The 72,089-nt window shown below is 44.1% G+C and overlaps 4 protein-coding genes and 1 pseudogene across 5 annotated transcripts; 1 reads left to right on the forward strand and 4 right to left on the reverse strand.

The window, feature by feature from the left end:
* Positions 1-1,794: 1,794 nt before the first annotated feature.
* LOC109734008 (uncharacterized) lies at positions 1,795-4,233 on the reverse strand. The gene has a single exon (XM_020293220.4). It carries the CDS (start codon positions 4,100-4,102, stop codon positions 2,075-2,077), a length of 2,028 nt encoding a protein of 675 aa, XP_020148809.2. The 5' UTR covers positions 4,103-4,233; the 3' UTR covers positions 1,795-2,074.
* A 2,330-nt stretch (positions 4,234-6,563) lies between these two features.
* LOC109734007 (uncharacterized) lies at positions 6,564-8,542 on the reverse strand. The gene has a single exon (XM_020293219.2). It carries the CDS (start codon positions 8,529-8,531, stop codon positions 6,564-6,566), a length of 1,968 nt encoding a protein of 655 aa, XP_020148808.1. The 5' UTR covers positions 8,532-8,542.
* Positions 8,543-10,707: 2,165 nt separating this feature from the next.
* LOC109734006 (uncharacterized) lies at positions 10,708-13,115 on the reverse strand (annotated as a pseudogene).
* Positions 13,116-24,051: 10,936 nt separating this feature from the next.
* Positions 24,052-27,245, forward strand: LOC109734025 (electron transfer flavoprotein subunit alpha, mitochondrial). The gene is made up of 8 exons (XM_020293237.4): positions 24,052-24,238; positions 24,921-25,103; positions 25,296-25,507; positions 25,673-25,833; positions 26,188-26,346; positions 26,465-26,517; positions 26,677-26,817; positions 26,918-27,245. The coding sequence occupies exons 1-8, from the start codon at positions 24,155-24,157 to the stop codon at positions 26,993-26,995; spliced, it is 1,071 nt and encodes a 356-aa protein (XP_020148826.1). The 5' UTR covers positions 24,052-24,154; the 3' UTR covers positions 26,996-27,245.
* Positions 27,246-27,615: 370 nt separating this feature from the next.
* LOC109734022 (DNA-directed RNA polymerase I subunit 1) lies at positions 27,616-42,604 on the reverse strand. 2 transcript variants are annotated; one of them, XR_012183422.1, is made up of 22 exons: positions 42,439-42,541; positions 42,166-42,347; positions 41,908-42,067; positions 41,516-41,809; positions 40,566-40,742; positions 40,285-40,461; positions 40,051-40,210; positions 38,908-39,095; positions 37,940-38,203; positions 37,083-37,171; positions 36,865-37,012; positions 36,517-36,723; positions 36,124-36,426; positions 33,957-34,098; positions 31,973-32,178; positions 31,598-31,800; positions 30,651-30,849; positions 30,218-30,534; positions 29,919-30,059; positions 29,001-29,808; positions 28,790-28,911; positions 27,616-28,433 (listed from the first exon to the last, which is right to left on the reverse strand). XR_012183422.1 is itself a non-coding variant. In XM_020293235.4 (21 exons), exons 1-21 carry the CDS (start codon positions 42,439-42,441, stop codon positions 27,828-27,830), a joined length of 4,974 nt encoding a protein of 1,657 aa, XP_020148824.3. In that variant the 5' UTR covers positions 42,442-42,604; the 3' UTR covers positions 27,616-27,827. The 2 variants fall into 2 exon arrangements, 1 of the variants encoding a protein (XP_020148824.3); XM_020293235.4 differs by lacking the exon at positions 28,790-28,911 and having other exon boundaries at positions 42,439-42,604.
* Between the last annotated feature and the right edge of the window lie 29,485 nt (positions 42,605-72,089).

Here is a 72,089-nt window from a genome sequence, read left to right on the forward strand (position 1 = left end):
GATGACCCCGAGTATATTGCCTTTGTAAAGGCCCGTCTTAGTGAGCAGTTTCTTATGTCTGGTCTTGGACCTCTTCGCTACTTTCTTGGGATTGAAGTCTCTTCTACCTCTGATGGCTTTTTTATATCCCAGGAAAAGTATATCCAGGATCTTCTTGCTCGTGCTGCTCTTACTGACGAGCGCATTGTTGAGACTCCTATGGAGCTCAATGTTCACCTCCGTGCTACTGATGGTGATCCTCTCCCTGACCCGACGCGTTATCGTCATCTTGTTGGCAGTCTTGTCTATCTAGCTGTCACTCGTCCGGACATCTCTTATCCGGTTCATATTCTGAGTCAGTTTGTCTCTGCTCCCACATCGGTTCACTATAGTCATCTCCTTCGTGTTCTCCGATTTCTTCGGGGCACGATCTCTCACCGTCTATTCTTTCCTAGCTCCAGTTCTTTACAGCTTCAGGCCTATGCGGATGCTACGTGGGCTAGTGATCCTTCTGATCGCCGTTCACTTTCTGCTTACTGTGTTTTTCTTGGTGGTTCTCTCATTGCCTGGAAGACGAAGAAACAGATTGCAGTTTCCCATTCGAGTGCTGAGGCTGAGTTGCGAGCCATGGCTCTTTTGACGGCAGAGGTGACTTGGTTACGGTGGTTACTTCAGGATTTTGGTGTTTCTGTCACTACACCGACTCTGCTCTTATCTGACAGTACAGGTGCTATTAGCATTGCGCGCGATCCTGTGAAGCATGAGCTCACCAAGCATATTGGTGTTGATGCTTTCTATGTGCGCGCTGCTGTGCAGGATCAGGTTATTGCTCTTCAGTAGGTGCCTTCCGAGTTACAGTTGGCGGATTTCCTGACGAAGGCCCAGACTAGAGCACAACATGGCTTTTATCTCTCCAAACTCAGTGTTGTTCCTCCACCATGAGTTTGAGGGGGGGTGTTAGAGTTATAATATAGGTCATGTACCCCTTTGTATTTATCCCGTTGTATAAGGGGTTTCCTGCATATGTTCCACACCTGTACATGTATATATATCGGCCTATGGCCTCATGGGAATACAAGTTGCTTATTCCTAACAGATATCACAACAATTATTTGTTTCTGGAACCGAGTCTGACGCCGCATTATTTCTGAGAGCACCATCCAAAGTTCCAAAGGCATATAAAATGTTTCTTGCCAAATACCATATCAGAATTCATTTAAGTATCACCAAAAAACGAATCCATTAAGTAATTACCAATAAAATGATTTTATCTCAAAAAGTGGAACTGTATTCGTTCCTTCCTTCCATTCCATGTACTACTATCGTACTAGTAACCAGTGTCACATCTTGATGTGATTTCCATGAAAATGTACACAATAATCTAATATAATGAACATATTGATCTAAGATTATGTATAAGCAACGCAATTATTATGAATCTATATTATTTCTGTAGGTAGTACAACAAATATATTTATGAGTACCAAAAAATGGTTAACATAATTAATGATGTTTCTCATGCAACTACGCAGGCACCTGGCTAGTTATTTGTAATAGCATCATGTGAGTAGTTACGAAACCCGGAATTTTGTTTCTTGGACAACCTTAGCATCCTAAAGAAAGAGTACACCCTCACATTTGTGACGGCCACTACTAGTTTTGTACTCCCTCCGATCCAAAATAAGTGGCGCGGCTTTGAACTAAGGTTGAACTAACCTTATTCCAAAGCTGCGCTACTTATTTTCAATCGGAGGTCAACAGCACAAACAGCCTATCAATGGGAGCACTTTTAAGTTTTCCAGAAAACAAAAGAGAAAGAAATCCAATAAAAAGCATCAACAAGGATGATAGAGGAGCTCTTATTGTTGTTCCATGCTCACAAAAACAGAGTTATTATTCCAATAGAAATGGGTATTACATTGCATTCGAGGCATAGAAATTAACAGCAGATATGATAGAGTAGCTCATTTTGTGTCCCATGCCCATAAAAACAGAGTTAGTTAAACCAATAAAAATGGGTAGCAAAGAAACTAAATTACATTCGAGGCATATAAATCAAGAGGGGATACATGAGATGAACCTCTCCTATAGGGTGTCAGCGGTCGCTTGGAAGCCTCTCACTATACTTGTGATGAAATAGCTGGATGTGATGTATGACGAGGCGGATAACGGAGAGGAACTCACCGCCCCTGCCAAGCTGTATACAGTGGGAAACACCGGTGCCATGGTAGGCTGCATAGCACAGGAACTCCACCCACACCCCGAAGATGACTTGCAGCATGGGCTTCCTTTTGTTTCCAAGCAGCTTAGCAGCTAGAGGCGAGTAGGGCTTCAACCTAGGATCCTCATTCTCATCGGCAAGTAATGTCCTAGCAAACTCACTGCTAGTAGAACATTTGCTGTCCTTCCACAGATTCTCCAAATTATTGATGGTAGAATCGCTTGGAACTCCGCCGGGCAGTAAGCTTGGGTGTATCATTAGAAAACCCATGTACTTAGATAATACCTTTATTGCATCTACAAGAACTTTATCGTCCTCTTCAGCGTTGAGGCACCTACTTTGATGCTGGTTGTCATCACAACAGCAAAGGTAAATGTCAGTTGCTACTTGCCAGATGAGAATGCAATGGGCGAAATCCCTGTCCTTGATAGAAAAGCCCATATCATCCAAGAGCCTGTATTCCGTTAGCACACATTTTCCCGGTGCATCCAGGATACTCCATGTCTCAGAATAACGAGTCATTGTTCTCCGTACCTGTCCCAACACTAGTTCCTTGAACTTCATGGTGATCTTTGTATTGGCTGAGAACTTCACCTTTCTCCGCCACTTTTTGAGTGCAGTTGCCTCTACAATCCTGTTCATCCAATTGGTTTGGTTACGGGTGCAGTAATCCAACACATTATGTTGCCCGATGGAGTGCAACCATTTTCTTTGGCTTCCCACTTGGATAAGTCGCCGAATGCACAAAACCATAGCATTAGTTTTGTTCCATCCCTGACAGTGCAAGTAGCCGCACGTCCATGTTGATCCTACAATTGCAAACACTGATGTGGTTTCCAGAACGATGGCCCCAACCAATAGCATGTAACTGATGGAGACATCTACTCTGCTGTGAGCACCTTTACCGTCATCGAGACGGAACAACAAGAATGCGCTCACCGTGCCAAGCAGTGAGATGGCACGGATCAGGTAGCCCGGCCAACTGTGAACCACTTGCGCCTTAGTGTAAAACAGGTCGTACAGAAGGGAGAGCTCCGCCTCGACCAAGTCATACATGTCCATGTTGAATTTATAAGGCAGAGGCAGAACGGGGTCTAAATAACTGAGAACAGCGTCGGTGGACCACCTTTCCAGGCTGACGTTGATAAATGCACCCATACAAAAATGGAACATGTAATGAGCGTCGAATAGGATCTCCTCCTCTCTATCCATCTTAGCTCTGGTCTTCAAGATGTAAGCCCGTTCTTCAGAAGTTTTGCTGTAAACTTTCAACATAGCAAAATTGCCATTGCTGCCTCTTTGGAGAGCCCACACCCTCTCCCCGTACTTGAGAAAACCCACTATGAACATCACTATGGTGGCCGAGACTAAGTTCCAGGTACCGGGTATGATGTACCGGTAGATGGCGTAGCCGGCTCCTGATGCCTGCACTAGGAGAGTCAGGAGGTGGCGCCTCCATAGCTGGTTGTCCTCTAGGGAGAAGGCAGTGATGGTGTCCTGGCCACCGAGGTGGAGCAGAAAGAAGGTTGCCCAGAACGCGACGAGCCCGTCATCCCCCGGCCTGCTTTCAAGGGACATGTGCCCAAGGGCATATACCGCCATGTTATCGGCCATCAGGTACGACAGCCAGAGGAAGGCCAGCAGCACGGCAGAGGAGCTGCGCCGCCGGAACCCGCCGAAGACGAGTAGGATGAGCTGAAGCAGGAAGCTGGCGACAACCAAGATCTGGATCCCCCATTCTTTCCACACACGCACCACAAGTCCTCCTCCTCCTCCTGCCATTGATGTGTGGTCCGCTGAAAAGTATACAGGAACATAAGAACACCTCACAACAACATATCCATGTCTACATGTACTCATATGGTCTGCCAAATAATGTAGCTGCATACCGTACGTGCTCATGGCAGCGAACAGGCTAGCCACTTCAGAAACTACCCATAGACCATAGCTATCATATTTATGCAAGCGATATAAGGTATATGGATCTAGAAGAAGAAAACATAGCGAGCTTGGTTTGACTTACACCGTTACACGAGGAGACCAACTGGTGGGAGGAGCAGCGATGAGCCGGATCACTTGGAGGATGATCAGAAAGCTGGGGTGTAGCAAGGGCGATGGGGAGTAGCAGATCGAGCTTTTCAGTTGCAGTTTGAGAGTGTATTCGGTCTACTGGCAATGTAGTGATCCAACTCCAGGTCTGTCGGAGGAAGAATGGGCAAGAACGACTTCCCAGGAAATAAACAAACGACTTGACGCCAGTTTAATTTTCTCCTTTTTGATTCCTGCCAGCTAGTTGTAACGTGGGCGGTTGGATTAGGTGTTTAAATTATAGTAAGACGATAAGCCTTGACCACGTTTAATTAGATGCATGGCATGGGCGGTATGATCTGATCTGTTGCCTAATTGCCAACCGATCTGATCCATTCAAATGTTTTAATTAACCGCATTTCTCCAGTAATTTGAGTGTTTTGGCCGAATTGGTTGGTGCACACAATTAAGGGCATCTCTAACCGAACCCTCAAATTTCTTGAGAAAGATTGTAGTTAACTTTCAAAAAAGTGGAAATGCCCAGGATGATGCGATCATGTCAGTTCCTGTCGAGAGAGAAAACATCAAAAGACTCTGCACAGTCTTTGCGGAAAGTGACCATGAAAAACTGTACAGACCAGGTATTTTTTTCAAGAACAGGCAATAATTTGTTGCCTGTCATTTTCATTAAGGGAGAGGGGAATTAGTTACAGAGAGCCGCTGAGGAAACAAGAACAGACTCTTGTATCCCCAAAGGTTCAGTTCAGAACGTGAAAAATATCAACCGCCAACTACACTGCTACGGCACAGCTATACCTACTCCTGCCGTCTGCTGTCGTGCTAAGATCCAAAGTTTGAGCTCGTCCGCCGCTGCTGTGACCACTCTCTGAACGTTGGAGATCTTCCCTTCGAACACATGGGTATTAGAGAAACAAGAGTTGTACTAGCAGTTTTTGTTTCCGTTAACTCGTGATGAAATGGCAGCGTTTTCAGTAGCTAATCCGTAATTGTTACATAAACAATGTAGCCACACTCTTTGATCTCGAATGGAGAACTATTCTGTGCTGTGTCAACTGGGAGACTGACTGACGTTGTCTTGGCTGTAATCAGGGGGCTGCCCTCATCCAGCAAAGATTGATGCGATGCCGAAGGTCTGACCGGATTGGCATGTGCTCCAGCCATGTTGGGTCCTCTTCATCAACCAACTGTGTCGATTCGCTCAGGCAAAGGACCGAACGCAGGTGCATATATCCTATAAACACGAGGTATCCTGATGATGCACAGATTTGGTTGATTTTACTACAACAGAGCATCAGCAGTAGAACAGAATACTAGTTTTGTACTGATTTTTATTTTATTTTCCGAGGATAGCATGTTCTTCTACTTAAAACTAGAAGCTCGCTCGGTAAGAGGTGTGCCATATATCTAGATAGTTAGGATAGCAGTCGTATCAAAACTAATCGTGGTGCGGTTAGGGTCTATGAGATGTAGCCGATTGAATGTGATGTAACTAACACATATATATATCACAACAATTACTCCCTGCGATCCAAATTAATTGAGGCACACTTAAGAAATATAAGAGCGTTTAGATCACTACTTTAGTGATCTAAACGCTCTTATATTTCTTTATGGAGGGAGTACTAAGTATGCGTAAATTAATATAAATCGGAGGGAGTATTTGTTTCTGGAAACGAGTCTGACGCCGCACTATTTCTGAGAGCATCATCCACCACGTCGAAGCTACCTACTCGCGCCATTTTAATGACTTGAAGGCAATCCACCATTTATATCTTCGTGTGATTTTCATGAAAATCTACACAATGATCTAATATGGTGAACATACTGATCTAAGATTATGTATAAACAACGCAATTGTTGGCAATCTATATTGTTTTTGTAGATGGTACAATAAATATATTTGTGAGTACCAAAAAGGTTAACACTCATGCAACTGAGTGGGGACCTGACCAGTTAGTTATTTGTAATAGTATGATATGGGTATATTTTGTGAACCAAAAATTTCATTCCTCAAACAGTCTCAGCGCACTAAAGAAAGAGTACACGCTCACATTTGTGGTGGACACTGTGCTAGTTTTATATCAACGACACAAACAGAGGGTAGCGACTGTAACCAACATAAGCACCTCCAGGTTTTGCAGGAAACAGAAAGGAAATAAACAAAAAATATCGACGAGGAACCAATAAAACTGGGTAGCACAGCCACAGATATTACATTACATCTTCTAAAACAAAAAGATATCACATTACATTCCAGGCATATATATAAATCAACAGGAGTTATGCTAGAGTAGCTCATACTGTTGTTCCATGCTCACAAAAACAGAGCTGCATTCCCGGCTCGTAAATTATAAATTACATCTCCTATCGCTGTACGTAGTCGCCAATTTTTGTTGTCTTTATACCTTTGAAATAGCTCGATGTGATCTATGACAAGGCGGATAGCAGTGAGGAACTCACCGCCCCTGCCAAGTTGTGTGAGGTGGGAAGTATCGGTGCTGTGGTGGGCTGCATGGCACAGGAACTCCACCCACACCCCGAAGATGACTTGCAGCATCGGCACATCCCTCTTGTTTCCAAGAAGCTCACGAGCAAGAGATGCGCAGCGACCGGACCTAGGGTCATCAATCTTATCCTCAACCAATAACCTAGCAATAGCCTTGCTAGTATGGCCTTTTTTTTGGACCCACATGGTGTCCAAATAATCATCAACACTATAATTGTGTGGAACTCCACCGGGAAGTAAGCTTACATGTATCATTAAAAACGCCATGTAGTTAGATAGTACCTTTATTGCCTCAACAAGGGGTTTATCATCCTCTTCAGTGTTGACACTCCTACTTTGTTGCTGCTGGTCATTGCAGAAGTAAAAGTAAATGTCAGTTGCAACATGCCAGTTGAGAATGTACCGGGCGAAATCACCGCCCTCGATATAAAGCCGGAAATCATCCAAGATTCCGTATTCAGTAAGCACCGCTCTGCCCTGTGCGTCCCAGATGCTCCAGGTCTCGGAATAATCAGTCATTGTTCTCAGTATCCGTGCCAACACTAGCTCCTTGAACTCGACCGTGATCTTCGTATTGCCTGAGAAATTCACCTTTCTCCACCACTTCTTAGGTACCGCTGCCTCGACGATCATGTTTCTACACTTCATGGTTTGGTGACGGGCACAGTAATCAAACACATTGTGTTGCCCAATGGAGTGCAACCATTTTCTTTGTCTTCCCACCCTGAAAAGCCGACGAAGGCACATAACCATAGCAACAGCTCGGTTCCATCCCAGATGACGCAAGTACTCACAGGTCCATCTCGATCTTGCAAGTGTAAACACTGACATGGTTTCCAGGATGATGGCCCCAACCAATAACAGGTAAGTGATGGAGACATCAACTGTGCTGTAAGCACCTTTACCGTCGTCAAGAAGGAACAACAAGAGTGTGCTCGCCGTGCCAATTAGTGAGATGGCACGGATCAAGCAGCCCTGCCAAGTGTGGACCACTTGCGCCTTGGTGTAAAACTGGTCATACAAAAGCGAGAGCTCCGCCTCGACCAGGTCATACATGCCAATGTCACACTTATAAGGCAGACTCACGTTTCTGAAATATTGGCTAAGTGTGGTGCTGAACCGAATTTCCCGGTTCACATTGAAAAATGCGCCCTTGCAAAAATAGAACATGTAATGAGAGTATAGTTGAATCACCTCCTCTGTATCCATCTTAGCTCTGGTCTTCAACATGTTAGCCCGTTCTTGAGTGTTGTCATGGTTCCGTTCCCAATCAAAAGCTTCATTGTTGCCTCTTTGGAGAGCCCACACCCTCTCACCATACTTGGCGAAACCCACTATGAACATCACTATGGTGGCTGAGACCAAGGTCCAGGTACCAGATAGGGTGTAGCGGTAGATGGCATAGCCGGCTCCCGATGCCTGCACTAGGAGAGTCAGCAGGTGGCGCCTCCATAGTTGGTTGTCCTCTAGGGAGAGGGCAGTGATGGTGTCCTGGCCACCCAGGTGGAGTAGAAAGAAGGTTGCCCAGAACGCCACAAGCTCGCCATCGCGCAGCCTGCTCTCAATGGACATGTGGCCAAGGGCGTATACCGCAATGTTATCAGCCATCAGGTACGACATCCAGAGGAAGGCCAGCAGCACGGCAGAGGAGCTGCGCCGCCGGAGCTCACCGCCCACCATGAGGACGAGCTGAAGCAGGAAGCTGGCGACAACCAAGATCTGGATCCCCCATTCTTTCCACACGCGCACAGCAAGTCCGGTTCCTCCTCCTGCCATTGATGTGCACCAGTCCACTGAAAAGAATATAACAACATAAGAACACCTCACAAAACACACATCTGTAGCCAAGTGCTTCACACATCAGCTACCATATATGTATACAAGGGATGTTAGGTATATGGATCTAGAAGAAGAACACATAACGAGCTTGGTGTGACTTACACGAGGAGACCAACCGGCGAGACGAGAGAAGCGATGAGCCCTAGACTGGATCAGTTCGACTCGAGGATGATCAGGAAACTGGGTGCAGCAAGCGCGATGGAGAAAGCAGATCAAGCCTTTTTAGTTGTAATCTGAGAGTGTATTCGCTTGACTGGCCGGCAATGCAAGTGATCCAACTGCAAGTCTGTCCGAGCAAGTAATTTTACAAGGCGGGAACGACCTCCCAGGAAATATATACGTAAACAATATAGACTTGACCCCCGTTTTGTTTACTTGCATTGGATCCCTGCCAGCTAGCGGTTGGATTAGCGAGGAGTTTAAACTATAGTAAGAGAGACGTTATAGCCTTGACCCCATTTAGATCAGAGATGCATGGCATGGGCGGTATGATTTTGCCGTGCAGGTGTGAAACGTAAGAAGATTTGTCTAATTACCTAATCGTCTGAGTTGAAACGTATTAACCTCATTTCTCCAATATAAATTGAGCCTTAGGATGAATTTGCTGCATGGTGCATACAATTAACTTTTTTTTTACCTTGTATACAATTAACTATTGCTATCATAGCCAAGATATCTCGAAACCTCGCTAGCACACTGCTCCAAATAATATATGTGACCTACATCCATTATTCCACATACCAGGTCTAGTATTTCGACATTTTATTGTCAATTGTATATTGTTTTCAATCCTATAGGTTTCACAAAGAGATTTGTAAGCCATTGATTTGGTACTCCTTTTTTTTTATCACTGAATTGTTATTTTTAGTTTTTGTTATGTTTTATCTATTTTGTTGGATCATTAAGCATTATATTGAGTTTAAATTCCAGATCTATTGTGCAATTGAGTCATATTTTGTATGTTTTCGCATGCATGGAGCATTTTTGGATCATTATTGAACACATCCGAGGCAGGATGCTGGAAATAACTTTCTGGAATTGAGTCTGACGCTGCGTTATTTCTGAAAGCGCCCTGTTGTAGCTACCTAGTCCCACCATTAATGACAGTCCGATGAGACCTGGAATGCTAGCTGATTATAGGATCAGCGGCCAAGGACTAATTGTGTTTTCAAGCCAAGGTAGATGTAGTGACACGGATAAGTTGCGCTTTCTGTATAGCAAAAATAATGACAGTTCCAAAGCATCTAAAAGTGACATCTAGGAGTTCCATATCAGAATTCATTTAAGTAGATCACCATAATAATCGTTTTAGTATGAAACGTCATCTTAAAAGAGGGAATTGTATTCCTTCTATTTGATGATCTAACATAGTAACATGTGTCGTCTTGTGTGATTTTCATGAAAATCTACACAATGATCTAATATCATGAACATACTGATCTATGATTATGTATAAACAATGAATAAATGTATTTATGAACACCAATAGTTTTTTTTTTTTGAAACGAGGCAAAAGACTTGCCATTTTCATTGATTAAGAAGGAGAGAATTGCCCGGTTAATTGATGGAAAACCGGGCTAAAACCGAGAACACCAATAGTTTAGATAATTAATGATGTTTCCCACGCAACTGCTAGGGAACCCTGGCTAGTTATTTGTATAGCATGGTACTGTTACTTATGAAACCCAAAATTTTATTTCTCGGACAAATCTCAGCACACTGAAGGGGACATCCTCGCATTTGTGACAAGACACTGTGCTAGTTTCATATCTACTGACTGTAATCAACTATGAGCACTTCCAAGTTTTGCATAAATAATGAGGGAAAAAAGAAAGAATATCGACAAGGATGATAGAGGAGCTCCTATTGTTGTTCCATGCTCACAGAAACAGAGTTATTATTCCAATAAAATGGGAAAGCATAGATATTACATTACATTCGAGGATGTAAATCAACAGAAGAGGTGATAGAGGAGCTCATACTGTTGTTCCATGCTCACAGAAACATGGTTAAACCAATAAAACTGGGTAGCATAGGTACTGCATGTCAGCATTACATTCGAGGCAAATAAATCAACAAGACAACAACAGATATGAGGTGAACCTCTCCTGTCCTACGGGTGGCTAGCCTCATTAGTTGAACGTCTCTCATCATAGTTTTGAAATAGCTCGATGTGATCTACGACGAGGCGGATAACGGTGAGGAAGTCACCGCCCCTGCCAAGTTGTGCGATGTGGGAAACTTCGGTGGTGTGGTGGGCTGCATAGCACAGGAACTCCACCCACACCCCGAAGATGACTTGCAGCATCGGCACATCCTTTTCGTTTTTAAGCAGCTTACCAGCGAATTCTGCAGAGAAACGGAAAATGAACATATCCTCCTCGTCGCCCTCACGGTGAAGTAATGACGTCGCAATCTCCTTGGTAGTAAAACACTTTTTATGGTTCCAGGGCCACGCCAATTGACCGTTAGTAATGTTGCTTGGAACACCGCCCGGAAGTAAGCTTGGGTGTAACATTAAAAAACCCATGTAATTAGACAATACCTTTATTGCCTCCACAAGGGGTTTGTCATCGTCTTCAGTATTGAGACGCCTACTTTGGTGCTGATGGTCATTGCAGAAGTAAAGGTAAATCTCGGTCGCAACATGAAAGTTGAGAACGATACTGGCGAAATCAGCGCTCTCAGTTTCCTCGGTGCCACTATTGAGATAACCGCTGAGATCATCAAAGATTCTGTATTCAGTAAGCACAGCTTTGCCCTGTGAGTCCCAGATCTTAGAAGAAACAGTCATTGTTCTCAGTATCCGTGCCAGCACTAGCTCCTTGAACTTTACTGTGATCGGAGTATTGCCTGAGAAATTCATCTTTCTCCACCATGCCTTAAGTACAGATGATTCAGCGATCATGTTCGTACACCTGGTTTGGTTGCGGCAATAGTAATCAAACACATTATGTTGCCCGATAGAATGCAACCATCTTCTTTGGCTTCCCACCTTGGAAAGCTGGCGAAGGCGCATAACCATAGCATTAGTTCGGTCCCATCCTTAACGATGCAAGTACTCGCACGTCCGTGTCGATCCTACAACTCTAAAGACTGATGTGGTTTCCAGGATGATGGCCCCAACCAATAGCAGGTAAGTAATGGAGACATCAACTCTGCTGTGAGCACCTTTACCGTCGTCAAGACGGAACAACAAGAATGCGCTCACCGTGCCAAGCAGTGAGATGGCACGGATCAAGTAGCTAGCCCTGCCAAGTGTGGGCCACTTGCGCCTTGGTGTAAACCAGGTCATACAAAAGCGAGAGCTCCGCCTCGACCACGTCATACATGTAGATGTCACATTTATACGGCAGACTCCTGTAACTCAAATAATATGCAAGTGCCATACTGAACCGAGTTTCCCGACTGAGATTGGAAAATGCACCCTTGCAAAAATCGAAGATGTAATGAGCATCGAGTAGAATCACCTCCTGTCTATCCATTTTAGCTCTGGTCTCCAACCTGACATTCTCTGTTGAGTAATAGTAGTAGCAGCAGCGTCCGACCGCTGCCTCTTTGGAGAGCCCACACCCTCTCGCCGTACTTGAGGAAACCCACTATGAACATCACTATGGTGGCTGAGACCAAGTTCCAGGTACCGGGTATGGTGTAACGGTAGATGGCGTAACCGGCTCCTGATGCCTGCACCACGAGAGTCAGCAGGTGGCGCCTCCATAGCTGGTTGTCCTCTAGGGAGAAGGCAGTGATGGTGTCCTGTCCACCGAGGTGGAGCAGAAAGAAGGTTGCCCAGAACGCCACAAGCCCTTCATTGCGCGGCTTGCTCTCAAGGGTCATGTGGCCAAGGAGTATGATTTTGCTGTGCAAGTGTGAAACGCAAGAAAAAGTGCCTAATTGCCGACTGATCTTTTTTGTTTTTGAGTTGGAAGTGTTGCATTAATTTATTCAACGATCTGCTCGGGCAAACGCAAGTTTATAGCATCCAAAATACAGAGGGATATGGAACCATGTTTTGCATAGTACATTCCCGGATCTGATTCGTTGAATAGTGTTAACCTCACATTTTCTCCAATAAATTGAGTCTTACGGTGAATTTGCTGCATGCATGGTGCATATCATAGCCGAGCCCGAGATGTATCGGAAACTCACTAGCACAGTGCTCAAAATAATATATGTCACCTACTATAGGGTTGGACAGACCATAGGTGGTCCCTCGTGTCGCTCTCGCGGGCGGCGGCTGGGGAACCCTAGCCCCCACCCCGCGCCCGCCTCCTACACCATCCCCTCCCCTCGCCGCCGCCAGAAGGCGCCGCCAGGCGAAGCCCGGTGCGCGTCGGCGACGACGGGGCCCTTCCCTCCCGGCGTGCAGCTGTAGCGCGAGATGCGGCGGCGCGGCGGAGTCTTGGTGCTGATGCGGCGAGGGCGCGGCGCGGCGGCCAGACGGCGGCGCGAGCGGGCGGCCAGGCCGTGGCGGCTGCGCGCGGGGGTGGCTCCGGGGCGGCGGCGCGGGCACGGATCCATCGCGGATCTGGTCCTGCGGGCGCGGTCTCGGTCTCCCCTGCTTGGCCGACGGGTCACGGTGGGGGGACTTCTCCTTGCTGAGATCTGGCAGCGGCGGCCTGGATCATCCAGATCCCGGCAAGGATGGCGGCTACCCGTGCACATGAGATGAAGGTCTTCGATCAGATCTGGGTGAAAACCTGCTATTGGCTATTGCCAAGGCCGGCGATGGCGACGCTGTCTGCGTCGTTCCCTTCCTGAAGGCATCGCCATGGAGAAGTTCAAGGCCACTCTCTGCTACCTTCGGGGAAAACCCTAGATCAGTAGATCGGATGACGGCGGCTCTCTGGTGTCGTTTCCCCCTTGGGAGCGTCATTCTTGGAGGTGCACACGGGCTCGAGGGACCGGAGGACGGCGTCTTTGGTGGAGCGGTGCTTCATCTTACACATTGATGATGGTGGCGCTGTGGAGACTCGGCGTCTGATGTGCGCGGAGATGGACTCGCGCAGGAGGAGGAAGCTGTCTGGCGTCATGGTGGCGTTGATGGCAGAGAGGCCTGGCAAGGTAGGTGCTTCAGTTCTGCTCTGAGGATGGACCGAGGGATGATGAAGGTGATGGCCCTTGCAGCGTGCGGTGCTCACTGGGAGTGTGCCAGACCGGTGTAGGACCCAATCCAGGTAGTGGCTTGGATGGGACACCCGGCTTTAGATGTTAGGCTTTGGTGCGATGTCTGTTTGGTATTAGGCCCGGACATTCGGTACGCCTTCATCAAGGGGATAGGAGTAGCAACGGTGTTGCCAAGATGATGGCTTCAGGCTTATTGATGTATCACCTTGTATGGTCTTTGTGAATAATTAATAATATGGCTACATGCATCGTCCAGATGCAGAGGCCGGGGTACATCATCCTTTTCTAAAAAAAAACTATAGGGTGACAAATACCTCCATTGAAACTCCCTCTGTAAACAAATATAAGACGTTCCAGATCAACAGTTTAGTGACCTAAAATGTCTTATATTTGTTTATGGAGGGTCTATTTGAGTCGCCGTCAAGGATGTGTTGTTAAATGTGATACACAAATATTGTCACCGAGAGGGAGTTGCAATTTTATTAGGTGACTAAGGGTTTTGTTGTGCGGAAGTTAGTTGTTGGCAAAGATGAAGAGGTCGGACATGAACCACAAAATTGTTAATAGCTAAAATCCAGGAATTCAAGCTGAAATTATCTGTCGGGCAACTCTTTAAACACCTTCAAGGCGTTGAGCTCGTCGTCGACCGACTTGGCAAGGGAAGGTTGGACCATTAGAGGAGGTTCGGAGGTGATGGGAGAAGGGAAGGGAGCAGGTATGTGCGGTGACCCACCATTGCTCCAGGTGGGTTGGTAGGGGTGAAACCTGGTGACTGGAGCTCGGACGGGTGGCTAGAAGGCTGGGAAGGTGGTGTTGGCGGCAATGGTGGGTTGGCGCATGGCGGAAGCATCCTCGACACCTCATGGAAGGGAGGGACGACCATTGAGAGGTGTCGAGGACGGGAAAGGGTTTGCGGTGGTGAGCGCTATGAGAAGGCGGCGGTCAGACGACAAGAAGTGGTAAAAAAACAGAGCAACACATCGAGCTGACCAAAAACGAAGAAATCAAAGGGATATGGAGGCCATTGTATATACCCCCCACCCCCTTCCCGCTTTCCTCTATATTTAGAAGACCAAAGGAGGGGTACTTTTAGAGGCACTCCAAAAATATAGGGATGGAGAGGGCTTAAGAGAATCTGTTGGAGTGCCATTTTCTGTATTTTAGCAGTTCATGAGAGGTAGAGGGAGCTTCGGGAGTCTACTAACAGGAGATATGCGATTAACCTTTCCCATGTAGTTATCCATCAATTAAATCTTATCATTATACTCCCTCCGTAAAGAAATATAAAAGTGTTTAGATCACTAAAATTACAATTCTTTACAGACGGAGTACTTTTGAAGTAGCTCGACGTGATCTAGGATAAAAGTTAGGAATTTAGGGTGTGTTTGGTTGGAGTCATGGACCGGAATGTCATGGGTCCGACCCATTCCCAGGCCCCGTTTTCGCGTTCGGTTGAGATTTGGATCGGCACCCGCTCGTTCCTCCGGACCGAATATTCGGCCCAGATGCGGAACGAGGCGAGACCTCGAAAAGGGCCGGACCACGCGGAACCGCTCGCCCTCGCGCTCTCACGCAGCCCTATCGTCTCTCCCCAGGTGCGCCGCCTCCCCCTCCATCGATCTGAGTGGCGGCGCCGGCCAGTTCTCCCCTTCCCCGCGGCCGGTTCCTGCCTTCCCCGTCGGCTGGCTCCTCCCTTCCCCACCGCCCGCTAACCCCTCTCTTCCTTCTCGCGATTTGCAGCAGAGCAAGGGGGTCTCGATCCGGATCTGGTTGGGGCGGCTTGCAGAGGATTAGCAGCGGGGCGGCGGCGGCTTCCGGCGAGCTGACAGCGGCGGCGGCTTCCGGCGAGCTCACAACGGCGGCTTCCGGCGAGCTCACAGCGGCAGCAGAGACGCAGCACAGCTCCTCACTCTCAAGGTAAACCATCACTTTCTCTTGTATATGGTGCTGCTGCTCATGCATATTCCTAGCCGAGAATGATAGAGAGAGATGGAGACCGTATTGTGTATATGTTGCTGCTCCTCATGCATATTGATGGAGATCTTTATTCCTAATTTGTACCAAAATACATGTTGTCCAGTGTATCTTTGCAATATATATGTTGATGTAAGCATCATTGGTAGCCATATTTTTGATAGTATGCATCACTTGTAGATGGTCAAGAAGATGAACAAAAGAAAAAAGATGGTTAGGGGAGCTGCTGTTTTTGTTGCACTGGCTGCAATGGCAGTCATTGTTCGGGCTGTAATAAGGAAAAGAAGACCACGCATTACCTATGGGCCAATGCATGAAAGAGACCGAATCAGATTTGATTATCTAAACCAAAAAATATGGCAAAGTGATGTGTTGTGTAAAAACATGTTAAGGTTTGAAAGAGCTACGTTTTTTAATTTGTGTCGCATAATGAGGGATCGCAAGTTGCTAGAAGACAGTCCACATCTTACTGTGGAGCAACAATTGGCGATGTTTTTGCATACAATTGGGCATAACCTTCGGAATAGGGTTGTGTCAGCCAATTTTTGTAGATCATACGGCACAACCAGCATCTATTTTAGAAAGGTTCTTCATGCCATAGGCGAGCTTCGTAATGATTATATACGGCCACCATCATTGGAGACCCCCACAAAAATTGCAGGAAATCATCGGTTTGACCCATACTTTAAGGTAATTTCTAAAACTATTCGTTAGGTATGTAGGCTATATGATATGGTATTTACTACTTGTCACTATATAGGATTGTATTGGAGCTATCGATGGTACACATGTGCGAGCAGGTGTTACCAAAGATGTGGAGCATTCTTTTCGTGGTAGGAAGGCCTTTACAACCCAAAATGTGATGGCAGCGGTAGATTTTGATCTCCGCTTCACGTATGTATTGGCTGGTTGGGAAGGGTCAGCACACGATGCAACCGTTTTAGCCGATGCGTTAACACGTGAGAGAGGCTTACAAGTACCACCAGGTAAGAAGTTGGCTTAGATAGAAATTGTCCATATGTTCTTTGCCTCAAGAAACCATTGTCACAATTATTTGTTGCACCTTTTTAGGGAAGTTCTACCTAGTTGATGCCGGTTATGGAGCCAAGCCCGGGTTCTTACCACCTTTTCGTGGTGTGAGGTACCATTTGAATGAGTGGGGCAACAATCCAGTCCAAAATGATAAGGAGCTATTCAACCTTAGGCACTCTTCACTACGGGTGACGGTAGAGAGGGCATTTGGATCTCTCAAGAGGCGTTTCAAAATTTTAGATGATGCCAAACCATTATTTACTTTCCCGACACAAGTTGACATTGTTATAGCTTGTTGTGTTCTTCACAATTATGCACTATCACAAGGGATTGATGAATTTATTATACCGGAAGTGACATGGACCACCCAACCAATTCGAACATCAAGGCAACAAGCAAGTGACACTAGGGCCGTGGTAGACCGTAGGCTACAAATGGCAGCCCAAATGTGGGAAGATAGACAACTCATGTATGCTAATCTATGAGTGTGGCACACTCCATGTATTTGTATCATTTACTATATTTGAACAATGTATTTGTGATGTTTGGACAACTACATTTGAATTTATTTGATGGCTGGACAGATTGTATCATTTACTATATTTGAACAATGTATTTGTGATGTTTGGACAACTACAATTGAATTTATTTGATGGCTGGACAGATTGTATCATTTACTCTATTTGAACCATGTTTTTGAAATGCTATAATCCATGTTTTCTCAATCTTTTGTTGGCTGGACAGAAGTGGAGAGTGTTGAAGTCACCGCTGCAAGTGGGAGCTCCGCGAGAGCTGGCATCATTGTATGGACCAATTCCATGACGAAAACCATGCTTGGTTTTTTGGCTGGTCTTGTTGCTGATGGGAAGAGAACTTCAAGTGGATTCAGGGATGTGCATCATAGACAATGTGCTGCTGTTTTGAACGAGCAATTCAAGCTTTCTGTCACTGGAGATCAAGTCAAAAACCATCTCAAGAAGTGGAGGAAGATATGGGGAAGGGTAGCCAACTTGAAGAATTTAAGTGGAGCTCTATGGGATGAAGACACTTGCACAATTAGGCTCAGCGAGGAGCACTATGCAGGGCATTGTATGGTATGCTTCTCACCCCACAAATCTGATGCCATTTATGTTTGCATTATGCTAATCAATTTGCACAATGTTTGTAGACCCACAAAGCTGATGCCCCCTTCTTGAATACACCAATTGAACACTATCATGCCATGGCTTCCATTTATGGGACAATGGGGGCCAAGGGGCAGAATGCTAGGTCTGGCAATGATCTTCTTTCTATTGATCTCGAAGACGAGGAGAATGGTGAGGTGAACATGTCACCAAATGTTGGTGAGTCTTCTGACCCCAAAGCACCACCCAAAAAGAAGGCTAAGATAAAGCACGTTGTTGAGGATCCACTAGTTATCACTCTCAAAGATGGGTTCAAACTTGTGGCTGAAGCGCTTGTGAAGTCTAGTGGAGATGATGATGACATACCCGATGACCTTTGGGATGTATTATCCACATTGCCAGATTTTGAAGAAGAGCACCTAGCCCACTACTATGCTCATCTTGTGGACAACCCCAAGACTGCAAGAGCCTTCATGAAACTTACCCAAATCAACAAGTCCATTTGGGTGAGTAGGTATGTCAAGAAGAACTTCTAAATTCGATATGGTTGTATGGTTGCCAAGTATGTGAACTTGACATGTATGGCTGTAGTGCACTTTGATTGCTTTTGGACATTTGGTATGTGAACTTGACATGTGTGGCTGTCAAGTATGTGAACTTGACATGCATGGCTCTATTGCATTCTGATTGCTTTTGGGAAACCTGTGTTTTATGTGTTGTTGAAACCTGTGCTATATGTGCTGTCATTTATATGTTAAGATTGTCAATATATATTGTCATGTTGTCTTTCTTGAAAATACAAATGAAATGCTGCCGAAATTTTGAATTTATATCATTCCATTTTTTATTCCGTTCTTCCAACCAAACAGCGGAATGGAACCAACCCGTTCCGCTCTTTTGCTCCTACCAAACACAGGAATGGAACGGACCCATTCCTCTGGAATGGAACCATTCCATTCCATGACAGTTGGTTCCCCAACCAAACACACCCTTACTTATCGCCCCTGCCATGTTATCTACAGTGGGAAATATCAGTGTTGTAGCGGGTCCCTACGTAGCACATGAACTACATCCACACCCCGAAGATGGCATGCAACATGGGCAAATCCCTTTTGTTTTCAACTACTCCGTAACCTCACTTTTTACAGATCAAAGGGAGTAGCTCGCGAGCAAGAGGTGCATATATAGCGCCTGAAGCCACCGTAACCTCACTCATCGTCAACTAACGACCTAACTAATCCCTTGTAGGTAAAACATTTTTTGTGGTTTTTTTTCAGAAAAAACTTCTAATCTATTCATCTTCAACCATGGTAGTACAACGAACACTAGAAATAATAAATATTACATTCAGATCCGTAGACCACCTAGCGACGACTACAAGCATTGAAGCGAGCCGAAGGCGTACCGCTGTCATCGCCCCTCCCTCGCCGGAGCCAGGCAAACGTTGTTGTAGTAGACAGTCGAAAAGTCGTCATGCTAAGACCTCATAGAACCAACGCACCAGAACATCAACCGCCGCAGATGAAGAGTGTAGATCAAAAGAATCCAACTTGAAGACACACGAACGAAGACGAACGACAAACAGATCCGAGCAAATCCACCAAACACAGATCCGCCGGAGACACACCTCCACACGCCCACGGCCCACCGGTGATGCTAGACGCATCACCGGAACGCGGGCTATGTAAGATCATGTGGAAATCCGCCATGTAGTAAGCTTGGCTGTATCACTAAAACCCCTATTAGTTAGGGCATCTCCAACGCTGACTAAAACAAACAAGCTAGCTATCCATTCACGGACGCATACAGACGGGTCCGCGGACAGTGATATATGAGCCGGCCATCCAACCATATGTCCGCATACATTCCAAACCGGATTTAAACAAAGTAGACAAATTACATTGATTTTTATCTAAGTCAGAGCACATCCATCACATTTTTGACATATTTCATTAAACAAAAGCAACCGGACATAAATGTCGTCTAAATCTACGGCGGCAGCGCCTTCCAAGACCTTTTTTCCGACGTGACCATGTCAGGCGCCCGTGTCCATGTCCGGCAAAGACGAGACCCGCGAAGTGAAGGTGTGGTTCCCGTCGAGGAAGGGTAGAACACGGGACACGGACCGGCCCACTTGGGACTCGAAGCCCTGTCGCCTAGAATGCCCTACTCCTCCTCATTAGCGTTTGTGACCTGTCCGTCACAGTGGACGTGAGGTCGATGATTGAGGTAGACGGGTCGGCCTCGTCCTCATACCGGCGCCAACTAAGCACAGTTGGAGGCGTGAACAACGCACAACTGTCGGCGTTCTCGTCTGCGATTGCTTGTGCTGCCTCCAAGTCCGATTGTGTGCGAGCATGCGCGGCCTCGTACAGCGCCCGCTGCTCAGCGACAAAGTTGGGGTTCTCCGTGGTCATGGCTGCCACAGCCTCCTTGCTAGCGAGCTCGCCATAGATTTGGCCCTCCGCTAGCCAATGCTACTCGAGGAGGGTGAGGTTGTACCGCTGCTCCTCCTACGCCTACCAGAACATCAACACCGGTAGAGCCGGCTGCACCTCCGCCATGGTGGCATGGAAGTGTGCCTGCATCTGCTCCATGGTCAAGCGGGCATGGAACGGGGCGGCCAGGGGTGCTTTCTCATCATAGGAGGCCATCTCCATCACAGAGTCGTCATCTAAGACCTCTCGGGAGCTAGCCGGTAGGCCGGCCTCTATCCACCTCGCACGGCAGCCCTGCTCCATCAAGAGGCCCTTCCACAACGCGCTAGAGCTCGCGGTCATGGCTTAGGTGGTGCACAGAGGAGGATGTGAAGCAGGACGTAGTGTGGTGCGGTTTGTACTGAGTGTGACCTCATTTAAATAGCGGATGCCGGCCAGGCCAAGTGGCGGGGTGTCTCAATGTGGGCACCGGAGTTGGTTTCACGGCTGTCGTGCATGTTTAATGGCGGCGGGCGAACGGACGGGCAACCCATTTGAAAGCGGTAGATATCCTTATCATCCCGTCCAATCACGTCCTCTATCGCTGAACAACCGCGAATACCGGGATGCGATGCAGGCAGCGCTCTCGGCCGGCACGCTGCTTCAATGCCGACACTAGAGTCGCGTCCGCTCTGGGTCGACTTGAATGCGGTGGTGGTGCTCTGAAGCATCATGAATGCATGACAACCGTTTCACGCGGGAGAGGGTTTTGGGTGGGTTCGGGATGCCGGATGTGTGTGTGTGTGTGGCAGCGGTCCGGCGCCCACAAAGCCCCATTATCTCCGGTTTGTGGAAAAATGGATGTCCGGACCGGACCGCAGACCGATGGGATACCGCGTTGGATGGCAAAATGGGTCCAAACGGATGCGGGTAGTTTGTGGGTTCATGACGTCTGACATCGTGCCGGATTGGCTCCTCGCGGATCCCACGCTCGTGGAGGCCTGCTACTTGTGAGTTGCGTTGAGTTTTTCCCCGAAGAGGAAGGGAAAAGCAATATAGTAGCGGATAGTATTTCCCTCAGTAGAGAACCAAGGTTATCGAACCAATAGTAGTTTCATGCAAACAACCGTCGGTAGTACCTACACACACAAGCGCAAATACTTGCACCCAACGCGGCCAAGAAGGTTGTCAATCCGCTTGTACTCGTTAATTGCAAGATCAAACCTGATAGTTGTTGATAGATAAATTGCAAAGTAAATACATTGCAGCAAAGAAAATAGGGTTTTAGCGATATGATTAGAGTGGACCTAGGGGTATAGCTTTCACTAGAGGCATCTCTCTCATAAGCATAAAAATATGGTGGGTAGACAAATTACTGTTGGGCAATTGATAGAAAAGCACATAGTTATGACATTTCATGGCATGATCATGTATATAGGCATTACGTCTGTGACAACTAGACCGACTCCTGCATGCATCTACTGCTATTACTCCACTTCGATAGCGCTTCTATGCTTGCCTCTATAGGTATTAAGTTCATATCAAACAGAGTAACACATGAAGTATGATGACATAATGTAGACAGAATAAAATCAAGCAATATGATTAAACCCCATCGTTTTAGTCTTAGTAGCAACAATACAAATACCTACCTCGCTACTCCTCCTGTCACAGTGTGAGGACACAACAAGATTGAACCTACTACTATGCATCACTCCCACTGAGGATCTAATCATCAACTTGGTCAAAGAAAACTCATATATCAGATAGCATTACATAGTTATAACAATCACACAAACAAAAGTTCAGAATGTAACTCAGTTACTTTCAATGAATAATCTGATCATAAACCCACAATTCATCGGATTCCAACAAACACACTACACAAAAGAATTACATCGAATAAAACTCCAAAGAGAACATTGTATTGAAGATCAAAAAGAGAAAGAGAGAGCCATCTAGCTACTGCTATGGACCTGTAGGTCCCGTGGGAACTACTCACACATCATCAGAAGGGCAGCAAGGTTGATGTAGAAGCCCTTCATGATCGATTCCCCCTCTGACAGAGTACCGAAAAAGGCCTCCAAATGGGATCGCGGAAGAACAGAGGCTTGCAGCGGCGGAAGAATTGTTTCGGGTCTCGCTCTGGGGTTTTGGAATAATTAGGAATTTATAGCGCTGGAATTAGGTCAGAAGGGGCCACGAGGGGCCCACAAGACATCAGGGCATGCCTACCCTCCCCCCCCCCCCAAGGGTGCACCTTGTTGCCTTGTCGTCTCCTTCTAGGTCTTCTTGTCCTCCCCGAAGCTTCTAGGGTCCCTCTGGTCCAGAAAAAAAATCGTCAAAAACTTCCGTAGCGTCTGGACTCCGTTTGGTAAGGATTTTCTATAAAACCAAAAACAGGAAAAAAAACAACAACTGGCACTGGGCACTAAGTTAATAGATTAATTCCCAAAAATGATATAAAATTGCATATAAATTACGTAATACTGATAATATAATAGCATAAAACAATCAAAAATTATAGATACGTGGGAGACGTATCAAGGCCTGGCCCCTCAATAGGTCCAGGACCACCGCGGAGTCCATCTTCTTTAGCTTCCCACCTTGAAAATCCCACAGAGGCGAATAGCCGTAGCATTAGAGCAACTCTAGCAGAGTTTTCATATGGTTCGGATCGCCATAATAAGCGGCAATATGGCGATTTTGGGCCAAAACACACTCTAGCCATGTGGCAAGTAGTTTAACTGATTACTGCAATTTAACTAATTATTATTGTGTGTTGTGAATGTAAGTCGCATTGCGACCAAGTTTTCACCCCCATTTAGGAACGAAGCCGATGATTCTATTCCAGTTCAATGTGCTCCAAACGTGATATGGAGGTTGCCCGGATAGCAGAGTTGCTCTTAGTTTGATACCATTCCTACAACTCTAAACATTGATTTGGTTTCCGCGATGATGAACCCAACCAATAGCAGGTAAGTGATGGTCACATCAATTGTTTTGTGAGCACTTCTACCGTCAATGCGGAATAACAAGAATGTGCTTATTTGTGTCAAGCAGTCGCCCTATCAAGTGTGGATCACTCGTGCATTGGTGTAAAACGAGTCGTATAGAAGGGAGAGCTCCGCCTCTATCAAGTTTACACAAAGGTGTAACCAAAAGTTAGTGTCACATTTATACCGCAGAGGTGAACTCACTACTCTGAAATAATTGTAAGCATGACGTGGAACCAAAAGTTATAGATTAACATTGGACAATGCACCCTCTCAAAAATTGAACATGTAATGACAATCGAGTAGAATCACCTCCTCTCTATCTATCTTAGTCTGTTCTTCAATGTCATCCTGTTTTTAAGTATTGTGGGGGTGTTAGAACAAATGACAAGTGTCATTGTTGCCTTTTTGGGGAGCCCTCACCCTCTCATCGTACTTGGCGAAACCCACTATTGAACATAACTATCGTGGCTAAGACCAAGGTCCAGATACCGAGTATGGTGTAGCGGCAGATGGCATAGCCGGCTCCTGATGCCCGCACTAGGAGAGCCGTCGGAACATCACATGATTGACTCAAGGTGTTTGGTTGGGCTTATTTTCGGCTTTTGCACCGGAGCTTGTAAGCCAAAAGAAAACAATCATTCATGGGCATATATAGTTGTTTTTTCTAGAGTTTATTCTCTTGACTTTTTGGTTGAGGGAGTTTATCTTGTTGAATTCATGAGCTCACTCCCCTAGAGTTTATCTTAGTACTTGTAGGCTGACGTGGCGGTAAAATCTCGACCGCGGTGCACACGTGCGCGAATTGGTTAGTCCGTTGCTTGACGTCTCTCTGCTCTTCTTCACTGCATTGCGTTTCTCAGAGCGAGAGAGGGAGGCAGAGTAGGCTCATGGCGGCGGCGTTGGTGGCGGGAGCGCTCCGGCGGGGAAGAGCGGGCGCCGGCGGCGCGGCCGGGAGGACGCTGCGTAGGCTCGTGAGTCCCCTTACCCCTTCCCCCTCCCGCTTCTCCCCTCCCTACGCGCGCGTTCGATCCGATCCGGTTCCGAGGTGGAGCCTCGTCCCCGTCCGATGTAGAGCCGGCGACCGGGGCGATGACGGAAGCACAGGTGGTTGTGGTGGCCAGCCGGACCATCCCGGCGACCGCGGCGAGGGGAGGAGGGGCGAACCAACATTGCCTCTCTGTCTGTCTGTCTGTCTGTCTTGGTGTGCTCGCTCTCTTGAGCGGCTTCATCCCTGCCTGCTATCTGTCTACTCCGCTCCAGGGTAGCGTGTGAATGCTAAATAAAAGAAGAAGAATTTGCGTCTTGATCTTGTAAAGATTTTCATCATAAGCGAGTGGAATCAGCAGGGTTCAGTGGCGGTGTCACACGCCTTGGCCCTGAGATTGGATTCAGCCTATTGCCTCACTTGTCCTAGGTTCAGTATCCATCCTGTACATACCTGCTATGGCCTCTCCTAGTGCTGCGATCTATGTCTGTATCACATGGGTGGAAGCTGGTATTTTTTAACCCACCTTATGCCATTAGTTCTGCTGAATTATAATTGAATTTCCAAAAAAAAGTTAGTTTGCCCTGAGTCTCCTGGAATCCTGGATCCATCCGCCGCCACAGTCCTCGACCCTCGCAGCTTGACTCTGCTCTTCTCCTGCTTGCTAGGTGAGCACTCTGGTCGTGGCGGAGCACGAAGGCGGGCTTGTGAAGCCCTCATCTCTCAGCGCACTTGTGGCTGCCGAGGCCATCGCCAAAGAGAACAAGGTGTCTCTTCTCCTCGGCGGATCCGGACCGGCGCTGCACAAGGCTGCCGAGCATGCTGCGGCTAGCCATCCGTTGGTCAATGAGGTATTGTTACTTACTGGCTACCTCTTGTTCCCCAACATAATAATAGTCTTTGGGCACTAGTCAGCTAGTATATGTGTTTGCATAATTGCTTTTCTTTTTCTTTTGCCATGCTCTGCATTTCAGTTCAGAGAGGGTGAAGAGAAGTTAGCAAGGCAGGAAACAGATCTTCATTTGCTTTCCCTTGCATTGCAGGTTCTTGTTGCGGACTCAGACGTGTTTGCGCATCCTTTAGCCGAGCCTTGGGCCGAGCTGCTCCGCTCCGTGCAGCAGAAAGGCGGATACTCTCATGTTATAGCCTCTTCGACATCGTTCGGGAAGAATTTGCTTCCACGCGCTGCGGCTCTTCTAGATGTCTCCCCTGTCACGGACGTCACTGCAATCTCTGAGCCCCGGGTCTTTGTGAGGTGCGATAGTCCACTCTACTGTTTCGTATTGTTACATGAACAATACAAGATGGACAGCAACCTTTTCTTTTATTCGTAGGGTAGTCAACATATGGCTTGATGTTTTAGCATAGCCAACTCGATGATATATATCATATTTTGACTAATACATACTCTTTTCTTAAGGCCAATCTATGCTGGAAATGCACTCTGCACTGTACGATATACTGGGGAGTCTCCTTGTATGATGAGTATTAGATCAACATCATTTTCTCCAGCTACCGAGTCTATGTCAGAAACTAAAGTTGCGCCTATAACCCAGGTTGATCTCTCTTTCCTCAGTGAAGGTTTGTATAGTTTCCTCACCATATTCTTTTATTATCAACACCCCTTATAGAGTTGTTATTGTTAATTCTGCATTACCTTTCTTGGACCTTGGATCTATTAAGACAATATTCTGACTTCTGCAATGAAAAGTTCAAGGTCTGATTTGAGTATTACTAGATTTCCATTTCCAAACACTTATTATGGTTTACGGTCCATAGTTCAGTCTTGAGCAGGCGCTCATGCTTGGGTGTGTGGGTGGTAGTGTCACTGGTGTGTGCGTGCATCTGCGGGTTGTATTTAGTGGTACAAAACATGCTTTTACGGATCTATAAATCATGCCACGTATTTGTTGAACTCTTTCCTTCGGTGTGCAGCAAGCTCAAGGAAATCTTCATGGGTGAATCTTACATCCCAAGATACAGAACGGCCAGATCTTGCAAATGCACGCGTGGTAGTCACTGGAGGCAGAGGTTTGAAGAGCGCCGAGAATTTCAAATTGTTGGAGCAGCTGGCAGAGAAACTTGGCGCAGCAGGTTTGCGCTTTTACTTGATTGTCCATTGAACCTAGGTGGCACTGAACCTGTGAAGGCCAGGCCTCGTGTAAAATCCATTCCTGTGCACACGGTTTTACGCATTTTCCCCCTTGTGTAGTGGGTGCGACCAGAGCTGCCGTAGATGCAGGATATGTGCCAAATGAACTACAAGTAAGCTCCTCAAGTCTGTCTATCAGAGTGGCATAATCAAATACTAGCAACTAAATGATTCATGTTCTGATCTTGTCCCTAGCTTATGTACTCGGCATACAATCCCTTCGAGTTGGTTACCGTCTGATGTGTCATCACAATGCCCTGATTTCTCCTCAGGTGGGGCAGACCGGGAAGATTGTTGCGCCTGAGCTCTACATTGCTTTCGGAGTGTCAGGGGCGATACAACACTTGGCGGGGATGAGAGATTCCAAGTACATTGTGGCGGTCAACAAAGACGCGGACGCCCCAATATTTCAGGTTCAGCTCCGCTTCCCCCGCAGACTGAGCTTGAAGCATCGAACCCCAAATATCGACCGCTGTTATTGATCCTGCCCTGGTTTTTGTTTCTGCTGCCCAGGTCGCGGATTACGGGATCGTTGGCGATCTGTTCCAGGTCCTCGAGGAGCTCCTGGAGAAGATCCCAGACAAGAAATAAGTGTCGGGAGCGTGTGGCAATCATCCGTCATGTTCCTCGTCAATGCGTGGAAGGGGGTTTCGTCGAAATGTGTCATTGTTGTATGGTTGGCCGGTTAATAAGCACCTTGCTGGATAGCGGTGTGCAAGCAGCATAACTGGAGGAATGTGTTCACAGTTGACATTTTCGAAAACTCATCTCCCCAGTTTTGTACATATATGCACCAGAATATAGAGCGCATGGGAATAATAATGAAGTCGTGGTTAATCCAGCTATTGGTACAACATTTGACTCACTACAAGAGGCTTGTTACTTGTACAAATTTTATTCATGCAGGAGATTGTGGGTGCAAGGCTATTATGATATGATAGGCTGCTAAGAGCTGACGACAATGGCTGGTAGTACATACTTCCTCCGTCCCATAATATAGCTAATAACAAATAAGAGATCAGATCACGACCACTTACTGTCCAAGAACTACATAGGCATGTACTAAACCAAAGATAAGGTAAAACAGTTACTCCCTCTGTTTGTTTTTATAAGACATTTCAAACAGCTTGCTTTGTACGTACTATTGAACGACGAGAGGACCATGAATTCAGTTAAAGCGTCCAGGTGGATGACCAAATGTAGAAAGAAAATTAAGCTAACTGCAATGCAACGGATGCATCTATCGTACCAAATAGATAGAAAGTAGTAGATACAAACAGGTGAGAATGACATCGCTTTGCTCTTAGCAAGCACAAAAATGTTATTCACATGACTAGTTCCTTCAAAACACACAAGTGATGGCTGGACACGCAGCAACCGATTCTTGTCATCTATGCCAAAGCAAGGTCCGAGTAGGGCGCTCTTACATCACCGCCCGCTCCTCCAGGGTGATATTCTGCATCAGCCCGAAGGCACCGGTCCCGGTCTTGGCCGGTTTCCCCAGGGACACGGTCGCCGAAGGGCCCGTGAGGTTGTCCACCTCCCCATGGTAGGCCGCCTCCATGATGAACCTCGTGGCCTGCTCGAAGCTCATCTTGCCAAACGGCGACGTGCAGAACCGGGCCATCCCGAGGCTGTTCATCGGTCGGTAGGAGCCTCCCGAGGTCATGTAATCAGCCGCCAGGCTCAGGTGCCTCGGGTCTACCTTGATGCCAAAGGGCTCAAACACGGCCTTCACCTCGTTAATGATGGTGGCCCTCGCAGCCTCCACCCCGTATGTCCTCAACATAGCATGTATGTCGTTAGATGTAAGCTTGCGGACGTTCAGGAAGTCCTGCAGATCCCAGAATACCTCAAAGTCCAGTCCTGCCGTTTGCAGCCCTCGAAAGGCTTCTTTCCTCTCTTTCTCTTTTTGTTTGGTTTCAGTTTCACCTTTCTTTTTCTTCTCTGGCCAAATAACATTACATAGACCTATGTTTTTGTTATGGGATCCACTGACAAATAGGGACCTCAAAGTCTTCTGGGCAATCTGGAAAAGCAAAATTAAATGCATCTTCTATCAGATTTTCTTATGTCCAAAGTTTTAGATGACAGAAAATGCAAACCAACTTGTATGGGTCACAAGGGTCAGCTTTTAAAAACACCCTGTTGTCGGATTATAAATCCCAGAGACTCGCAGAGAGCCTGGTCTGACTTTTAACTCTCTCAAATACTGATTTAAATTGCCTACAAACTTTTAAATCCAAAACATAACCACAATCCTAATCAATACTAATGCCATGAAAATCATACAGTTACAAATCAAATGCATGTATCACTTCTAAGACACATAGATGGACTACTGCTATGCCATTACTCATTAGAACAATGTAGGACTAAACTTACAACAGTGCTTGCCGTGACACAATTGAACAGCAGGAGAAAAGTTTAGACCATAAGCATACGGTGGGCATGATACAAGTTCCCCATGGATTCATAGTATAGTCAGATCAACACATGTTCAGAAACTAACAAAAAAAAAACAAGTTATGTCATATTCAATTACTACCATCTGAAAGAAAAGCAAACATATAGTGTTTTGTTTATGATGAGGTACCTGGGATAGTAAAATATGTGGTTCCTTGTGCAAGATGTAGTGAACCTCAAAATTCAAATCTGCACTTTCAACATGAACAGTCAGTTTTAACTTTTTGCTGCGTTTCTGGGTTATTTGTGCCTGCTTCTGCTCCTGCAAGTTTTCCACCGTTTCATTTCTCTCTTTCTTGAGTTTAGTAGCTGCAAGCCTGCCTTCTAATTTTGCAGTCTTGTTACTGGAATCTGACAAATGTCCTTCGTCATTCTCTTCTGATTCAACACCAGACTCAGCTGGATCATCCTCATTATCAAGTTCATGTTTTGTCTCTTCATCAGGGTCACTGTTCATGCCATCTTCATTTTCAATATCATCCTCATACTCCATCTCATCATTCTCTTGTCGTTTCCTCTTTTCTGCATCAGCTCCCAAGTCATCCTCATTTTCATCGTCACCATCACTCGTATCAGACTCGTCCCCGTTGGTAGGTCTGCCCTCGGATTCTTCAGGACCTTCTGATGGTAAACTCTCAGTGTCCTTTACCCTTGTTTCCTGGATTCCACTAACTTTGTGTAGCAAATTTAGGTGTTTTTCGATTGCATATTCCATTGCATCAACAAACACAGTTCTCAAGGATGCTTGACACTCATCTACTGTAAGTTCCGACTCAGGAGGGTAACAGTCGGGTGAGAATAGTTTTAGATGCAACTTATAGAGACTCGAAATATGCCCATTACTGTTGTGAAAAGGAACTGTGCATACTTCAATTCCTTCCACAACATCAGCCAACGTAACACCCCTTAGTTTTTCAGCCAGACATGCAGCATCCTTCCTAAATATCCACATGTAGAGAATTAGTGCAAATATCTTGTTGGGATTCTTGTTTACTTTTTATAGAGGAAAGTTTGATATTGCATCTTAAAAAAAACAAATAAATCTCACCTCTTCTTGCCTTTATGCACCGGGCACTTCATATAAGGCGTGCCAATATTAGCCGATGCTTTCATTAGGATTTCCTGTATGCGAGGCATCCCAAGTGTGACATTCATGTCCCCTCTTCCAGCAAGATGGAAAGTGTTGAGCCTGCAGGGCATGACAAAAATGTGTACAAGAATTTTGAATGGGTCCCCAGATAAGAAATAGAATATGCCGCAAAACAAATAAAAAATGGAATCAATATCGAAGTAATGCACATAATATAGTTCTAGTTCATATAAACAGATGTACAGAAATGTTCTTACGTCATCTGCGTTGAAGGTTCTCCTAAGGACTGAGCAAGGATCACACCAACAGCTTCACCAGGATCTACAAGACTAGCCACGTACTTGACTTTCAGTAACTTCATTAGTTCCTCCTCATTGATGTTATAACGGCAGCGACACTTTTTTTTAAGCTTACGGCAGCAACACTTGTTTTCTTTATGAAAACCCGTTGCGCTTTCGGTGAGTCCTTGAGGCAGTTTAGTAATGTATTTGGACTTGAATGACAGGGGATCACCATTGTACATCTCAAGCTCACCCTTGTACCCCGCAAGCCTGTCAGACACAGCTTTTCTATTCTGTGATTTGGAACAAATTGCAGACAATTAGCAGTTCAATCAAACAAATGCATAGAGCAAGGCATACTACAAGTCTAACTTGGGTAGTTTTAGAATTGGGAATGTGAATGTCTTACATCAGCGAGTTCTTTAAACTTTTTGAGAAAGCTACTTTTATGGACATCAACTCCATCTTCTCCATAGCAGAATTGTATGATTGATCCATCAACATTACGCACAGAGTGATCATATGAAACAAACAATGATTCGAGACTTTTGATAAGACAACGCTGAAGATATCCACTACGAGATGTTTTGACTGCTGTGTCAATCAACCTGCAATGAACATACACAAGCTAAACATCATAACAACAAAAGCCACTGCAGATGTAATAATGGATGGCTCTAAGGAGATGATATATCTGATTATAATGGTGAGATGAGATTGGCAATTGAGGATATGAAAGTATCACTGTTATATGAGAATATTTTCTTTTCCACCAAGAGAATAATTATTCTCCTTTGTTAATACTAAACGGGGATGCTGCAAACACATGAGAGAAGGCGATAACTGGAGGTAGATCAAATTTCTTGTGTTCCAACGGGCTTCACATCAACATATTATCAAATTTATCAACCACTCCATATCCAAAGAGCATTGGTTCATCACGAATACTTATGTCACGGAGCAAGTTTAAAAGCTTGGCACGCCGATCCAGGCCAGAACTTAAGTATGATTTCAGATGTCAACATTATTGTTTGTGAAGTGATTGATGCAAGAAAGAGTGTGCAATGTTGTGCGGAAGTAACATTGTTTTGTGTGTTCCCCATACTACGTCAAATAAGGGCAAACAGGCGAATGATTTATAATAGGAAGTAATTAGACCATTTGTGCAACTCACTTGTCTCCACTTCTAACAAATACGAACAGCCAAGTATGCCTGATATAAATCGATATACATTTAAAAACTAAACATCTGCTTAGAAACAAAGCTATAAATGTCAAACAAGGCTGGGAAAGTGTATACATTGATGCATAAAAAGGTAGTTTCTTAAGTATTAGAAAGAGCAAAGAAACCTTTACCCATTTCTGCCAGCCATACAATGGAAATAGTACTCTTGAGGGCGGAGACCAGTTAAAAATCTGTCACTAACGTAACCACCAGCTCTTGAAGAACTATCCCATGGTGGAAAGCAAGGTAATGACTTCCCAGATATCATTCGTGGAACACGCGCTCCTTCTAAATCTTGTGAGCCTAGCAATGACGAGATTTGTGTCATGTTAACCTAGCAAGAGAAATGAAGTAGCAGGATATTAGGCCAAGTAGGTAAAGTAATTTGCGCTTCGAGTTTAGAATTGTATCTGCCGTGAAACAATTCACTTTCCCAGGTCATCCAATATATTTCGAGTTCAACACAGAATATTGCATTGTTCAGCAACCCTGGAAAAAAAACTTACATCGCCTCCTTTTGCTCCAGTTGCAGTCATAAGAGTGAGACAATTTTTAGGAAAGGGCTTTTGTAGACCATAGGGAAACATGTTCTTATTGACCTTAGTTGTTAACCCATTTAGTTCACTTAACATTGCTTTATCCAACGCAACGTTCGCAGATTCTCCTATTCTCCGAACAACCTTTTCGACGTTCATTTGCAATTCCACTCGATCTGCATAAAAATAGCAAATGTAATAAGGTTGCAGCTCCAATTTGAATACAAACAGAAAGGCTGCTGTTATGGGCTAGAGAGGTAGCCCAGCCAATTAATACCAAAGATGGAAAGCAGGCTATTAGGATTATCGAAGCATCATACGATTTTATGACTTCACCGGAGGCAAACAATACAAAAGTATCACAATATGACTTGTAAAATTGCTAATACCACAAGAAAAATATGATTGTGATCCCACATTTGTAGCCCAGCCCAGATTTAATTAGATGTAGTCGCTGCAGATCAAAGAAACTTATAAACTGGCCTATAACTTGTTGCTTGATGGATGCGGTACAAGGGATGCAGATAAGTCTCTAAAGTAGTCACTTGCTCAGCTGTTCACGAGATGAGCTCTCTTGATCATGGGTGTATCATGGGCTATGATTTGTAAATGGTAGCGCATCTAACATAATAACCTTTGGAAAAAAATCTATAGAATGTTATGTTTTCCGAAACAGCTACGTCGATAATCCATTAGAATTATATTTCTGAAATGTATGAATTTGTTATATTTTAAGAACTTATACTACGATCTGATCCTACGATCCAATAAAAAGTACTTTTGACTAGAATCCTGATACCGGCAACATTGGTTATTAGGTAGACATAATCGCATAGGTATGCAGGAAAGTGTTTTTGTATTAAACAAAGAGACCACTTTAATTGAAGAAAAGATAAAGTTTGTGTATTGTGGTAAATCGAGTCATCCTTAACTATTCCCTCCGTTCCTAAATATTTGTCTTTTTAGAGATTTCAAATGGACTAACACATATGGATGTATATAGACATATTTTAGAGTGTAGATTCACCCACTTTGCTCTGTATGTAGTCACTTGTTGAAATCTCTAGAAAGACAAATATTTAGGAACGGAGGGAGTAGCATGCAATCCTTTTTGTTCATGCAATAATAAATAAGAAGTTGTTAAGCGTGAGGGTCTCTTCGCGACAAGTATGAGCCCTGCCGCCAGTGACATATTAACCGGTATCCAGACAATTGTCTAACCCTAATCAGCCTGTTGTTAATCAAGCACGCACACATCGGCTGCATTTAGCTAAGTTGCAATTTCAAAAAATGCAAATCATCACAGGTAAAACTTCCAATGTCGAATATTACCTGTAAATACTAGTCACATGCCGCAAAGGAACGAGAAATATTTTGATAACACACACCAAACATCCGGTCAGTATTCTAAAAGGCACTATGTTCTATTTTGCGGCACCACTATGCTTCGATGGGCCACTGCAACCTCAGCCCTGGCCACCCTTTAAAGTGTTACGCAGCCCAGCAACGGGCCTACAAATTAGGCAGGTACCACAGCAAAAGCTACCTACGTGCCCCCTCATGCCGACTTTAGAATACTGTTCACAGACTGACAAGGTTTCTGTTTTCAGGACTAGTAACATCTCAAGAAAAGGGCAGTTATTTTGGAGGAATTGCTATTTTGTTAGTTTATTTTGGAGGAATTGCCATTTTGTCAGTTAGCATCTTGTGAACGCAAGATGATTTGGGTCCTTGAGATCTGTGATTATTTTCTTCACTTCCTTCACTTAGACCCTTACTGTTACCAATAACCAAGCAAAAAGCTATTTTTGCTCATTAAACAATGGGATTGAGGATCTGATACTCCCATAGAGCATCTCAATGAGACTAGCTGTCCTCATAATCATTTACAAAATCGTTATGAATTTGTGGCTTGCGCACAAAGTATTTGCTGTCCAGATAATATTGAACAAACCTGTATCAACATCTTTCTTGCACAGAAATTTCTTATGCGCTTCTTCACTGTGTTCCTCACTTCTCGACAAAAAATCCGTCCTCTCGTTATTTGACTCTTGGGATAGTAACAGATCATCTATTCCACAAGTAAATCCATGAAACTGCAAGAATTTAATGTATCTTAGACCAACAGTAACATAATTGCAACTAAAAGTACTGCAAAGAAACAAGACAAAACCTAGAGACAGTGTGCCAAAACCAAAGGAAGTTAAATTCATAATAATAGAACAACTTGGAATAAAGGTGACAACAAATAGGCCACAGCTTAGACACAAAGGGAAGTACATATTACTCCTGATCTTTGGCACTAGCCACTAGGGCTACTTTAATCCCCTGATATTTGAAACCGAGTAATTCCACCCTCAACCTTTGTAAAAGCGGTTAAGTAACCCACCTGAGCATAAACGGCTACACCGATACCCCACCGGCAAACAACTCACACCATCAGTAAGCCGCTACCAGTACTATTATCGCATTATTTTTCCCTCTATTCCCCTTCTGCACAGATGGCGCAAAGAACAGAACCACGACCAAACCTCAACTTTTGAGCTCTGTTCCATTCCTTCTATGATGTAGACCATGATCTGGCAAAATTTCTTTTAAAGAAAATACTTTCATATCTACAGCATCATCAATGCTCTGAAAAATCCAGATCTTTATAGCTCAACTTTAGCTAAGCTACAACCTAGCACTAGTTGTCTTACACAGCTCATGTCCAGGCTCCAGCCATGCATTTTAAACTGTCTTGCACCTTCTCTCTTGCCCTAGATAGTCTGCTGACATCCAAACTGGCGCACATTCATCTATATGTGTGGCATCACTTTTTGCATGCAACTTCAAGTTACCATTATGACAAGAGTAATACTAACATTTAGATCACCAATATTCTACAGTTCAAGTATAGCATCTCACCACTGGAAACACAAATACAAAATATAATAGCCAGTTCCAAAAGGTTAGGGGTGATGTGTACATTGTTTTTCTAAAACATAGAGTGATTGATTAGCGCCAAACCATCCTAAATAAATCCAAACACTAGAATTATACTGTCAACCTGAATAGTGGAGTAAAAACAATTTTGATAATCCAATTACCCAAACCTATACTGGGTCGAGATTGCTTCAAGAGAGATCGACTGATATTTCACGATGATAAAATAAATTTCACTAACTTGGTAGTAAATGCTAATTCAATGATTTTAAAGGTGAGAACAGGGAAACATAATGTTCCAGTAGAAACAACGGCTATTAACGCCTATCTTATGTTATCTTCTGGTTCACTAGTCCAAGCACTAGTTATAAAAAACAGATGAATGATTGAGCATCAAGTGAACCAACAGTATTTTTATAAGGAAAAACAGCAGGGCTTAATAAAGCATATTATAATATGGCAGTGCTCTAATAGTATGGTGTTACAAGCGTCAATATGCCAAAAGAAAGAATTAAGTACAAATAGGCAACTATATTTCAATCAAAATAACTACTGTCTATTTGCTTAGGCAACACAAAAGTAAGTTGTATCACGCTGTTGTGGCAGCTGGATAAGTTTTTCACATGATCTACCGCAGAATGACAATATGATTCAGCACAGGACTAAACGTTTTCAGTTTGCCTCTTGCGGTGCTATATGACTCAAATAGACAACTCAACAGTGGATTGGCCCATTCAAAGTAGTCCGGTATGCAGATCCAGATTAGATTTCCTTTTCATTTCTTTATTTGCTAGATAGCACGTCTAGATGAATTTCCAAGGCAGATTATCTGGTTGCATTGCCCAATATGTGCTGCATGCTGGTGAAGAGTATCAATGGAGTTCTTTATTTGCTCCAGATAGCCATCATGCTGGTCATGACTCATGAGTATTAAAGGAATACAGTCTTCAACTAAAAAAGAGTAACTAAAGATGACTAGAAAATGCTTCATTTTTGCCAAAACATTTAGGAGCACGTCTATGGTCTACGAATATTATTTGTTGCTACTTGCTACTAGAGTGTTTAATTGGTACAACTGTTTTAGTAGCACCAAATTCAAGGAAGAGTAGACCGTGCTACTGTCTATCACTACTAGCCTACCAGTCAGACACTCCACCTATACTGAAAAGATACAAAAAATATGTTTTCAAAGTTACCTGCAAGAACAATGTAAACAAGCGGCTGAAAATCGAGAGCAATCTTCCAGCTGTATCTGCACCATAGAGTTCATGAACTGTATGTACTATCCCGTGATTCCCGAACTGGTTCTTGTCTATCATGCCCTTTAAGAGCTCATTATGGCGAATATATAAAACTAGTTCTTCAGGATCTCTAAGTTTTTCTCCTTCAGCAACATGGCGTACTTTAGCTGTTAGATATTGTACTGAAATTTTCCCTTTCATCTCCACAGTAAATGGTGGGTGGCCTTTCGTTAAATGGTTCAAGATGGTTGTTATGACCTGCACACAAAACAAAAATGCAGCTGACTTCAAAGCAATGTCAAGATCAAGACCAACAGTCACACATGTTTCTTTGTATAAACATCTAACCTGTTTTCCCGTCCACCGCTCTGGCTTCACAAAAGCTGGAGGAAGAAGTTCCAATGTGTCATCATCCTTCACAATAGATACCCTTTTACCAGATTGACAAGGACCACGAGATGAGGACACACAAGACCCATAGACAAGCTGACTGTATTCCTCACGGCTCAAGAATGTGTCCACTTTTGTCAGGAGAACAGCACCAACAATGTGGTCCTACAAAAATACAGAACCATCTGTTATTGCTTGTCAATATCACAGGCATGGCGAGTTTGCTAGTTAGAATAGATGCATGTGGCAACTGACTATACAACAGTTGACATGGTGAAAGACACATCTGCATATACATAGTATTACCTGAATGAGACCTCTTACAGCCTCCCCACTCCTTGGACCAATGTATTGCTTATTTGCATCAACAATGTTGATGGCCTCAGCCCGAGATATTTCATCTTGAGGGAAGTGCACATTCATTTCATCCCCATCAAAATCAGCATTGTATGTACTAAAAAGAAACAAAATTATTTTAACATTTGATATAAACAAAAGAAAATAACAGGGACATCTCCAAATACCTGCAATTGGCATAGTGCATTCGAATTGTCTTCTCTCCAGGCAACACACGAACAACATGGGCCATCATGCTGGGCTTGTGAAGAGTAGGCTTCAAATCACAAGCAGAGAGGGATTAGGGATGTAGACTAACAGTTCGCTGTATCTACAAAAGCTAAGTGTTAATGCTGTCACAAAAATCCTAAAGCAGTATGATTGGCAGCAGAGTGGTGAGTGGTTGCAACTCCAGCCAAAGTTCACTATTAGATTGTGATGTTCATGTTTTGACTTTATAGTGAAACACCTCCTGAAACTGGCAATGCCAAAATTATGAAGTTGGCCTGACAAGTAGGGCTACAAGTCATGGGCCTCATGTCGTATGCATAACTGCAGTTGATCAGGGCATTTACCATCGTCTTAACATTCAAATGAAACCATGAGATGAAAAAAATGTTTTGCATGTACCTCAATAGGCCCACTATAGATTTGTATGTTGAGCTCTATGTACATAAATAATGAAGAAATTTACACATAAAAAAACGTGCCTGTGGTGCCCGCCCACACCTAGTAATTACATAATGCTCCTCTGTTCCAGGTCTAACACCTTTTAAGTTTGATCAAGTATATATAGAAAAATATGACAAACCTAGAACTTCGTATTTTGGATCGGAGGGAGTACATCTTTACAACAATGTTGCAAATAAATTATAAATATGTGTATTTGTGTGGAAAAGGTTGCATGGAAGAAGTAATAACAACATTCAAAAACCCACATTGCTAAAACAACACCGAAATAAGATTGAAGAATGTTTATCCTTTGTTTTCAGTTATTGCTGCTGAAGAAAACGGAATGTTAAGCATACTAGCAAAATATTTATACCTGTCTGTTGACCAGTACAATGTCACCATCTTGAATATGTCGATATACAACTTTGCTTTCAAATTCACATTTAGGGTCCTTCCCTGGTTGAGAAATTGATCCTCTAGAAGCAGCCAACATCTTTGCAATGCCACGACGTTTGGTACGCTCATCCTGTAATTTATACTTCTGATTGTTAACCTTTAAGTGTGTCGCACCAGGATGAATTTCCGAGCCATTACTTATAGCTCCTTGTAGCTTTTTGGCATTCCAGGGCGTCACTTTCTGCGCATGAAAAAAAATCATGATGAATCCTGTAAATTACATACAAAACAAAAGAACAGCTTGGATACAGGCTAACATATCTACAAAAAGGGAAAAATCTTCTGTATAATGGTGTGTTTTCTCTCTTCCCCGCATCGCCCAAAAAGGTGGACGCAACTGCTAACTCAACAATAACAAGAAGTACCTATTTAATACTCCCTCCGTTCCTTTATATAAGGTGTATTTGTTTTTCCAAAAGTCAAACGAGTGCATGTTTGACCAAGTTTTTAGAAAAATATATCAATAATCCACAATACGAAATTTATATCATTTGATTCATCATGAAAAGAAGTTTCATATTTTATCTCTATTAGGTATTGTAAATGTTGTTATGCTATTTTATAATCTTGGTCAAACATTCAAATGGTTGACTTGCACGGAAACCAATACACCTTAAATTCTGGAACAGAGGGAGTAACTAGCAACCAATCCAACTTCAATGTTGTTCAAATTTCAAGAATAAGGATACATCATTGTCAAAAGTCATGCGCTTTATTGGATAGGGTAACACTAGTAAGATAGCATGCAAGAATCTACAGCCGTGAAAAAAAGGCTGGTGGATACTTCAAATATGTTCAGAGCACAATCATAAACATAACCATAGAAATTTTAATTATATGCCAATACAGAAGAAGAAAATGCAGGTCAATCCATGAAGAAAGTACCTCAGGGTAAGTCAGCTTTAAAGCAGCAGCAGGAGGAATCCCAATTTCGTTAACAGCTAAAAACGGATCCGGAGATATAACCGTACGGCAGGAATGATTAACTCTCTTGCCCATTATTTTCTGTCGAACTATCCCAGTTTTCTTATCCACCAATTGCCGTACACCATGACCGTCTTTCCCGCTTTTTCCTGTCATCAGCATAAACATTTCAGAAGAGCTGGGACTTCTTAGTGGAGGAAAAGAAAATGGGCATGATGTATAAATGCATGTAAGACCAAGCCCATTAGTAAAGTAATGCTCTAGTAAACATAGGACTTCTATTAAAAACAATCATAGACATCATCAACGACAACAAATATATCCGCCTGGGCATCATAATTCTTGAACGCAAGCACAAACAAATTTCTAAGCATTTCCCAAGTTGATACGCCCTCTGTTTTAAAATACGAGGTGTGTTAGTTTTTGAAAAGTCAGCTTCTCTTATGTTTGACCAAGCTTATTGAGAAAAATATCTACATCTACAATACCAAATCAGTAATCATTGGATTCATCGTGGAATCTATTAAATTTCTTTGGTATTGTAGGTGTTAATATATTTTTACTATAACTTTGTTGAACATAAAAAGGTAACTTTTAGAAGAAATTAGTACACAGTACATTTTGGAAGGGAGGGCGTAGTTCATAACAATGCAGCCAAATAAGCATGGGCTATGCATTCACATTAATCACCGCCCATAAAAAGGGCGCATAATAATTCAATTGTATTTGGTGCTACAAAATTCCTGTTCTGAACTAATATATATAACCCTGAAACTGAGTTGATCTAATTGAGAATAGAGGCAAGAAACTCCAAGGCAGAAAGAACTCAAACAAATTATTGGAACATAATCTGATTAGGTCAAAATTGTTGAAGCAAGAAGCAACCCAATCCATATTATCATGAATTGCCATATATGACCGCATCGAAACAACTGAGAACAAACTGGTAACAGCTTAGCCATGTATAGCATTCCAAAACTTGATTCAACCAGTTATCTAAGTAGAGGAATCCAGATATACATGTTTGCATCTTTTTTAGTTTTTGCTGAGTGTCAGAACAAAAAGGGATGATCTAACTAACTAAAGGAAAGAATGCATACTAACCAAGGCCTTTACTACTATCGTAAAATAAATTTACACTTGTTTGCAGATCCCTCCATCTTGTAAGAACATCCATGTGATTCGGATGGGCACTGTCATGCTGTAGTGCAAGATTGGCCTCTTGCACTTTACTTAGCATAACATTTTGTGGATGTTCCATAATCTATGCCCAAAAAAAAATCGCATGATTAGTTTAGAAGAAGACTCAATCAATTAGACTAACTGTGGTCTACTTACTCCAAGGCTAGAGCTGGTTGAAGGACGGAATCTATTTGGTGGCACAAGCATACTCTTCAAGAAAAACATCTCATAGCCCCTCCTCTTTTCTGATACACATAAATTCTGCTGAAAGTCGCATAGTAACATGCAGAACCTGGCTTCCTTTTCCCACAGGTCTTTGAGAATAGATTCAACCTGAAGCAGTTCAAAAAGAAATAACTCAGTCATGTGCTGCCTGCAGAACATGCACAAGACATCTCAATGTGACTTCAAAACCAAAAAGGAAACGAAAATGCAACCTCCGTAGTCAAGAGAGGTCTATCATCAGAAAGGTCTTTTGTTTGATTGCTTGATGCTTTAACTCTATCATCCGTAAGACCAGAAACACCAGTTCCATTTGGGTTGGAAATATGGCGATCTCCTTCAAGATTATAATCAGTGATTGCTTTTCTTCTTACAGCAGAACCATCTGTACCCTGCAAATCACGTACAATGAGGACCTATGATGCAAGAAAATGCTATACACATAAAGACTGTGAGATGATGACATCAAGGATAAAATCACACATGCAAAACATGAAGTAGAGGTGGGCAGTAATAGTGTTGATCAAGGCACTATGAAACCTAGAGATCACAATGTAAGGCATCCAAGATGATAAAACAAGTGCAAGGATATATAGAACCCCAACAAGGATATGCAGAGTAGCTAGTAACAAGCAAACTTGTACTCCCTCCGTTCCGAAATATTTGTCTTTCTAGCCATCTCAAATGGACTACAACATACGGATGTACGTAGACATGTTTTAGAGTGTAGATTCACTCATTTTGCTTCGTATGTAGTCACTTGTTGAAATCTCTAAAAAGACAATTATTTGGGAACGGAGGGAGTAGAATGGTAGAGTAAGAGAAAAAGGCACAGCTACAAAATTATGTCTAGCTTTCATTGGTTAAATCGGAATTTTTCTCGCCTTCCCTATTTACTTTTGTATTCCTTTTGGTTGGAGTAGTTCTTGCTGGGTTTCATCTAGCGAACAGGAGGAATAATAGCAACATACAGAGCCGCAGTTCATACGAAAATTTGGCCTATCCTCTGTCCTATAATGTGCGTAACGTTACTATAGTTGTATAAAAGGTAGTTAAGTACACCTAGTTTACTCAGGAACATTGAAATTCAACATATTTTAAGCAGAAGCAGGATGAAGTAGGTCCGGGTTTTCAGACAATGACAGTGATACAGCTCTAGACATACCTGAATCGTGAGCCAACCATATATCTGGCATTTGATAGGTGGGTTCTTCATGCCGCAGTTTGCACACTTGTTCACCCGCTTTTTCATCAGCTTGGAGAAGATGGAATGGGCCTCTTTCAACTGGATGGATGTCCAGGTTTTGTTCCCTCGGTCAGAAGGGGACGCCGGTTTATCAACTGACCCGTCCTCGTCCATTTCAACGCTTTCCTCCGAAACAGCGGAATCTTGCAAGTTCTTGGCCTGGACAACATCGCCCCTCGCCAGCAGCTCAAGCTCGCGGGCGTACCTGTCGACCTGACAACGAACGGCCCGAAATCATACAATGAATCCATGGAAGGGGAATTATGAAATCTGCACTGCGGAGGATGGATGGATAACGAGAGGCGTGTTACCAGCTGGGCGCTGAGGCGGAACTTGCGGCAGGTGAAGCAGGTGGAGCGGAGGAGGTCCCGGAGGGTGTCGAAGAGCAGCGGGTTGAAGAGCGGCTTGGAGAGCTCGATGTGGCCGAAGTGGCCGGGGCAGTCGCCGGGCTGCTGCGCGCAGGTCTTGCAGCTGCTCCGAGTCGGGACAGCACAGAATCATCCATCAATCTAGTCTAGCAACACCGGAAGGAGAAGAGAGAAGGGGGAGAAGGGGGGGGAATGGCTTACGTGTCGTTGGCGTTGACGGGGCCCATGGCGGGGTCGAGCAGGCCGCCGGGCACGGGGCAGTTCTTGGCGTCGAGGCGCTCGGACCTGGTGAGCCGCTTGACGCTGAGCCGCCGGACCTCGTCGTCGGTGTAGAAGCCGAAGAGGATGGAGTCCACCTCCACCGACGTCGCCTGCTCCTGCTCCTGGTGAGGGAAGACAGACACACACGGGCGGGGTTATTACGGCCTGAGAAATCGCCGGCGTGCGGCGGGGACGGAGGGAGCAGGAACTCGCCATGGCGCGCCGCCGCCCGCCGGCGGTGGAGAGGAGGGGGTGGGGAGGGGGGCGTCGGAGCGATTCGCGGCGGCTAGGGTTTTTGCGAGAGGGGGGGAGGGAGAGGGAGAGGGTTTAACGCTCACCACCGCGGCAGGCCCATCGTAATAAGCCCATGGCTCCCAGCGTGCGCGCGCATGGGAGGCGGTGGCCTTAAGTGGGCTAGCTGTTCTGAAAAGATTAACCTGGCTTGGCCCGACCGACCGAATTGATCGGCCCGTTTGGTTGCATGATTTTCATTGTTACTCCCTCCGTTCCTAGATATTTATCTTTCTAGAGATTTGAAATTTTCACGACATACGGATGTATATAGACATATTTTAGAATGTAGATTCACTCATTTTGTTCTGTATGTAGTCACCATTTGAAACCTCTAGAAAGACAAATATTTAGGAACGGAGGGAGTAGATAGTAGTAGATCTTATCAGGAGTTTTTTTCCTCAGGAAAAAAGAGAAACTCGCTCTTTTAACTGTGTGTGTGATGAACTTTTTTTTCAGAAAAACTTTCGATCTATTCATTATCAATCATAATAGTACAATGACTATAAGTACTAAAACAAGCCGAAGGCGCACACCGGCATTGCCCCTCCCTCACTGAAATTGGGCAAAACTTATTCAAATAGACAGCCGGAAAATCGTCATACTAAGCCCTATAAACCAGCACATAAAACTTTGTGTGTGATGAATTTTGCTCGCTCGTTTAAGAACTTGGTGCCATGTCTTGTCAGAAAAAAAAAGAACTTGGTGGCCGGCCGCATGCATGCAGGATGCTTGGCAGTTAGCTAGCCGCATGTATTTCCTTCCCTTCTTTATTTGTGCAACTAGCTACTATCTGGTTATTTTTAGTCTGCATGTAAATTTTGTTCGAAATCAAAATATTTCTATTTCCATCAGATTTATAGAAAAAAGTATCAACATTCACAATGCTAAATTAATATTTGATGTTGTAGATGTTAATAATTTTTAATACAAATTTGATCATTTTTTATAAATTTTGATTTGACATAAATCTAATACGCGGAGTAAAAAGGACCGGAGAGAGTGCTAAGTTATAACTGATTGCATCATCACAGGGCATTCAAGGAAGCACCCACTCACTTTAATCGATCTCTCAGCATCTAGTATAACACTCAGCTCCCTAGGGGTTAAAAGGCCTCTCATCAGTTGAGGACATTGGTCTGGATTGTTTCCCAATAGTTGGCCCGCAATTTTTCAAGGAGTTCTCTCATTCAAATGAGGCGTTTAATTTTAAATTTGGTCACGACTCAAACCAATCGGCAACAGCCAACTTTTAAAATTATAGCAGTCTTACGCATGCTCTTATTACCTCACAAAAAAAGCCAGCATGCAACATTGTAGCACCAATATGATTTTGGGTTGAGTTCCAATTTTTGATTTGGTCAACAATTTCTCAAGGAGCTCTCCCATTCAAGTGAAGTTTTAACTTTTGAATTTGGTTCATGATTTTGACTGGTAATGATTTATCATATCAATCGACAACAATCCGCTTATAAAAATACATTAGTCTCGCGCTCTCTCATCACGTGATAAAAATATGCTAACACACAGCACTATAGCACCAATACCCTACATAGTGTGGGTTAATTTGCAGATAACACATAACTATACTCCCAGAAAGAGACCACCAAAATACCGGATTGTTAAAAGAGAAAACACATTTCATCATCTCCCATACACACCAAACCATTTTTGTATGAATTCACAACACCACCAACCGCAAGGCGAAGTGCGCCCATTCCTTCTAGTATATAAGAAGTAAAGAGATCAACAACTCTGAATGGTAGGGCCATACCTTGGAAAACCAAGGTTGGGTGTGAAATAAAAATTTAGGCCCCGTGTCTAAAAGTGTCATTCAAAATATTTTAAATTTAAATCATTTCGGCAGTACTGTGGCTTTTTCAAAGGACCTGGATTTTTTAAAAGAATCGAGACCTTAAAGAAACAACTCAATGAGATAATCATTCGATGACACCAATACATAGGTGATTGCAGCAGCCTTGTAGTTCATTGCTCTCTTGTACGAATTTGTGAAGCCACCAGCGGAGAATCAAGGAGGAGACAAAAAGAGTAAGGGCGTCTCGAATGTTGACCTCCAAACCGCACACCAAATCCGTCAACGGACCGCCGGGGGGGGGGGGGGGGGGTAGTCTACCAGCACTGATGCGGGAGCCAGCCATCCAACTGTAGCCGCACTCATTTCAAAACAAAGTTCGACAAATACTACACCATACTATAATGATCACAAAAGGAAGCAAGAGAATATTGCATATATTAATCCTTGCGCTCTTACACCAATGAAATGCCAATTAGCATCTAGTATAAGCGAGAATGACAAGAATATTTAGGGAAAAGCCCATTTTGAACCTTAAACTTGTAGGGCTTAGCTAAATCAAACCCCCAACTCCGAATCCCAGTTGTTGGCACACTGAACTTATCGATCCCGGTCTAAAAATCGAACCCTAGAGTTGTTTGGTACACCGGGAAAGCGACGATCTTGGGATTACCACATCTCTCACGTCGCTCCTTTCGTGGCTCGGCCAACCTGAAAAATAGTCACGACTTATCTTTTCAAATTTGAAAAATGTGCGTGATTTTGAAAAATCTTTGCAAATCTGAAAAAAAATGTTCAGAAATTAAAATATGTTCTTAAATACGAAAACTCTTCAGGAGTTTGGACAAGTGTTCGTGAACTCAAAAAAGTTTGAAAATCAAAACAATTGGAAGTAAAAAATATTCTCAAAATTGAAAAATCTTCAAGAGATGGCAGGTGGTGGGAAGTTTAGTCCCACCTTGCTAGTTAACCTTGAGGCCCATGTAAGACACTAATCCCTGGTTAACCTTGAGGCCCATGTATGAGATGGCAGGTGGTGGGAAGTTTAGTCCCACCTTGCTAGTTGAGGAGAGCTGAGACCCCTTATATAAAGGCTGCTCTACCACTTGCCATTGGGAGCTTGGGAAGAGGAGTGATACACGCGCGCTCCTCCTCCGCCGCCCGCCTCGCCTCGTCACTCACTCACTCCCTCTCGCGTGACCTAGCCGTCATCTACTGTTCCTCACTCTGTGCTGTCTTCGGCGACCCCATCCCGATGACCGCGTGCACGGCTGGTCGGGAGAGCAGGTGCCTCCGGAATCCTGTCGTTCGAGATACTGCCCGGGAGAACGGCAATAAGATTTTTGGGGAGCGTCTCGACGCGACTGCTCCCGATCCGTCCCCAACTCCGTCCGCCTCTGCTTCCACTACATCCCCTGCATCGACACCATGGCCGACGACGCTGCCGCTAAGAAGAAGGCCACAGACGACGCCGAGGCTGCTGCTGCCGCCGCCGCGTTGGCCTGCCCAACCGGAGGGTATGATCTGTTCATCCCTCGTTTATTCGTACTTGTACTAGCCGTATATGTGCTGCTCATAGATGGTTCGCTTCTATGTTCTGTACGTGTAGTATGCTTAGGTATAGCTATGAGATGCATATCTTTTATGCCGTGCTTACTGTTTACTCGTGGATTAGTCTAATCGAAAAAGTGCTAATATTTTCAACATGTGCCGAATAAATGTACTAGGTCCAGGTTTGTACATGTATCCAAATATCTTTATGTTGACTAAATGTACATGTCCAACTATGATTGTGTTGGCTAGATGCGGGAATGACGTTGTATTATTAAAGATCTCACAATTTTTTTTGGTTTTACAGGGATTATTGAAGTTTTATTTTCTCAACTTGTTGTAAACAGTAATTATTTGATATTTACGGAAGCTATTGCTCTAACGCCTCACTCCTCCTCACTGTTTTCCTTTCTCTCTGTTCCCAACATTCACGTCGCTCTCTCTCTCTCATGGTAAACAAATCTTTCTCTCTCTTCTCTTTCACACAACATGTCTCTCCTTCCTGACACTCTTCCTTTCTCCCACGACCGCAAAAGAGGCTCTCTCCTCACATTTATTCTCTCCCTCTCTCTCCACTCAGGATGTTGCGTCGTTTTCAACTCGAAAATACCACTGTGGGTTAAACAGTGACCGATTTGTCAGACTAGCCACAATGGGTAGTAACATAGACTAATAACATGGGCATGTTACTAGTCTATGTTACTACCTCTATAGTGGGGAGTAACATATGTGTGGTAACATGGAGCACTTCATTTATTAGGCTATAGACACATCTTGCCTTGATATGTGTGATGTTACTCATACTAGTAGTAACTAGCTATGTTACCACTATCATCTCTTTCTTCATTTATTACATGCTACATCATCTATTTAACCTAGATATGTGTGATGTTACTACCTATGTTACTCCTACTGTGGGTAGTCTCAGGCCTGTACAGTGGCTGGCCTAGCCCCTGCTGCCTACACCAGGACCTGCAACCTACCCCTAGGACCTATCCACCGCTGTTAGTTCGGTCAAACACACTGGATAAGCACGCTACTGCTGGAAATCGTCTGCACGAATCTTCGCGTGAAGTCGACGGGGACGATAATGGGGCAGACTACTCCCGGGACCAACCACACCTTTCCGAATTGAGAAAAGATGTCCCCGTAAGGTGTTCCCGGGGGTGGGAAGGTCCAGGCTTGATTCACACTAGTAGAAAACAGGGCTTTCGTTCGGGCCTGGCCAGCCCATTAGTCCCGGTTCCGCACGAACCGGGACCCATGGGGTGCATTAGTCCCGGTTCGTGAGCCCAGGGGGCCGGCCGGGCCACGTGGGCCACTGGTCCCGGTTCGTCTGGACCTTTTGGTCCCGGTTCAAGGCACGAACCGGGACCAATGCGCCTCGCCCCTGGCCCATGACCATTAGTCCCGGTTTGTGCCACAAACCGGGACTAAAGGGTTGGTCAGGGTCATATAGCTAACAAAAAATCATTTGTAGAGCTTTTCATTTTCAGGGTTATATAGCTAACAAAAAATCAGTAAATGCATGAAAAATAACAAATGAAGTCAGAAAGGATTGAAAAATGATGATGTGGCTTTGAATGGTGCATTTTAAACACACAAAAAGTCAGGAGTTCAAAAAAGTTTTAAAAAATGAAATCCCTTTATAACAGACGAGTTTCCGTATGAAATCCTGATACTTTGAAAGAGATTGTCCGTTTTGTACACGAAGTGCATCCAGTATTTGCCGTAACCCTCTCAACTTTCTTGCACATGCTATGTGGATGAAATGATGATACCATGCCAACTTTCAACCTTTTCAGAGTTCATTTGAAATGCTTTTCAATTTTAGCGTCTTATAGCTCAAAATAATTAGTACATGCATGAAAAATAACAAATGAAGTCAGAAAGGATTGAAAAATGATGATGTGGCTTTGAATGGTGCATTTTGAACACACAAAAAGTCAGGAGTTCAAATAAGTTTTAAAAAATGAAATCCTTTTGTAACAGACGAGTTTCCGGATGAAATCCTGATACTTTGAAAGAGATTGTCCGTTTTGTACACGAAGTGCATCCAGTATTTGCCGTAACCCTGTCAACTTTCTTGCACATGCTATGTGGATGAAATGATGATACCATGCCAACTTTCAACCTTTTCAGAGTTCATTTGAAATGCTTTTCAATTTTAGCGTCTTATAGCTCAAAATAATTAGTAAATGCATGAAAAATAACAAATGAAGTCAGAAAGGATTGAAAAATGATGATGTGGCTTTGAATGGTGCATTTTGAACACACAAAAAGTCAGGAGTTCAAATAAGTTTTAAAAAATGAAATCCCTTTGTAACAGACGAGTTTCCGGATGAAATCCTGATACTTTGAAAGAGATTGTCCGTTTTGTACACGAAGTGCATCCAGTATTTGCCGTAACCCTCTCAACTTTCTTGCACATGCTATGTGGATGAAATGATGATACCATGCCAACTTTCAACCTTTTCAGAGTTCATTTGAAATGCTTTTCAATTTTAGGGTCTTATAGCTCAAAATAATTAGTACATGCATGAAAAATAACAAATGAAGTCAGAAAGAATTAAAATTTAAACTATTGAAATTTGGAAACTAATGGAGTAACAGAAAGTTTATAATTATTCTGAGCTAAAAGCAAAAAGAATAAAAAATAAAGCAAAAATCAAAAGAAAATAAATAATTCAAAAAACAAAAAAATATTGGAAAAAATAAAAAAATGCCGCCTAATGGGCCACACAGCCTGCATACGACTAGAAACCCATCTGCACATGGGCCAGGATGCAGGCCCGCAGGCCCAATAGGCCCAACATGGCAGTGACAAGGGTAGGCATGTAATGCCTGCATATTAGAGAGGAGCTCAGCACCTGAGCTGCAACGCAGCTTATAAACAGGTGCTGAGCTCTCTCAGCTAGCGAGGTGGGACTAAACTTCCCACCGCACCGCGCCAGCACATTAGTCCCGGTTGATGGCTCCAACCGGAACCAATGCTCCCCTTTGGTCCCGGTTGGTGGCACCAACCGGAACCAATGCCCACCCTTTAGTCCCGGTTGGTGGCACCAACCGGGACCAAAGCCCTCTGCTTCCCGCCCTTTGGGCTGGTGAAAAGAGGCCTTTGGTCCCGGTTGGTGCCACCAACCGGGACTAAAGGTGGCATTCGTCCCGGTTTGTGCGTTGAACCGTGACCAAAGCCTTTGCTATATAAGCCAGCACTTAGGAAATTTTCAGATTTCCATCGCCAGTTTCCCCCCGCCCGACGACGCCGCGAGCTCGATCTACGCCGCCAGGCTGCCCCGCCGCCGTCGCCGTCGCCCGTGCCCCCGAGCCCACGCCATCGCCCGTCACCGTCATCCTCCGCCCCCGCCGCCGTCGCCGTCGGCCTCCGCCGCGCGCCCCCGAGCCGTCGCCCGTACGTCACCGTCGCCCTCCGCCCCCGGCCCGCCGTGGTCGCCGTCGCCCTCCGCCACCCACGCCGTCGCCCTCCGCCGCCCACGCCGTCGCCCTCCGTCGCCCGATGTGAGCCGCCGCCATGCCACGGCTCTGTTTATTTTTTTTCATATAATTTGTATTATTTTTTTGTTCATTGCATTTTTTCATATATATATATAATGTATATATATATGTATGTGGTAGCTATATGATGAATGGATGTGGCTATGTATGTATGAATATAATGTTCATACAATTTTTTTGTTTATATACTTTTTTTCATATATGTATTAATTTTTTATTGAGGTTAATTATTAGTACATATCGATTTTAGGTTAGTGCTTAGTAGTTGAACTAGTTGATTTAATAAAACTATTTTATTAAATTTTACTATATATAGAAGTAGTTTATTTTTAGTAAGAACTACTTTATTTTATATATTTATAGTAAGTGCTTAGAAGTTGAACTAGTTGATTAATTAATAGAACTATTTTATTAAATTTTACTATATATAGAAGTAGTTTATTTTTAGTAAGAACTACTTTATTTTATTTATTTATAGTAAGTGCTTAGGAGTTGAACTAGTTGATTAAATAATAAAACTACTTTATTTTATTTATAGTAAGTGCTTAATTAGTAGTTGAACTAGTTGATTTAACAAAACTAGTTTATTTTACTATAGAAGTAGTTTATTTTTAGCAAGGATATTAATAGAACTAGTTTGTTTTTTTAGTTAAAGCAATTATTCCCGCATCGACGTCGACGATGCCTATCCCGCATCCTCGTCGTCGACTCGGCGGAGGAGGCCGGCTTGATCAGAGGGGCCATGTCCGGGACTGGGCTCCGCCGGGCTGGTTTTGGGAGGTGCTACCTTCCGGTGGGCGTAGGTTGGTGAGGAACCAGCCCGTCGTTGACCCGATCCTTGTTTGGTGGCGCTCGCGTGGGCCAGTGACGGTGCCGAGGCTTCCGGACACCGCGGAGGTGGTGAAGGAAATATGCCCTAGAGGCAATAATAAAGTATTATATATTTCCTTATATCATGATAAATATTTATTATTCATGCTAAAATTGTATTAACCGGAAACATAATACATGTGTGAATATATAGACAAACAGAGTGTCACTAGTATGCCTCTACTTGACTAGCTCGTTAATCAAAGATGGTTATGTTTTCTAGCCATAGACATAAGTTGTCATTTGATTAACGAGATCACCTCATTAGGAGAATGACGTGATTGACTTGACCCATTCCGTTAGCTTAGCACTCGATCGTTTAGTATGTTGCTATTGCTTTCTTCATGACTTATACATGTTCCTATGACTATGAGATTATGCAACTCCCGTTTACCGGAGTAACACTTTGTGTGCTACCAAACGTCACAACGTAAATGGGTGATTATAAAGGTGCTCTACAGGTGTCTCCAAAGGTACTTGTTGGGTTGGCGTATTTCGAGATTAGGATTTGTCACTCCAATTGTCGGAGAGGTATCTCTGGGCCCACTCGGTAATGCACATCACTATAAGCCTTGCAAGCATTGTGACTAATGAGTTAGTTGCGGGATGATGTGTTACGGAATGAGTAAAGAGACTTGCCGGTAACGAGATTGAACTAGGTATCAAGATACCGACGATCAAATCTCGGGCAAGTAACATACCGGTGACAAAGGGAACAACGTATGTTGTTATGCGGTCTGACCGATAAAGATCTTCGTAGAATATGTGGGAGCCAATATGGGCATCCAGGTCCCGCTATTGGTTATTGACCGGAGACGTGTCTCGGTCATGTCTACATAGTTCTCGAACCCGTAGGGTCCGCACGCTTAACGTTACGATGACAGTATTATTGAGTTTTGATGTACCGAAGGAGTTCGGAGTCCCGGATGAGATCGGGGATATGACGAGGAGTCTCGAAATGGTCGAGACATAAAAATCGATATATTGGACGACTATATTCGGACTTCGGAAAGGTTCCGAGTGATTCGGGTATTTTTCGGAGTACCGGAGAGTTACGGGAATTCGTATTGGGCCTTAATGGGCCATACGGGAAAGGAGAGAAAGGCCTCAAAAGGTGGCCGCACCCCTCCCCATCATCTGGTCCGAATTGGACTAGGGAAGGGGGGCGCACCCTTCCTTCTTTCTCCTTCCCCCTTCCCTTCTCCTACTCCCACAAGGAAAGGAGGAGTCCTACTCCCGGTGGGAGTAGGACTCCCCCCTATGGCGCGCCTCTCCCCTTGGTCGGCTGCCTCCCCCTTGCTCCTTTATATACGGGGGCAGGGGGGCACCCCAGAGACACAACAATTGATCCTTGAAATCTCTTAGCCGTGTGCGGTGCCCCCCTCCACCATATTACACCTCGATAATACCGTTGCGGAGCTTAGGCGAAGCCCTGCGTCGGTGGAACATCATCATCGTCACCACGCCGTCGTGCTGACAAAACTCTCCCTCAACACTCGGCTGGATCGGAGTTCGAGGGACATCATCGAGCTGAACATGTGTAGAACTCGAAGGTGCCGTACGTTCGGTACTTGATCGGTCGGATCGTGAAGACGTACGACTACATCAACCGCGTTGTGATAACGCTTCCGCTGTCGGTCTATGAGGGTACGTGGACAACACTCTCCCCTCTCGTTGCTATGCATCACCATGATCTTGCGTGTGCATAGGAATTTTTTTGAAATTACTACGTTCCCCAACAATGGCATCCGAGCCTGGTTTTATGCGTTGATGCTATGCACGAGTAGAACACAAGTGAGTTGTGGGCGATATAAGTCATACTGCTTACCAGCATGTCATACTTTGGTTCAGCGGTATTGTGAGATGAAGCGGCCCGGACCGACATTACGCGTACGCTTATGCGAGACTGGTTTCACCGTTGCGAGCACTCGTTGCTTAAAGGTGACCGGCGGGTGTCTGTCTCTCTCACTTTAGTTGAACCGAGTGTGGCTACGCCCGGTCCTTGCGAAGGTTAAAACAGCACCAACTTGACAAACTATCGTTGTGGTTTTGATGCGTTGGTAAGAACGGTTCTTGCTAAGCCCGTAGCAGCCACGTAAAATATGCAACAACAAAGTAGAGGACGTCTAACTTGTTTTTGCAGGGCATGTTGTGATGTGATATGGTCAAGACATGATGTGATATAATGTGTTGTATGAGATGATCATGTTTTGTAACTGAGTTATCGGCAACTGGCAGGAGCCATATGGTTGTCGCTTTATTGTATGAGATGCAATCGCCATGTAATAGTTTTACTTTATCACTAAGCGGTAGCGATAGTCGTAAAAGCAATAAGTTGGCGAGACGACAACGATGCTACGATGGAGATCAAGGTGTCGCGCCGGTGACGATGGTGATCATGACGGTGCTTCGGAGATGGAGATCACAAGCACGGTGCTTCGGAGATGGAGATCACAAGCACAAGATGATGATGGCCATATCATATCACTTATATTGATTGCATGTGATGTTAATCCTTTATGCATCTTATCTTGCTTTGTTTGACGGTAGCATTATAAGATGATCCTTCACTAAATTATCAAAGTATAAGTGTTCTCCCTGAGTATGCACCGTTGCGAAAGTTCTTCGTGCTGAGACACCACGTGATGATCGGGTGTGATAGGCTCTACGTTCAAACACAACGGGTGCAAAACAGTTGCACACGCGGAATACTCAGGTTAAACTTGACGAGCCTAGCATATAACAAATATGGCCTCGAAACACGGAGACCGAAAGGTCGAGCGTGAATCATATAGTAGATATGATCAACATAGTGATGTTCACCATTGAAACTACTCCATCTCACGTGATGATCGGACATGGTTTAGTTGATATGGATCACGTGATCACTTAAAGGATTAGAGGGATGTCTATCTAAGTGGGAGTTCTTAAGTAATATGATTAATTGAACTTAAATTTATCATGAACTTAGTCCTAATAGTATTTTGCAAATTATGTTGTAGATCAATAGCTTGCGTTGTTGCTTCCCTGTGTTTATTTTTGATATGTTCCTAGAGAAAATTATGTTGAAAAATGTTAGTAGCAAAGATGCGGATTGGATCCGTGATCTGAGGATTATCCTCATTGCTGCACAGAAAAATTATGTCCTTGATGCACCGCTAGGTGACAGACCTATTGCAGGAGCAGATGCAGACGTTATGAACGTTTGGCTAGCTCAATATGATGACTACTTGATAGTTTAGTGCACCATGCTTAACGGCTTAGAATCGGGACTTCAAAGACGTTTTGAACGTCATGGACCATATAAGATGTTCCAGGAGTTGAAGTTAATATTTCAAGCAAATATCCGAGTTGAGAGATATGAAGTCTCCAACAAGTTCTATAGCTAAAAGATGGAGGAGAATCGCTCAATTAGTGAGCATGTGCTCAGATTGTCTGGGTACTACAATCGCTTGAATCAAGTGGGAGTTAATCTTCCAGATAAAATAGTGATTGACAGAATTCTCTAGTCACCATCACCAAGTTAGTAGAACTTCGTGATGAACTATAGTATGCAAGGGATGACGAAAGTAATTCCCGAGCTCTTCGTGATGCTGAAATCGACGAAGGTAGAAATCAAGAAAAACATCAAGTGTTGATGGTTGACGAGACCACTAGTTTCAAGAAAAGGGCAAAGGGATAGAAGGGGAACTTCAAAAAGAACGGCAAGCAAGTTGCTACTCAAGTGAAGAAGCCCAAGTCTGTACCTAAGCCTGAGACTAAGTGCTTCTACTGCAAAGGGACTGGTCATCGGAAGCAGAACTGCCCCAACTATTTGGTGGATAAGAAGGATGCCAAAGTGAACAAAGGTATATTGGATATACATGTTATTGATGTGTACTTTACTAGTGTTTATAGCAACCCCTTGGTATTTGATACTGGTTCAGTTGCTAAGAGTAGTAACTCGAAACGGGAGTTGCAGAATAAACAGAGACTAGTAAAAGGCGAGGTGACGATGTGTGTTGGAAGTAGTTCCAAGATTGATATGATCATCATCGTACAGTCCCTATAATTTCGGGATTAGTGTTGAAACTAAATAAGTGTTATTTGGTGTTTGCGTTGAGCATGAATATGATTTGATCATGTTTATTGCAATACGGTTATTCATTTAAGTTAGATAACAATTGTTGTTCTGTTTACATGAATAAAAACCTTCTATGGTCATACACACCAACGAAAATGGTTTGTTGGATCTCGATCATAGTGATACACATATTCATAATATTGAAGCCAAAAGATACAAAGTTAATAATGATAGTGCAACTTATTTGTGGCACTGCCGTTTAGGTCATATTGGTGTAAAGCGCATGAAGAAACTCCATACTGATGGGATTTTGGAATCACTTGATTATGAATCACTTGATGCTTGCGAACCGTGCCTCATGGGCAAGATGACTAAAACGCCGGTCTCCAGAACTATGGAGAGAGCAACAGATTTGTTGGAAATCATACATACAGATGTATGTGGTCCGATGAATATTGAGGCTCGTAGCAGGTATCATTATTTTTTGACCTTCACAGATGATTTGAGCAAATATGGGTATATCTGCTTAATGAAACAGAAGTCTGAAACATTTGAAAAGTTCATATAATTTCAGAGTGAAGCGGAAAATCATCGTAACAAGAAAATAAAGTTTCTACGATCTGATCGTGGAGAAGAGTATTTTGTTACGAGTTTGGCCTTCAGTTAAAACAATGTGAAATAGTTTCACTACTCACACCACCTGGAACACCATGGTGTAATGGTGTGTCCGAATGTCGTAATCGTACTTTATTAGATATGGTGCGATATATGATGTATCTTACCGATCTATCACTATCATTTTGGGGTTATGCATTAGAGACAGCTGCATTCACGTTAAATAGGGCACCATCAAAATCCGTTGAGACGACGCCTTATGAACTGTGGTTTGGCAAGAAACCAAAGTTGTCGTTTCTTAAAATTTGGGGTTGCGATGCTTATGTGAAAAAGTTTCATCCTGATAAGCTCAAACCTAAATCAGAGAAATGTGTCTTCATAGGATACCCAAAGGAGACTATTGGGTACACCTTCTATCACAGATCCGAAGGCAAGACATTCGTTGCTAAGTATGGATCCTTTCTAGAGAAGGAGTTTCTCTCGAAAGAAGCGAGTAGGAGGAAAGTAGAACTTGATGAGGTAACTGTACCTGCTCCCTTATTGGAAAGTAGTTCATCACAAGAAACGGTTCCTGTGACGTCTATACCAATGAGTGAGGAAGTTAATGATGATGATTATGAAACTTCAGATCAAGTTGTTACTAAACCTTGTAGGTCAACCAGAGTAAGATCCGCACCAGAGTGGTGCGGTAATCCTGTTCTGGAGGTTATGTTACTAGACCATGACAAACCTACGAACTATGAGGAAGCGATGATGAGCCCAGATTCCGCAAAATGGCTTGAGGCCATGAAATCTGAGATAAGATCCATGTATGAAGAACAAATTATGGACTTTGGTTGACTTGCCCAATGATCGGCGAGCCATTGAGATTAATGGATCTTCAAGAGGAAGAGAGACGCTGATAGTAGTGTTACTATCTACAAAGCTAGAATTGTCGCAAAAGGTTTTCGACAAGTTCAAGATGTTGACTACGATGAGAGTTTATCACTCGTATCTATGCTTAAGTCTGTCTGAATCATGTTAGCAATTGCCGCATTTTATGAAATATGGCAAATGGATAAACAAAACTGCATTCCTTAATGGATTTATTAAAGAAGAGTTGTATATGATGCAACCAGGAGGTTTTGTCAATCCTAAAGGTGCTAACAAAATATGCAAGCTCCATCAATCCATCTATGGACTGGTGCAAGCATCTCGGAGTTGGAATATACACTTTGATAAGTTGATCAAAGGATATAGTTTTATACAGACTTGCGGTGAAGCCTGTATTTACAAGAAAGTGAGTGGGAGCACTACAGCATTTCTGATAAGTATATGTGAATGACATATTGTTGATCGGAAATAATGTAGAATTATTCTGCAAAGCATAAATGAGTGTTCGAAAGGAGTTTTTCAAAGAAAGACCTCGGTGAAGCTGCTTACATATTGAGCATCAAGATCTATAGAGATAGATGAAGACGCTTGATAAGTTTTTCAATGAGTATATACCTTAACAAGATTTTGAAGTAGTTCAAAATAGAACAGTTAAAGAAAGAGTTCTTGCCTGTGTTACAAGGTGTGAAATTGAGTAAGACTCAAAGCCCGACCACGATAGAAGATAGAAAGAGAATGAAAGTCATTCCCTATGCCTTGGCCATAGGTTCTATAAAGTATGCCATGCTGTGTACCAGATCTATTGTATACCCTACACTGATTTTGGCAAGGGAGTACAATAGTGATCTAGGAGTAGATCACTGGACAGCGGTCAAAATTATCCTTAGTGGAATAAGGATATGTTTCTCGATTATGGAAGTGACAAAAGGTTCGTCGTAAAGGGTTACGTCGATGCAAGTTTTGACACTAATCTAGATGACTCTAAGTCTCGGTCTAGATACATATTGAAAGTGGGAGCAATTAGCTAAAGAGTAGCTCCGTGCAGAGCATTGTAAACATAGAAATTTGCAAAATACTTACGGATCTGAATGTGACAGACCCGTTGACTAAAATTATCTCACAATCAAAACATGATCACACCTTAGTACTCTTTGGGTGTTAATCACATAGCGATGTGAACTAGATTATTGACTCTAGTAAACCCTTTGAGTGTTGGTCACATAGAGATGTGAACTATGGGTGTTAATCACATGGTGATGTGAATTATTGATGTTAAATCACATGACGATGTGAACTAGATTATTGACTCTAGTGCAAGTGGGAGACTGAAGGAAATATGCCCTAGAGGCAATAATAAAGTATTATATATTTCCTTATATCATGATAAATGTTTATTAGTCATGCTAGAATTGTATTAACCGGAAACATAATACATGTGTGAATATATAAAAAAACAGAGTGTCACTAGTATGCCTCTAATTGACTAGCTCGTTAATCAAAGATGGTTATGTTTCCTAGCCATAGACATAAGTTGTCATTTGATTAACGAGATCACCTCATTAGGAGAATGACGTGATTGACTTGACCCATTCCGTTAGCTTAGCACTCAATCGTTTAGTATGTTGCTATTGCTTTCTTCATGACTTATACATGTTCCTATGACTATGAGATTATGCAACTCTCGTTTACCGGAGGAACACTTTGTGTGCTACCAAACGTCATAACATAAATGGGTGATTATAAAGGTGCTCTATAGGTGTCTCCAACGGTACTTGTTGGGTTGGCGTATTTCGAGATTAGGATTTGTCACTCCAATTGTCGGAGAGGTATCTCTGGGCCCACTCGGTAATGCACATCACTATAAGCCTTGCAAGCATTGTGACTAATGAGTTAGTTGCGGGATGATGTGTTACGGAACGAGTAAAGAGACTTGCCGGTAACGAGATTGAACTAGGTATCAAGATACCGACGATCAAATCTCGGGCAAGTAACATACCGGTGACAAAGGGAACAACGTATGTTGTTATGCGGTCTGACCGATAAAGATCTTCGTAGAATATGTGGGAGCCAATATGGGCATCCAGGTCCCGCTATTGGTTATTGACCGGAGACGTGTCTCGGTCATGTCTACATAGTTCTCGAACCCGTAGGGTCCGCACGCTTAACGTTACGATGACAGTTTTATTGAGTTTTGATGTACCGAAGGAGTTCGGAGTCCTGGATGAGATCGGGGATATGACGAGGAGTCTCGAAATGGTCGAGACGTAAAAATTGATATATTGGACGACTATATTCGGACTTCGGAAAGGTTCCAAGTGATTCGGGTATTTTTCGGAGTACCGGAGAGTTACGGGAATTCGTATTGGGCCTTAATGGGCCATACGGGAAAGGAGAGAAAGGCCTCAAAAGGTGGCCGCACCCCTCCCCATGATCTGGTCCGAATTGGACTAGGGAAGAGGGGTGCACCCTTCCTTCTTTCTCCTTCCCCCTTCCCTTCTCGTACTCCCACAAGGAAAGGAGGAGTCCTACTCCCCCCTATGGCGCGCCTCTCCCTTGGCCGGCTGCCTCCCCCTTGCTCCTTTATATACGGGGGCAGGGGGACACCCCAGAGACACAACAATTGATCCTTGAGATTTCTTAGCCGTGTGCGGTGCCCCCCTCCACCATATTACACCTCGATAATACCGTTGCGGAGCTTAGGCGAAGCCCTGCGTCGGTGGAACATCATCATCGTCACCACGCCGTCGTGCTGACGAAACTCTCCCTCAACACTCGGCTGGATTGGAGTTCGAGGGACGTCATCGAGCTGAACATGTGTAGAACTCGGAGGTGCCGTACGTTCGGTACTTGATCGGTCGGATCGTGAAGACGTACGACTACATCAACCGCGTTGTGATAACGCTTCCGCTGTCGGTCTACGAGGGTACGTGGACAACACTCTCCCCTCTCGTTGCTATGCATCACCATGATCTTGCGTGTGTGTAGGAATTTTTTTGAAATTACTACGTTCCCCAACAGGTGGTACGTCACCGTGTCAGCGAGAAGGACCAGCACGTCCGTCGCTACATGGTTGCGTTGGTGGGCAGGTTCAACAATACCTGGCAGGTTCTTCAGGGATCTCACTGGAGCTATGATCCTGTGATGGTTTCGTCCCTTTGGGTGTCCACCGCCCGCGCCGATACCCGTCGGGCGCTACTGTTCTAGTTATACTAGCGATGCTATATGTATGATAGTATTCAAGGTGTATTAGTGATAATATTCGACGATGTACGGACGCATGGAGATGATATAGTTTTGCTTATAATTGAATGCATCCTAATTTGAATACTACTTTATTTTGTGATTTGATTTTGCTTATTGAATGCTCAAAGTGGAAAACTACTCCTACTTTGAATGCTAAAATTGGAGAGCACTATGATTAGTTGATAGCTTATAGGGTTTTTGTTTTCGCAGAAATCTAGGAGCCCCCGGCCCCTCCATCATCCCCGCCATCGTCCCCGTCACCGCCCCCTCCGACATCGAGGTGAGACCAGCCAAATCCTCTTTTAGAAAGATAATTAAACGATATTTCGGGTTGACTGTAAGTCTGTCGAGTCTCCACCATATATGAGAGGACGAAGAATCCCGACTGTTGTCGTGGGGGTAGCTTCTCCTTCGTTCCCGTGTGCTAGAAAATTTGGTGTAATGCACTCGAGAACGAAAGGAGGAGCTACCATCACCGACGGTCGCAAATGTCAGAGAGGAATCAGTGAGGGAGAGTTCCACCATATATATATGAGAGGACGAAGAATCCCGACTGTTGTCGTGGGGTTCGCTTCTCCTTTGTTCCCATGTGCTAGACATTTTGGTGTAATGCACACGGGGACAAATGGAGGAGCGACCATCACCAACGGTCGAATGTATACACCACGTGAGCTGAGAGTTTTCAAGAAAAGACTCGACAAACCGATAGTCAACCCGTGATGAATAATAATGATCTAACTTAGGTTTTTTAGTACATATATTTAATTGTAGATGTTTAATATTTGAATTATGAACATAGGAAATGTCGTACTCGGACGACGAAAGTCTCCCGGGGGAGTGCGACTGGTGCCACGACGACCGAGGTCAGTGCGACAGGCCTCACCTGGACGAAGATCGGCGCTTCAGTATTAAGCTGGAGGAGACCTTCGATGTTGAAACGGTACACAATGACGACAAGTGTTATTTTTTCGTAATTAAGCACGACTTCAACTATTTCAACGTGTACTTTTCATCTTTTACAATTCGGCTAGCTTATCCCATGCCATGCAAGACGCTACGTCTTGGAGAGGATGGGTTTTGAAGACCATGAAAGTATGGAAACAAAGAAAATTCACCTAAGGACCCATCATGATATAGATTTTGAAGTAAATCTGTATAATTCTGAGAGCGTAACCCATTTTGGTTGCAAAAATTGGGAAGCATTTTGCAAGATGTATGGTTTTGATGAGGGTATGCTTGTCACCATGGATCTTGGTGATCCTGACATCGAGCAAGACAATATGGACATTTGGGTCCTTGTTGATACGCCTCCAATTCTACCGCTATGTGAGTTTCTCAAACATAGTTATTAGCTAATTTATATTGTTCATTTCAAAATAGTTGACAGCTTATTTTCATTGACAACTTATTTTGATTGTTCAAACAATGTGCGGAACATGGTAGATAGAACCTACTACACCGATGGCTCTGAGTTAACTTATAAGGAGAAAACTCATCTGGTCAGATTTTGTACTGATCTTGAGAATTACAATATCTATTGTAAAACTCCTCCGCATTATGGTCAATACGTGCCACTAGTGCACGTGTTGAACTACGGTAACTACTATGGAGATACCCTGGTAAGATTTCTTACTATTACGACATCCGTGCATATTTTGCATAGTTCTAAAACTAGTACATTATTGCTAACTATGAAGTTATTACTATGTTTTTCAACAGATAATCCCAGAGGATTGTGTGCCTCATTTGATGTATCAGAATGGTAGGCTTGATGTTTTGAATATACAACCAGGTCATCCTACGAATCTCAACTGTCCATACCGGATTTCTAAAAGAAGTGGAGACATGCAAATCAAAGAATGGAAAAAATGTATGGACAGCCGCAAGGAGGTTCTTGGAAGCAAAAGGAAGCGAAGCGCAAGAATTGGAGACAGGATGATCTCCATTCTCCATAATGGAGAGTCAGGGTCTATATTGTTTTATGCTATTTTACCTTAAAGAGGGTATTTCGGTCCTACCTAATACTGATGATCATGTGCTAAGAACAATTAAGTAGGGTTGGTTCGATGACTGTGAGGATGATGATCGTATGACTTGTTATTAATAACGAGTAGAAGTTGTATGATGATGATTAGTAGGACTTGTTATTATATATGATGATGCATGATGCGCGCATGAAGAGTTATTATATATCAGCGGGTGAAATGAACATGGATTGGATTGAAGTGAAGGCAACATGCATGTGGTGCGTGTCGAAAGTAGTACAATCCAAACTTGATCAAGTTAGGATTAGTATTACTTTCGACATGCACCACATGTTGCCTTCACTTCAATCTAAGCCATGTTTAGGCATAGCAGTACGTAGCGTTGGTAAAGTAAGCACGAAGATATAAGAGAGGACACTTCTCTCTAATAGCTACCTAATAACAACCTAAATTAACCCCCAAAACCACTAAATCAGCCCCTTAAAAAAATACAAAAACCTCAGCTCCAGCCAGATGCTGACGCGTGGATGCCTATGTTGGGGATCGTAGCAGAATTTTAAAATTTTCCTACGCTCACCAAGATCCATCTATGGAGTATACTAGCAACGAGGGGAAAGGAGTGCATCTACATACCCTTGTAGATCGCGAGCGGAAGCGTTCCAATGAACGAGGTTGATGGAGTCGTACTCGCCGTGATCCAAATCACCGATGACCGAGTGCCGAACGGACGGCACCTCCGCGTTCAACACACGTATGGAGCAATGACGTTCTCCTCCTTCTTGATCCATCAAGGGGGAAGGAGAGGTTGATGGAGATCCAGCAGCACGACGGCGTGGTGGTGGATGTAGCGGGATCTCGGCAGGGCTACGCCGAGCTTCTGCGAGAGGGAGAGGTGTTGCAGGGGAGGAGGGAGGCGCCCAAGGCTGTTGTGTTGCTGCCCTCCCTCCCCCCCTTTATATAGGCCCCCTGGGAGGGGGGGGGGGGCGCCGGCCAAGCCCCATCTACAGGGGGGCGGCGGCCAGGGGGGACTTGCCCCCCAAGGCAAGTGGGGCGCCCCCCCACCCTAGGGTTTCCAACCCTAGGCGCAGGGGGGAGGCCCATGGGGGGCGCCCCAGCCCACTAAGGGCTGGTTCCCTTCCCACTTCAGCCCATGGGGCCCTCCGGGATAGGTGGCCCCACCCGGTGGACCCCCGGGACCCTTCCGGTGGTCCCGGTACAATACCGGTGACCCCCGAAACTTTCCCGGTGGCCGAAACTTGACTTCCAATATATAATTCTTCACCTCCGGACCATTCCGGAACTCCTCGTGACGTCCGGGATCTCATCCGGGACTCCGAACAACTTTCGGGTTTCCGCATACTCATATCTCTACAACCCTAGCGTCACCGAACCTTAAGTGTGTAGACCCTACGGGTTCGGGAGATATGCAGACATGGCCGAGACGCCTCTCCGGTCAATAACCAACAGCGGGATCTGGATACCCTTGTTGGCTCCCACATGTTCCACGATGATCTCATCAGATGAACCATGATGTCGAGGATTCAATCAATCCCGTATACAATTCCCTTTGTCAATCGGTATGTTACTTGCCCGAGATTCGATCGTCGGTATCCCAATACCTTGTTCAATCTCGTTACCGGCAAGTCTCTTTACTTGTACCGCAATGCATGATCCCGTGACTAACGCCTTAGTCACATTGAGCTCATTATGATGATGCATTACCGAGTGGGCCCAGAGATACCTCTCCGTCATACGGAGTGACAAATCCCAGTCTCGATCCGTGCCAACCCAACAGACACTTTCGGAGATACCCGTAGTGTACCTTTATAGTCACCCAGTTACGTTGTGACGTTTGGCACACCCAAAGTACTCCTACGGTATCCTGGAGTTGCACGATCTCATGGTCTAAGGAGAAGATACTTGACATTGGAAAAGCTCTAGCAAACGAACTACACGATCTTTGAGCTATGCTTAGGATTGGGTCTTGTCCATCACATCATTCTCCTAATGATGTGATCCCGTTATCAATGACATCCAATGTCCATAGTCAGGAAACCATGACTATCTGTTGATCAACGAGCTAGTCAACTAGAGGCTTACTAGGGACACGTTGTGGTCTATGTATTCACACATGTATTACGATTTCCGGATAACACAATTATAGCATGAACAATAGACAATTATCATGAACAAAGAAATATAATAATAACCATTTATTATTGCCTCTAGGGCATATTTCCAACAGTCTCCCACTTGCACTAGAGTCAATAATCTAGTTACATTGTGATGAATCGAACACCCATTGCGTCCTGGTGTTGATCATGTTTTGCTCTAGGGAGAGGTTTAGTCAACGGATCTGCTACATTCAGGTCCGTATGTACTTTACAAATATCTATGTCGCCATTTTGAACACTTTCACGAATGGAGTTGAAGCGACGCTTGATATGCCTGGTCTTCCTGTGAAACCTGGGCTCCTTCGCAAGGGCAATAGCTCCAGTGTTGTCACAGAAGAGAGTCATCGGGCCCGACGCATTGGGAATCACCCCTAGGTCGGTAATGAACTCCTTCATCCAGACTGCTTCCTGTGCTGCCTCCGAGGCTGCCATGTACTCTGCTTCACATGTAGATCCCGCCACGACGCTCTGCTTGCAACTGCACCAGCTTACTGCTCCTCCATTCAAAAGATACACGTATCCGGTTTGTGACTTCGAGTCATCCAGATCTGTGTCGAAGCTAGCGTCGACATAACCCTTTACGACGAGCTCTTCGTCACCTCCATAAACGAGAAACATATCCTTAGTCCTCTTTAGGTACTTCAGGATATTCTTGACCGCTGTCCAGTGTTCCATGCCGGGATTACTTTGGTACCTTCCTACCAAACTTACGGCAAGGTTTACATCAGGTCTGGTACACAGCATGGCATACATAATAGACCCTATGGCCGAGGCATAGGGGATGACACTCATCTTTTCTCTATCTTCTGCCGTGGTCGGGCATTGAGCCGTGCTCAATTGCACACCTTGCAATACAGGCAAGAACCCCTTCTTGGACTGATCCATATTGAACTTCTTCAATATCTTGTCAAGGTACGTACTCTGTGAAAGACCAATGAGGCGTCTTGATCTATCTCTATAGATCTTGATGCCTAATATATAAGCAGCTTCTCCAAGGTCCTTCATTGAAAAACACTTATTCAAATAGGCCTTTATACTTTCCAAGAATTCTATATCATTTCCCATCAATAGTATGTCATCCACATATAATAAGAGAAATGCTACAGAGCTCCCACTCACTTTCTTGTAAACATAGGCTTCTCCATAAGTCTGTGTAAACCCAAACGCTTTGATCATCTCATCAAAGCAAATGTTCCAACTCCGAGATGCTTGCACCAGCCCATAGATTGAGCGCTGGAGCTTGCATACTTTGTTAGCATTCTTAGGATCGACAAAACCTTCCGGCTGCATCATATACAATTCTTCCTTAAGGAAGCCGTTAAGGAATGCCATTTTGACGTCCATCTGCCATATCTCATAATCATAGTATGCGGCAATTGCTAACATGATTCGGACGGACTTCAGCTTCGCTACAGGTGAGAAAGTCTCATCGTAGTCAACCCCTTGAACTTGTCGATAACCCTTAGCGACAAGTCGAGCCTTATAGATGGTCACATTACCATCCGCGTCTGTCTTCTTCTTAAAGATCCATTTGTTTTCTATGGCTCGCCGATCATCGGGCAAGTCAGTCAAAGTCCATACTTCGTTTTCATACATGGATCCTATCTCGGATTTCATGGCTTCTAGCCATTTGTCGGAATCCGGGCCCGCCATCGCTTCTTCATAGTTCGAAGGTTCACCGTTGTCTAACAACATGATTTCCAGGACAGGTTTGCCGTACCACTCTGGTGCGGAACGTGTCCTTGTGGACCTACGAAGTTCAGCAGTAACTTGATCCGAAGCTTCATGATCATCATCATTAACTTCCTCCCCAGTCGGTGTAGGCACCACAGGAACATCTTCCCGCGCTGCGCTACTTTCCGGTTCGGAAGGGGTGACTATCACCTCATCAAGTTCCACTTTCCTCCCACTCAATTCTTTCGAGAGAAACTCTTTCTCCAGAAAGGACCCATTCTTGGCAACAAAGATCTTGGCTTCGGATCTGAGGTAGAAGGTATACCCAATAGTTTCCTTAGGGTATCCTATGAAGATGCATTTCTCCGACTTGGGTTCGAGCTTTTCAGGTTGAAGTTTCTTGACATAAGCATCGCATCCCCAAACTTTTAGAAACGACAGCTTAGGTTTCTTCCCAAACCATAATTCATACGGTGTCGTCTCAACGGATTTTGACGGAGTCCTATTTAAAGTGAATGCGGCAGTCTCTAAAGCATAGCCCCAAAATGAGAGCGGTAAATCGGTAAGAGACATCATAGATCGCACCATATCCAATAGAGTGCGATTACGACGTTCGGACACACCGTTTCTCTGAGGTGTTCCAGGCGGCGTGAGTTGTGAAACGATTCCACATTTCCTTAAGTGTGCACCAAATTCGTGACTTAAATATTCTCCACCACGATCTGATCGTAAGAATTTTATTTTTCTGTCACGTTGATTCTCAACCTCACACTGAAATTCCTTGAACTTTTCAAAGGTTTCAGACTTGTGTTTCATTAGGTAGACATACCCATATCTACTTAAATCATCAGTGAGAGTGAGAACATAACGATATCCTCCGCGAGCCTCAACACTCATTGGACCGCACACATCGGTATGTATGATTTCCAATAAGTTGGTTGCTCGCTCCATTGTTCCGGAGAACGGAGTCATGGTCATCTTACCCATGAGGCATGGTTCGCACGTGTCAAATGATTCGTAATCAAGAGACTCCAAAAGTCCATCTGCATGGAGCTTCTTCATGCGCTTGACACCAATGTGACCAAAGCGGCAGTGCCACAAGTATGTGGGACTATCGTTATCAACTTTACATCTTTTGGTATTCACATTATGAATATGTGTAACTGTTGGGGAACGTAGCAGAAATTCAAAATTTTCTACGCATCACCAAGATCAATCTATGGAGTAATCTAGCAACGAGGGGAAGGGGAGTGCATCTACATACCCTTGTAGATCGCGAGCGGAAGCGTTCAAGAGAACGGGGTTGATGGAGTCGTACTCGTCGTGATCCAAATCACCGATGATCCTAGCGCCGAACGGACGGCACCTCCGCGTTCAACACACGTACGGAGCAGCGACGTCTCCTCCTTCTTGATCCAGCAAGGGGGGAGGAGAGGTTGATGGAGATCCAGCAGCACGACGGCGTGGTGGTGGAAGTAGCGGGATCCCGGCAGGGCTTCGCCAAGCGCAAGCGGGGAGGAAGAGGTGTCACGGGAGGGAGAGGGAGGCGCCAGGGCTTAGATATTGCTGCCCTCCCTCCCCCCCACTATATATAGGGCCAAGGGAGAGGGGGGGCGCAGCCTTGGCCCTTCCTCCAAGGAAGGGTGCGGCCAGGGAGGAGTCCTTCCCCCCCAAGGCACCTCGGAGGTGCCTTCCCCCTTTAGGACTCTCCCTTTTTTCTTATCTCTTTGCGCATGGGCCTCTTGGGGATGGTGCCCTTGGCCCATATAGGCCAAGGCGCACCCCCTACAGCCCATGTGCCCCCCCGGGGCTGGTGGACCCCCTTGGTGGACCCCCGGACCCCTTTCGGCACTCCCGGTACAATACCGATAAAGTGCGAATCTTTTCCGGCGACCAAAATAAGACTTCCCATATATAAATCTTTACCTCCGGACCATTCCGGAACTCCTCGTGACGTCCGGGATCTCATCCGGGACTCCGAACAACTTTCGGGTTACCGCATACTAATATCTCTATAACCCTAGCGTCACCGAACCTTAAGTGTGTAGACCCTACGGGTTCGGGAACCATGCAGACATGACCGAGACGTTCTCCGGTCAATAACCAACAGCGGGATCTAGATACCCATGTTGGCTCCCACATGTTCCACGATGATCTCATCGGATGAACCACGATGTCGGGGATTCAATCAATCCCGTATGCAATTCCCTTTATCTATCGGTATGGTACTTGCCCGAGATTCGATCGTCGGTATCCCGATACCTTGTTCAATCTCGTTACCGGCAAGTCTCTTTACTCGTTCCGTAACACATCATCCCGTGATCAACTCCTTGGTCACATTGTGCACATTATGATGATGTCCTACCGAGTGGGCCCAGAGATACCTCTCCGTTTACACGGAGTGATAAATCCCAGTCTCGATTCGTGCCAACCCAACAGACACTTTCGGAGATACCTGTAGTGCACCTTTATAGCCACCTAATTACGTTGTGACATTTGGTACACCCAAAGCATTCCTACGGTATCCGGGAGTTGCACAATCTCATGGTCTATGGAAATGATACTTGACATTAGAAAAGCTCTTAGCAAACGAACTACACGATCTTGTGCTAGGCTTAGGATTGGGTCTTGTCCATCACATCATTCTCCTAATGATGTGATCCCGTTATCAACGACATCCAATGTCCATGGTCAGGAAACCGTAACCATCTATTGATCAACGAGCTAGTCAACTAGAGGCTTACTAGGGACATGGTGTTGTCTATGTATCCACACATGTATCTGAGTTTCCTTTCAATACAATTCTAGCATGGATAATAAACGATTATCATGAACAAGGAAATATAATAATAACCAATTTATTATTGCCTCTAGGGCATATTTCCAACAGTCTCCCACTTGCACTAGAGTCAATAATCTAGTTCACATCACCATGTGATTAACAGTCACAGGTCACATCACCATGTGACCAACATCTAAAGAGTTTACTAGAGTCAACAATCTAGTTCACATCACTATGTGATTAACACTCAATGAGTTCTGGTTTGATCATGTTATGTTTGTGAGAGAGGTTATTAGTCATCGGGTCTGAACCTTTCAGATCCGTGTGTGCTTTACGAATATCTATGTCATCTTGTGGATGCTACCACACGCTACTTGGAGCCATTTCAAATAATTGCTCTACTATACGAATCCGGTTTACTACTCAGAGTCATCCGGATTAGTGTCAAAGTTCGCATCGACGTAACCCTTTACGACGAACTCCTTTTCACCTCCATAATCGAGAAAATTCCTTAGTCCACTAGATACTAAGGATAAGTTCGACCGTTGTCATGTGATCCATTCCCGGATCACTATTGTACCCCTTGACCAACTCATGGCAAGGCACACTTCATGTGCGGTACACAACATAGCATACTGTAGAGCCTACGTCTAAAGCATAGGGGACGACCTTCGTCCTTTCTCTCTCTTCTGCTGTGGTCAGGTCTTGAGTCTTACTCAATACTCACACCTTCTAACACAGCCAAGAACTCCTTCTTTGCTGATCTATTTTGAACTCTTTCAAAATCATGTCAAGGTGTGCGTTCTTTGAAAGTATCATCGGGCGTCTTGATCTATCTCTATAGATCTTGATGCCCAATATGTAAGCAGCTTTTATCCAGGTCTTCCTTTGAAAAACTCCTTTCAAACAACCCTTTATGCTTTCCAGAAATATTACATCATTTCGGATCAACAATATGTCATTCACATATACTTATCAGAAATGTTGTAGCGCTCCCACTCACTTTATTGTAAATACAAGTTTCTAACGAACTTTGTATAAACCCAAAAACTTTGATCACTCCATCAAAGCGTATATTCTAACTCCGAGATGCTTGCTCTAGTCCATGGAAGGATCGCTGGAGCTAGCATACCTTTTAGCATCCTTAGGATCGACAAAACCTTTCTGATTGTATCACATACAACCTTTTCTTACGAAAACTGGTAAGGAAACTTGTTTTGACATCCATCTGCCAGATTTCATAAATGCAGCTAATGCTAACGTGATTACGACGGACTCAAGCATCGCTACGGATGAGAAAATCTCATCGTAGTCAACTCCTTGAACTTGTGAAAATACTCTTTGCCACAAGTCGAGCTTCACAGACGGTAACCTTACCGTCCACGTCCGTCTTCTTCTTGAAGATCCATTTATCTCGGATTTCATGGCTTCTAACCATTTGTCGGAATATGGGCCCACCATTGCTTCTCCATAGCTCGTAGGTTCAGTATTGTACAACAACATGATATCTCAGACAGGATCACGTACCACTCTGAAGTAGCACGCATCCTCGTCGTCCTACGAGGTTTGGTGGTGACTTGATCCGAAGTTTCATGATCACTATCATAAGCTTCCACTTCAATTGGTGTAGGTGCCACAGGAACAACTTCCTGTGCCCTGCTACACACTAGTTGAAGTGACGGTTCAATAACCTTATCAAGTCTCCACCATCCTCCCACTCAATTCTTTCGAGAGAAACTTTTCCTCGAGAAAGGACTCGTTCCTAGAAGCAATTACTTTTGCTTCCAGATCTGAAATAGGAGGTACACCCAACTGTTTTGGGTTTTCTATGAAGATGTATTTATCCGCTTTGGGTTCGAGCTTATCAGCCTGAAACTTTTTCACATAAGCATTGCAGCCCCAAACTTTTAAGAAACGACAACTTAGGTTTCTCTAAACGGTGTCGTATCAACGGAATTGCGTGGTGCCCTATTTAAAGTGAATGCGGTTGTCTCTAATGCCTAACCCATAAACGATAGTGGTAATTCAATAAGAAACATCATGGTATGCACCATATCCAATAGGGTGCAGCTATGATGTCCGGACACACCATCACACTATGGTGTTCCAGGCGGTATTAATTGTGAAACACTTTTCACAATGTCTTAATTGTGTGCTAAACTCGTAACTCAGATATCTCTATGATCATATCATAGACATTTTATCCTCTTGTCACGACGATCTTCAACTTCACTCTGCAATTACTTGAACCTTTCAATAATTCAGACTTGTGTTTCATCAAGTAAATATTCTCAGCATCTACTCAACTCATCTGTGAAGTAAGAACATAACGATATCCACTGCATGCCTCAGCATTCATTGGACTGCATACATCAAAATGTATTACTTCCAATAAGTTGCTCTCTTGTTCCATCTTACTGAAAACGAGGCCTTACAGTCATCTTGCCCATGTGGTATGATTTGCATGTCTCAAGTGATTCAAAATCAAGTGAGTCCAAACGATCCATCTGCATGGAGTTTCTTCATGCATATATACCAATAGACATGGTTTGCATGTCTCAATCTTTTCAAAAACGAGTGAGTCCAAAGATCCATCTACATGGAGCTTCTTCATGCGTTTTATCCCAATATGACTCAAATAGCAGTGCCACAAGTATGTGGTACTATCATTACCTTTGGCATGAACATGTGTATCACTACGATCGAGATTCATTTTAGGTGCAAGACCATTGAAGATATTATTCAAATAAACAGAGTAACCATTATTCTCCTTAAATGAATAACCGTATTGCGATAAACATAATCCAATCATGCTCAATGCAAACACCAAATCTCGATGGTAGAGGGAGCATGCGATGCTTGATCACATCAACCTTGGAAACACTTCCAACACACATCGTCATCTCACTTTTAGCCAGTCTCCATTTATTCCGCAGCTTTTATTTCGAGTTACTAACACTTAGCAACCGAACCGGTATCTAATACCCTGGTGCTGCTCGGAGTACTAGTAAAGCACACATTCATATAATGTATATCCAATATACTTCTGTCGACCTTGCCTGCCTTCTCATCTACCAAGTATCTAGGGTAGTACTGCTTCAGTGACCGTTCCCCTCATTACAGAAGCACTTAGTCTCGGGTTTGGGTTCAACCTTGGGATTCTTCACTAGAGCAGCAAATGACTTGCTGTTTCATGAAGTATCCCTTTTGCCCTTGCCCTTCTTAAACTAGTGGTTTTATTAACCATCAACAATTGATGCTCCTTCTTGATTTCTACTTTCGCGGTGTCAAACATTGCGAGTTGCTCAAGGATCATCATGTCCATCCCTGATATGTTATAGTTCATCACGAAGCTCTACTAGCTTGGTGACAGTGACTATGGAGAACCATCACTATCTCATCTGGAAGATCAACTCCCACTCGATTCAAGCGATTGCGGTACTCAGACAATCTGAGCACATGCTCAACGATTGAGCTTTTCTCCCTTTAGTTTGCAGGCTTAAGAAACTTGTCAGAGGTCTCATACCTCTTGACGTGGGCACTAGTCTGAAATCCCAATTTCAGTTTTCGGAACATCTCATATGTTCTGCGACGTTTCAAAAACGTCTTTGGTGCCACAATTCTAAACCGTTAGCATTACGCACTGAACTATCACGTAGTCATCAAAACGTGTATGTCAGATGTTCCGCAACATCTACAGACGACGCTGAGGTTCAGCACACCGAGCGGTGCATTAAGGACATAAGCCTTCTGTGCAGCAATGAGGACAATCCTCAGTTTACGGACCCAGTCCACATAATTGCTACTACCAGCTTTCAACTAAATTTTCTCTAGGAACGTATTTTAAACAGTAGAACTAAAGCGTATGACATAATTCGCAAAGACCTTTTGACTATGTTCATGATAATGAAGTTCATCTGATTATTGAACTCCCACTCAGATAGACATCCCTCTAGTCATCTAAGTGATACATGATCCGAGTCAAACTAGGCCGTGTCCGATCATCACGTGAGACGGACTAGTCATCATCGGTGAACATCTCCATGTTGATCGTATCTTCTATACGACTCATGCTCGACCTTTCGGTCTCTTGTGTTCCGAGGCCATGTCTGTACATGCTAGGCTCGTCAAGTCAACCTAAGTGTTTCGCATGTGTTCCGAGGCCATGTCTGTACATGCTAGGCTCGTAAACACCCGTTGTATTCAAACGTTAGAATCTATCACACCCGATCATCACGTGGTGCTTCGAAACAACGAACCTTCGCAACGGTGCACAGTTAGGGGGAACATGTCTCTTGAAATTTTAGTGAGGGATCATCTTACTTACTACCGTCGTTCTAAGCAAATAAGATGCATAACATGATAAGCATCACATGCAATCAAATAGTGACATGATATGGCCAATATCATTTTG

Source organism: Aegilops tauschii, chromosome 5 (assembly GCF_002575655.3).
Source record: "Aegilops tauschii subsp. strangulata cultivar AL8/78 chromosome 5, Aet v6.0, whole genome shotgun sequence".
NCBI classification, from domain to species: Eukaryota; Viridiplantae; Streptophyta; class Magnoliopsida; order Poales; family Poaceae; genus Aegilops; species Aegilops tauschii.

What these genes read in the sequence shown, in the direction of transcription:
- LOC109734025 (XM_020293237.4), top strand. Translation starts at nt 24,155, where the DNA reads ATGGCGGCGGCGTTGGTGGCGGGAGCGCTCCGGCGGGGAAGAGCGGGC. An exon ending in TCTCTCTTTCCTCAGTGAAG is followed by an intron (nt 25,834 to 26,187) that starts GTTTGTATAGTT and finishes TTCGGTGTGCAG; the next exon opens with CAAGCTCAAGGAAATCTTCA. An exon ending in ATGTGCCAAATGAACTACAA is followed by an intron (nt 26,518 to 26,676) that starts GTAAGCTCCTCA and finishes ATTTCTCCTCAG; the next exon opens with GTGGGGCAGACCGGGAAGAT.
- LOC109734022 (XM_020293235.4), bottom strand. An exon ending in AGCGGTGGACGGGAAAACAG is followed by an intron (nt 36,427 to 36,516) that starts GTTAGATGTTTA and finishes TTTTGTGTGCAG; the next exon opens with GTCATAACAACCATCTTGAA. An exon ending in TGTTTACATTGTTCTTGCAG is followed by an intron (nt 34,099 to 36,123) that starts GTAACTTTGAAA and finishes AAATTCTTGCAG; the next exon opens with TTTCATGGATTTACTTGTGG.
- LOC109734007 (XM_020293219.2), bottom strand. Translation starts at nt 8,531, where the DNA reads ATGGCAGGAGGAGGAACCGGACTTGCTGTGCGCGTGTGGAAAGAATGG.
- LOC109734008 (XM_020293220.4), bottom strand. Translation starts at nt 4,102, where the DNA reads ATGAGCACGTACGGTATGCAGCTACATTATTTGGCAGACCATATGAGT.